Here is a 60948-nt window from a genome sequence, read left to right on the forward strand (position 1 = left end):
CTACATAAGGGAAGTTGGTAAGTGGGCTGTTGTAGCACATATTTGCGAATACATTTACCTTTATATATGTATACGTAGCCAGCTTTCGGGACCAATGCATTTTCGGCATCACTGTACATGCAGCGAATGGATTTTTCATATTCCACTGGAAGAGAATGGATGAAGACGCTTGATAGCGTGTTTAATGACTGTCAAAAAGGGATACTTTCCAGCAAATCATGGTGAACGATGTATACGCATCTATATATACATATAATAATAATCAATCATCATCATCATAATAATATCATAATAATAATCATAATGACAAACTTTATTTATACAGCCAACGCGGGGATGTGTTAATGGTGCAGAGTTACAATTCAGATCTATCTATTTATCTATCTATCCTTAATAAACAGGACTCTGGTGAATGGACTGAACTTGAACCCACGATTACTGCAGACGATGAGGTTCCAACCTATAGGTAAAATTAACATCTTTAGTAATACATCATAGCACATAATCACCGTGTGAAAAATTAAAGCAAAGGCTCTAGTTAAAATTCGCCATGTCAATACTTTTATCGGTTACGATTTACTTCTGTATGACTGTTACATGGGGAAAAACGGGGCACAGGCAATCCCAGTCAACTTATTTTCCCCTTCATAGTCTACAGTCAAAAGAAGGCCGATACCAATGCAGTGTGTCTGCCCTGCGCTGGGTTTGTCGGGAAAGTGTCCACATCCAGTACCAGTTTGGTTCCTGGCAAGAACACATGGAAAGGCTGAAGCTCAAGCAGTATTTACCTGGTGGCCCCCTGTTGGACATCACAATCATTGCTGGAAAGCTTGATGAAGCACATCTTCCACACTTTGTCTGTAAGGGTGAGTAAAAATATACTCTGAATTAGTATTCCGCTGACACAAAAGCTGTGCCAAGCAAATATGTGTGCTTGTTTCTTTTTCAGGTGACAATTCTCTGGAGTCAGACGCGTTAACAGTTGCAAAAATTGATACCAGTGGAGATTTTGTGGAACTAGCATCAAAGGTCACAAAATACCATGTTGAACTACAAAAGCCAGTCTTCTCTCCAATGGGGGTCTTGATTAGAGCTGGCCTATCAGTGAAATTGCACTGCAATGTGTTAATTTATCAGACCGACACAGTGCCCCGCACCTTACGTGTCTATCTGATTCCATGCGATCCTGCTACAGAACAGGTGATGCTTCAATTACAACCACAGTAAATACAAGCAATCACAATGAGTGTCCATATTTCACATATACTGCATATCAAATCATCATCTGAACACAATATTATTCATTTACAAATGAAAAATGTTCCTGAATGTTTTATTATGCCATCTTCAATGTTTTTAGGCGTAAAAAGTTAAAATCTGAGTACTGATTTAGTTGAACATGAGTAACAAAGGCAGCTACTTTTGCACTTGAAAAAACGTCACTATATCATTCTGAAAATGGACCATTTTTTCACAGGCAGTGGAGAAAGAGGAGTCTGGCAGATCTTGGAGAATCCAAAAGCCAAAACCAGCTACGTCTCTTCAAATGAATGATTGGTTCAGTCTCGAAGCAGATGACACGTGGGCCAACATTTCCCCCTCTGTACGGTTTTTAGCTGTCTTTATTATTCTTACAGGGATCCAGAGAAACCGAACACCCATCTTAAGCCTTCTATCATAGCAGCTATTGGTTCAATCACTCTTCGGTAATATTCTGGGTTTTTTGTATGACGTAGTGGCTTTTTTTTTCTTCTTCCTATTCCCTCTCTCCAACTATGATTGTTGATGAGTGCATCGATTATTTTGTGGCATAATCAAAGTTGTTAAAGAAAGACTTTCTTGAACTTCTGACCTGCTTCTATATTTCCTCCGCAGAAATTACAGCTGAGGCCTACATATGAAAGCAGCACAACAAATTTATTCGTTGTGTCTCAGCATGTGGACACTGATATCTTTCTAACGTTAGAATGTGAGCAAAAGAAAGGAAACTGGAGAAACATAGTATGGGCCCGCAAGATGTAACAGGTGAGAGGTTAAAGTTATTCAAGCATCCAATAAACCAGGATGCATTTTTCTGCCATCACAGTATACAGGATAGGTGGTGAACGTAGCTGTGTTTGACAGATCCATTTTAGACATGCTCTTATGTCATCACCCACCACCCCACTCACCCCTCCCAGCAAACTGATGAATAAACCTGAGTTTATTCATCAGTTAAAGTTGTATTTGTTGGGGATGTCCGGGTAGTGTAGCGGTCCATTCTATTGCCTACCAACACAGGGATCGCCAGATCGAATCCCCGTGTTACCTCCGGCTTGGTGGGGCATCCCTACAGATACAATTGGCCACGTCTGTGGGTGGGAAGCTGGATGTGGGCGTGTGTCCTGGTCGCTGCACTAGCGCCTTCTCTGGTCGATTGGGACACCTGTTCGGGGGGGACTGGGGGAAATGGCGTTATTCTCCCACACGCTACGTCCCCCTGGTGAAATTCCTCACTGTCAGGTGCAAAAAAACGGCTGGCAACTCCACATGTATTGGAGGAGGCATGTGGTAGTCCGCATCTGTTGGTAAAGGTCATTTACAAGCTCGTTCTTCCAGAACTTAATTTTTATTCTCCAAATTCTGTTGCTACCCACCTTCTTCCATCACATTAGTCTCTGACACTGAAGCTGTAGAAATGCTTTGTATGTGCCCTAACATTTTTGACGTGAAAAGTTCTTCCCGACAATCCCTACCAAAGTGGTCAACTACAATTGCATTTTAGACTTGCCTTAAATACACCGGTGATACAAAGTGTCAAAAACAACATAGATCTTTAGGATTGTACTTTAGAGAGACAGCCTGTGCACTGTGAGTGCACTTGAAATAATGCTCTGTATAAAAATGTTTACTTTTTTCTCTTGCTGTTTTACAGAGGCCCACTCTGACCAAGAAAATGGTAAGACAAGAAACTCATATTCTAGGGAATTTTTAGATGAATGATATTGCATCTTGAAATTTAGATTTGAATTTTGAAGTCATATGACGGCTTCAAATCTATAGTAGGGCAACGTTTCAGGGAGCTCCAAAAGTTAAGATCCAAGTAAGAGTGAGCCCTTACACACCTTCTGAATTCAAACTTAAGGATATCTTTTTTTTTTCTTACATTATTTTAATCTGATGTTGTCATTTTATCCTCACTGTCCTGTTGTTCCTCCTGAATGTTTGTCTATTTTTATTTTTCACAGAAGCCACTTTGTGAATCTCGATAGGACAGTGCTGATTGAAAAAGTGAGGCAGCCACAACCCATACTGGACAGACTTTTCAGCTGTGGCATCTACAGATGAGGCCTATTTGGAAGTGAGTGGAAGAAGAACTCCCCAAATCCAAATGAGGTGGTTTTTCAAGGTCCTAGGCCTGCGGACTGGAAAGGAAAAAGTGTTTTCTACAGCATCCTGAAGAAACGGCATCCATATTTAGTCAGTGAACTGAAGGACTATATTTGGATGGTGAGAAGCTTCAGCCTCCACCACCACTAGCTGACTGAATATTAGCTGCTATTGCTAATGTCGTTATAGCAGCACTCATGAGAAATGTTATGACAGGATTAACACTACCTATTTCTAACTGAAGATAGAAAGTCATTTTGATATAATCCAGATACAGTTTTATTTGATGAAGTTTTAGAATTATCTTGTACGTTTTACATTTAATCATGGTAAGAGGATAAAATACTCAGCGGGACACAAAAATCTTAAAAGAAATGACAATGACAAGTTATCCTTGTTTTCATATTTTTTCTATATTTTGATTTACTACTGTTTAACAATTTTTTCCATTTTCTTCTTGCTTATACATGTCTTTATTTTACTGACCAGTTTAACGCTGGGAAGCATGTGCCAAGCAAATACAATGCAAATGTACAGGGAGACACACCTTAGACAGAAACCAGTTTGACAGTGTCCTAATAAAATAAACCATTGAACAAGGGCATGAGGAGTTTCACTCGGAATGAATGTAGTCGACACAATACATTTTGAAATGCTTCATGGTGGGTGATTGTGAAAAAAATGTCCCCTCTTTTTCTCCCCAATTGTATTTTACTTAATAAAATGAGTTTACTTAATAAAATGAACTTTAAGTATACTTTTTTTTTTGTAAGGGGGGCCTGGAAAAGTGGAGTTATGCACTGGAGAGAAGAGGAATGAAAGTCAGTAGGAGCAAGACATAATACATATGCATGAATGAGAGGGAGGACAGTAGAATGGTGAGGATGCAAGGAGTAGAGGTGACGAAGGCATATGAGTTTAAATATTTGGGGTCAACTGTCCAAAGTAATGGGGAGTGCAGAAGAGAGGTGAAGAAGAGAGTGCAGGCAGGGTGGAGTGGGTGGAGAAGAGTGTCAGGAGTGATTTGTGACAGAAGGGTACCAGCAAGAGTTAAGGGGAGGGTTTACAAGACGGTTGTGAGACCAGCTATGTTATATGGTTTGGAGACAGTGGCACTGATGAAAAGACAGGCGGTGGAGCTGGAGGTGGCAGAGTTGAGGATGCTAAGATTTTCATTGGCAGTGATGAAGAAGGACAGGATTAGGAACGAATATATTAGAGGGACAGCTCAGGTTGGACGGTTTGGAGACAAAGCAAGAGAGGTAAGACTGAAACGGCTTGGACATGTGTGGAGGAGAGATGCTGGGTATATTGGGAGAAGGATGCTGAATATGGAGCTGCCAGGGAAGAGGAAAAGAGGAAGGCCAAAGAGGAGGTTTATGGATGTGGTGAGGGAGGACATGCAGGTGGCTGGTTCAACAGAGGAAGCTGCAGAGGACAGGAAAAGATGGAAACGGATGATCCGCTATGGCAACCCCTGGTGGGAGCAGCCGAACGCAGTAGTAGTAGTAGTAGTATTACAGAGCTGTATGTTGGTTAGCCTTACATGGTTTGTGTGATGGGTCTTATTCCTAATTGAGTAATCGGAAAATGACAATAACTACTAACTTAGCTACATATCTGACTGGGCTTGCAATATATATTACATATTGATCGTTTTACTGTAAGTCATGTAATTGTGGCATGCATGTGCGCATGCTTGTAATATTTGTTTTAGTTAATTTTGCTGGTATCACTATAACCGCACCTTCATTGCGAAAGGGTCCACACCCCCTCCTTGCGGGGGGGGGGGGGGGGGCACAGACTTTTACGGTACGCCACATGATATACAACTAATCACTACTGCCACAACTACCAAGTATTACTACTACCACTACTGTACTACTACAGCTACTAAAGTTATATCATTCAAACATTTGTTGGTCTGATATTGGTCCGCTAAATATTCTTTATTGCCACTGTGTGTGTGTGTGTGTGTGTGTTGTCATACTAGTTTCATTTGGTTATCAATCAGGCTACGGTGCCAGATTTCAGGAGATTTGACTACCTTGGCTTTATCTTTCCAGTGTAGGGGATGACATGAGTACGCCTTTGTTCGTTGATGTGAAACTGAGTACTGAACTCTGACCGTTGCTGTTGCCGTCCTGGGTGACTCACTCAAGGGGGTGGCAGTAAAGACCACCTGTCAGATGGACCAAACAGATCTGTGATATGAAGGTAAATCTCTGATCATCGGAGACGGGGAGAAGAGAAACATTTTTCCGTCGAATGCCCTTCCTGACACAACCACTAACCCTATGTACGGGGGGGGGGGGGGGGCACAGGTAAAGTGCTGGATGCCATCCCAGTATTCATGGACTTGCACACATGCCTGTTGCTGAACTTTTAAAACTGGTCTAAAGTTCGTAATTTTCCATTATACATGCCAAGAGTTCTCCATAATAATGTGCACCAAAAACATTAGACAGTCTTGCCTTGTATGTCATCTGTTATATCTTTTGCACGATATGACTCTAGCTCAATGCAAATAAGCTCAGTCGTTTGGGGATTTCAGAATATTTTGACATTTATGATTGATGTTAGAGCAAAAATTTGATCTTTTTTCTCTGTAAACTTGTGCAGATCATAGTGTGGAGTTGGAGAGGGTTGTTTTTTGGAGGCAAGTAAATAATATTTTCTCATTCCTATGTGAAAATGAAAAAATGTGCCCCCCTGAAGCTTATAATGATCAAATGTGCACCCCCCCTAAAAAAGTTAATATTTACTGAAAGAATCACCTAATGTCTTGGTTGAGCCTTTTCACACAATGGATCTGCTTTACTCTAGAGATGTTGAACCTTTAACAAATGTCAGTATATGTATGTATGTGCATATGTGCTTTACTGTGTATGCAATAATTCCTGTAGTCACTTTTCATTCACCATCACACTTATGCTGACTGTCACTCACCAGACAGGTAAGAAAAGCATTTGTATTAAATTTGCATTATTCATCTTATTTATCTATTCATTTTTTATTTAGTTCAGTATAGAGTGATTAAGTTCATTTTGCACTGGGATATGGCATTGAAAAAAACGATCCCTCTGCAGCTGTTGAAACAGTGATATAAAATGATTAAAATTACACCGCGTTGCCACACACTGTGTTGCAGGTATGACAACGTGAGAAAAAGAGAAGAAATGGGAAAACTACTGTGTATGTCAGTGCAGGTTTGACTGTTAAAAAAGGCAAAAGAGACAACTTGCGAACTGAAAATCAGAAATGCATGTGATGCAGTATAACATCCCCAGCTGAAATGGGTACCATTTGCTTTTTCTGTGTTTGCAAAAGAAAGAATGTTATATCACAGTATGATGCAGAGCTTGTGGTTTAAAGGTAGAATCGGGTGTGAAAGAGCATGATGATTGTGAAAATACCTTTTGTCATGTGAAACCACCAGGTGGCGCTCCCTCACCACAGCTACAGGATAACATTTCAGCAGGCTAGTTAGCCGATGTGCTCTGTTTGCCAAGCTTAGTAAACATAGAAAACTGTTAGCTACCGCTAATGATGGGGGGGGGGGGGGGGACCTAAGCTGTCACTTGCACAGTAAAATTGCTGCAAACGCAGAATCACTTGTGAAACACGAACATATACACGCCCAGACATGAGCCAAACAAACACATGTAAGCAAACTGGCAACGTTCGAGACCTTGTGATTTTTCTGTGAACTGACATCGTAAATGTTTAAGGAAAAGCACTGTATCTATCACCAAGTTACTGCTAAATATGCATATAAACCTTTTACAAATATGTAACTGTCAGTGCAATCCAACTACCAATATGCAGTAACTATTCACTCAGTTAAACCCCCAATGCACTCCTTTGATTATGCATTTGAACTCTCAGTTCAAAAACACCATCAGAACATGCATAACAATGCAACACTAGTAAAGCAATAACAATTAGGCTATAATGATAAAGTAAATATTTTTCTCATTAATAAACCAGATTTTAACAATTATTTTTCCTTTCAAATCTTACAGATGTCCATAGAGTTGTAAAGGTAGCACAGTCAAACCCGATACCGTCTGCAAAGCCGCACTCTTCTGCATTAAGACAGCAATGGAATGAAACAGACACTGCACGCCGAAGCCTGTAGAGGGGATATTTGCAGAGCTGTAGCTCAACGTTGCTATCTCTTGGTGAATTAGTGGTACTCTCTTCCGGGAAAATCGGCAAGCCTCTTCTCGAGCGTCTTTTCCGGCTGCACGCTGTCCAGGCAATCGTGCTTCCTCCTCGCTTCTTCCTGGACTCGCGCCGCTCCTTACTTTGAACTCTCAGCCACGCTGGCGGTTACGTTTTCACTGTAGCTACACGGTCCAATTAAATAACGGCCACGCATCATACAAAGGTCTTTTGAAGATTCAGGGGCGTCACTAGAGATTTATGGCTAGGGGGGCTACACCTTTACTAGGGGGGTCTGGGGGGATGATGTTTTTTATTATTATTATTGGCCTCAAATGTCTGTTTGTCATGAATTTTTAGAGTAGCAATAGGTGTAAAATCAATCAAAAATATGGTTATTTGGTCAAGTTGGCACACAGTAGATCTGTATCTTCATAGTTTGTATTAGGCACAGCTCTAATATGACTTAAATGCTATCCATCCATCCACTTACAACAGGTACAGATCAAACAAAGGTATTGAAGTCAAGGTATGCTACTCAGTTGCTAGGAAATGCTCCATAACTGCCCCCTCTGTAACATGCCTAACACACACAGCCAACTGCTCTGACTGTCCATCCCTGGCCTCATCTGCCATAATGGCATACATTCTGGGCTTGTCATCTCAGAGATTATGACATTAGTAATTTCGCGAGCACAACACTCAATCATCTCATTCTGAGATGTTGGAGAGAGATAAGTGGTATTCGATGGAGGATTGTACTTTTGTAGGAAAGGGTCAAATTCCTTCAAAAGTTCCATACATGCAACAAAGTTGCTTCTGTTTATGCCTTCATTAGCTTCATTACTGCCATGAAAAGGAAGTCCCTGTCTTCCTAACATGGAGGTGACCGCAACAATACGCCTGAGATAGTCCCTTCTCTCTGCTATCTCGCTTACATGTGCAAATGCTATAATCTGAGCAATGTTTCTCTGACTGCCAATTGCCTGGTAGCTTTGCCATGCTACAACACTGTCTTTATGGGTTTGTGTCATCTCATGCTTTTCAAAGATAAACAAGGCTTTCTTCCAGTTTTTACAGCCATTACTGACCAAAGCATCATGTTTCATGTTTTTTCAAAATACTCAACATGGAAAGCAGAAAGCTGCATTTTGGTTAACAGAGTATTCTAGCCATTTGTATTTATCAAACTAGCAGTACTGAAATGGCCTGTTCTGTGTACCAAAAACTGTCTTGTGGGTAGCTATTCAGCTTTACATGTCTGGCCCCAGTGTCTTTGTCACCTAAATCATCCCTGTAACTTCTGGAAGGACTTGCTGCAGCTGCTTGATCACTTTCCCTCCATATATCGGTTTGCTCTGTCTCTCTCTCTAGATCTGTTTGCTCCCTTTCTGCCTCTGGATCGGTTTGTTCCTTTTCTGTCTCTGGATCCATTGTCTCCCTTTCACTCAAACAGCTGGCTTCTTGACCCTTTTCTTTCTCAGCTTCTCCTTCTGCATGACTCTTTAAGTCAAAACATTTGATAAAATAATCACTAAATGAATTAAACCCTGAAGCCTACTCTGTTTTTGTTAAATCGCCCAGTTAGTGGATTTCCATGGTGGAAAGAAAAAATATCATGAAAGACTGATGTTTGATGTGTGAACCTCTAAAACAGCGGTCGGGAACCTATGGCTCGCGAGCCATATATGGCTCTTCCGGTGACGGCATATGGCTCCCAGACAATTTTGAGTTGAAAATTTTTTTTTTTTCAAAAAAATCAGTTTGGAACTGATTTTAAAATACTTGTGATATTTCTTAATAATACTGTGTCATTTTAAAGTAAACAGAAATTAGTTTTGAAGATAAATTTCACGGGTCACGGGTCACCCGTGGGTCGGGTCGGGAACCAATGGCTCGCGAGCATGTCCGGGTCATTGTAAAGGTGAAGAATCAATTTGATCAGATAGCCAACTAGTTTATCCGTTTCAACCCTTGTAACGGAAAAGATGGCGAAAAGAAAAAAAGACGATGATTACCGTGCATTCCAGGCTGCGTGGACAGAGGAATTTGCATTTGTGGAGAGAGCAGGATCTGCGGTATGTCTAATATGCAATGATAAAATTGCATCGATGAAACGGTCAAATATAAAGCGGCACTTCGATACGCACCATGCTTCATTTGCATCGAAATCTCCAGCGGGGGACAGCAGGAAAAGGGCATGCGAGGAGCTACAGCGGAGAGTGCAGACGAGTCAGCAGCAACTACGTGTGTGGACCAAGCAAGGTGACGGGAATTCCGCTAGCTTTGCGGGTGCTTTGGCAATAGTAAGGAATGGAAAGTCATTCACAGATGGCAAGTATGCCAAAACATTCATGCTTGATGTGGCCAATGAACTGTTTGATGACTTCCCAAATAAAGACAAGATAATCAAACGAATAAAAGACATGCCCCTGTCAGCAAGAACTGTGCACGATCGTAGCATCATGATGGCAAATCAAGTCGAGGAAACACAAATTAAGGACATAAACGCCGGGACATACTTTTCTCTCGCGTTAGATGAGTCAACAGACGTTAGCCATCTATCTCAGTGCAGTATCATTGCCAGGTATGCTGCAGGTGACACACTGCGTGAGGAAAGCTTGGCTGTTTTGCCAATGAAAGGGACAACAAGAGGAGAGGATTTATTCATGTCTTTCATGGAGTTTGCTAAAGAAAAAAAACTACCGATGGATAAACTTATTTCTGTCTGTACTGATGGTGCACCCTGTATGTTGGGGAAGAACAAAGGATTTGTAGCGCTTCTCCGTGAACATGAAAAGAGCGCCATCCTAAGTTTTCATTGCATCCTGCACCAGGAGGCGCTTTGCGCTCAGACGTGTGGCCAGGAGCTTGGCGAGGTGATGTCTCTGGTCATTCGAGTGGTCAACTTTATTGTTGCCCGAGCTTTAAATGATCGCCAGTTTAAAGCTCTGTTAGAAGAAGTTGGGAATCATTATCCCGGTCTGCTTTTACACAGCAACGTGCGTTGGTTGTCAAGGGGGAAGGTGCTCAGCCGTTTTGCAGCTTGCCTGAGTGAAATCCGGACTTTTCTTGAAATGAAAGGCGTCAAGCATCCTGAGCTAGACAACACTGACTGGCTCCTGCAGTTTAACTATCTCGTGGACATAACTGGCCATCTGAACCAGCTCAATGTGAAAATGCAAGGTATTGGAAATACAATCTCATCCCTTCAACAAGCAGTGTTTGCATTTGAAAGCAAGCTGGAAGTCTTTCTCAGGGACATTGAAACAGGTCGTCTTCTGCACTTTGAAAGACTGCAACAATTTAGAGATGCATGCTTAGCAAGTGACTCCACTCAACATCTGGATCTCCAGCAGCTAGCTGGCTTTACGTTCAATCTCCTGCAGTCATTCAAAGCACGTTTTGGAGAATTTCGTGCGCGCACTGGTCTTTTCAAGTTCATCACTCATCCACATGAGTGTGCAGTGGACAAAATCGACCTGACATGCATCCCCGGGGTCTCTATCGGAGACTTTGAGCTGGAAGTTGCTGACCTGAAGGCATCAGACATGTGGATGAGTAAGTTCAAGTCACTTAATGGAGAGTTGGAAAGTCTTGCGCGACAGCGAGCAGAGCTGGCGAGGGAACACAAGTGGACAGAAATTAAAAATCTTCAACCTGAAGACCAGCTGATTCTTAAAACTTGGAACGAGCTTCCTGTGACATACCACACAATGCAGCGTGTGAGTATTGCCGTATTGACCATGTTTGGCTCTACATATGCATGTGAACAGTCTTTCTCGCATATGAGGAACATTAAGACCAACCTACGCTCACGTTTAACTGATGGAAGCCTCAACGCCTGCATGAAGCTCAACCTCACCACGTATGAACCAGACTACAAGGCCATCAGCAAAACCATGCAGCACCAGAAGTCGCATTAAAAGTAAGACATATTTAATTTATTATACGTTAAAAATACTATATGGCTCTCAATGAAATATATTTAGAAATATTTGGCTTTTATGGCTCTCCCAGTCAAAAAGGTTCCCGACCCCTGCTCTAAAACCAAAAATGTCATGTAAAATCATTTAGGCTAGTTTATACCCAGTATGAGTAATAGGCCTACGTCATAAAATTCAGTATTAATTTTAACCGAAAGCTTTAACAACTCCCACTCACTTTCTTCTTGATCACTAACCTCCATCAGACCTGCTCCTTTAGCCCTGTTGGTCTCCTCCATCTTCCTTCTCTCCCTCTCCTTGCCTGTTATTAGTAACACATTATCTTATTAAACTCAGATTTACAAGAACTCAAGGCTTCACGAGTGATCAATCAGTTTAAATTTGCATTTGTCTGAACTGGCAAAATCTTCTCACCTGACTGGCTTTTGGGGGAGCCGCTTCCTTTTTTGAAGAAATTTCGTATATCCATCTACAGGTTGAAGAATTGAGGGATATAAAATTGTGTTATGATCAACACAATGTGACCTTTTCACTGGCATTAACTGATTATAAACAACTATCTATGTCTGCTGATATGACTGTTTCGAAATACTTAAGAGGCGTGTATAACCAAAGAATATAAAGAGCTGTCAATAACATTATCTCTTTCGCTCATTCACACTTTTGCTGGCTGGCTCGTCAGCTAGTTAGTATAACATTAGTGTTATATAGCCTATCCTCTTGTCTTTTCCTCACTTAAACCTAAAGTTAGCTAACGTTAAGCAGGTAACAAACGAGTAACAACTTGAAGGCTAGCTACATTGACCATCATTTGCCACGAATTCATATTGGAGCTAGGTATCTTCACTCTGTAACTACTTACTATTTCACTCTGTACATTATGTTTATCTTGGTAAAGTTTTAGCCAACATCTTGTCACAACTTCAGTGGTTTCCGACTACCGTTACAGTCTCTACCGAAGATGGTACAGCAATTGCAGGGTGGGCAGCACAGCCAATGGAAACATTGGATTAGAGCAGCAGCAGCAGCCTCTACCAGGTCCTAGCGCCCTCCCGCTAGGTCAATTGTGAATTTGGAGACGCACGGGAACAACTGGATCGATTTTTAATATAAAAAAATGAACGGGAAACAAACTATTGATGATTTAAACAAATAATGTACATTCATTTGGGGGGGAGTGCTAAAGAAAATTTTAGGAAATATGCTTAGCGACGCCCCTGTTAAGTTTTACTTCATATCTCGGTCTCTCTCTCTCTCTCTGTCTCTGTTTCTCTCTCTCTATCGTCAGCAGACACAGTGAAAACTACAAGAAAATAAAAGACATAAAGTTTAAAACATACGTCTCTCATTCCGTTTACATTCTCTCAAGCTAGTGCCCGTTGATTAACAGGCCCAAACGCTAGCACAACAGAAATGCCAGGAAATCGAGTAAAATTGCTGAAAACACATCCATGTAAAGCCACATCAACAAACATTACACAAATATAACACAAATGAAGGACGATTACCGTGTGCGCCTCCTAAACCACGTGTAGAATAAAGTTATTTTGGGGGTTGTATACGGAGACGTCTTCCCTTTGCATCCATGTTGGTTCTGACCCACAATGCAACGGCTGTGCCCTTAACGACACTCTGGTCATGTGACCCGTTACGCTCTAACGTCAAGTAAACCTTGCATAAAGGGCACTACATTTTTTAACTAAACATTAATTTACCGTGGTATATTTCAAATACATTTTTATCAATGTTACCCCCTTTAACCACTTGTTTATTACGTTTTTAATAATTTTTGAACGGCTGAATGAAATCAATAACCATTAATTTATTACAAAAACACAAAATAAACATTTCAATGTAACTGTCTCTGAGACAGCTACAACATCCACATGAACACCAGGACCCAAGGTTCCCCAGCAGAACATGGCCCAGAGCATCACACTGCCTCCACCGGCTTGTCTTCTTCCCATAGTGCATCCTGGTGCCATCTCTAAACGACCTACACGCACCCGGCCGTCCACATGATGTAAAAGAAAACGTGATTCATCAGACCAGGACACCAACTTCCATTGCTCCATGGTCCAGTTCTGATGCTCATATGCCCATTATTGGTGCTTTCAGTGGTAGACAGGGGTCATCGTGAGCACTCTGACTGGTCTGCAGCTATGCAGCTCCATACACAGCAAGCTGTGATGCACTGTGTGTTCTGGCACCTGTCTGTCATGGCCAGCATTCACTTTTTCAACAATTTGAGCTACAGCAGCTCTTCTGTGGGTTTGGACCGGACGGGCTAGCTTTCACTCCCCATGCAAATCAATGAGCGTTGGGCACCCATGACCTCACCGCCTGTTCACTGGTCGGCCCTCCTTGGACCGCTTTTGGTCGATACTGACCACTGCATACCTGGAACACCCCGCAACACCTGCCGTTTTGGAGATGTGCTGACCCAGTCGTCTAGCCACCACAATTTGGCCCGTGTCAAAGTTGCTAAGATCCTTATACTTTCCCATTTTTCCTGCTTCCAACACATCAACTTCAATAACTGACTGTTTACTCGCTGCCTAATATTCAGTCGACTGGTTAACGTTGTCGCTTGCGGAGCGGGAGCCACGGGTTCGAGTCCCGGCTGTGGCGACGGTCTCCCGGACTGCCCCCCCCCCCCCGAATTCACTACAATATCCCACCCCTTCACAAGTGCCATTGTAATGAGATAATGTTACTCACTTACTTCTCAGTGGTTTTAATTTTTTGGCTGAGTGGTGTATCTTCTATGTGTATGTGCATTATATAGAATATTTTCTGATTTTTTTTTGAATATACTTTAATAAAAGAAAAATCATGTGTGTATGTGCATTGTATAGATTAGTGGTAAAATACTGTGTGCTTGTTATTCTTTAGCCTGTTTTTTAATGGTACACGGACAGGGCCTCGCTGCTTATAAGAGCATAAAAAATGATTGTGACGACTCCTGTTGGAAGATATAGTGACAAACAACTTCATCCATCCATGCATTATCCAAGCCCCTTATCCTAGTTAGGGTCGTGGGATGCTGGAGCCTATCCAGCAGTCATTGGGCGGAAGGTGAGGCGACACCCTGGACTTGCCGCCAGGCCATCACAGGACCACGACATTCACACCGAGGGACAATCGGAGTGCAGACGGTAGTGGTGTTTTTGTTGTGCGTGTTGTTTTTGAAACATCCTGGTCCTCATACTCCCATTCAGTTGATGACAGTAATGCGCCACAAAGTTATGTGCAAACTCAAGAGAAGAAGAAGAGACTGCTCCCACCCCAACTGGAGGAGGGGCAGGTGGGGATTAGGAACTGTTTCTCAGGCTTGGGAGGCTCCAGCCGGAGACCTCCTATGTGGATGGACTCATCACTTGATGTTGACTAACAACTTGAGAATTAGAAACTGGATTTCACCAGTTTTTGAGCCATCTACTGGACATCTATTTGTAACACGTAGTATAGAATTGAAGCAGACAGACGGGTGCATGTATAGACTGGTACCTAATTCTTAGAAAAATCCAGTTATCACTACAGACACAGACATGCAACACAATCAAATGTAGACACCCCCAAAACGACTCACCGTTAATGAGAATAAGAGTTAATCAACAGAAATTCTATGGCCTCTCACTTATAATGTAAATAACTCTTTAACTACTACTGTCTACAACTGTTACTGACAACCACTAGAACACAGTGTATGCATATCTGCAAATCTCTATCTGTAAATCAGTGTACTCATCATGTTGACACGTCAGCTCATGTGAATATTACTTTTACGAGTTTAGTTTTGTCCTTGTGTTGGCGTCGCTGCTGCTGCAACACTTGTGATGTTCCTCTGGGATCAATAAAGTATGACCAGATCTATTCTCACCTAAACCATTCAGATACTGCCCATACACTGTACACCACCAGATTTTCAACAAAGTGGTTTGCCAAACAGAGAAATTACTATGGATAGTGACATCGTCTCAAATTGTCTAATTTGAGGTCAGATTTTGTTTCTTTTCCTTCTTCCCTTTCTTTTTTGGAGGGGGGGCGGGGGATTTCCTCCTTTTTCTCCTCGATTGTACTTGGCCAATTACCCCACTCTTCCAACACGTCCCGGTCGCTGCTCCACCCCCTCTGCCGATCTGGGGAGGGCTGCAGACTACCAGGTCTCTTCCGATACATGTGGAGTCACCAGCCGCTTCTTTTCACCTGACAGTGAGGAGTTTCGCCAGGGGGACGTAGCGCGTGGGAGGGTCACACTATTCCCCTCAGTTCCCCCGAGCAGGCGTCCCGGCCGACGAGAGGAGGCGCTAGTGCAGCGACCAGGACACATACCCACACCCGGCTTCCCACCCGCAGACACGGCCAATTGTGTCTGTAGGGACGCCCGACCAAGCCGGCGGTAACACGGGATTCGAACCGGCGATCCCCGTATTGGCAGGCAACAGAATAGACCACTACGCTACCTGGACGCCCCCATAAACTGTACTATTGTTACATAAACATCTATTTTATTTATTTATTTGTTTGTTTATTTTTTGCAAAAACTAACAGCTCTTTTGTAGATAAAAGATGAACGTGCAGTATATGTTGTTCATGTTTGAGTTAAGAATTTGTGGGCCATGAAAGTTAATTCCAATTTTTTTTAACAGCTTGGATTCTAAACACAAGATAGACAGAACTCACTCTGACACTTTAAACATCTTCTTTAGGGTGTATGCTTTTTCTTACAGTGACTGTAAGTCACAGGAAACATTTACCAACCTCTTCTGTGTGTGTGTGTGTGTGTGTGTGTGTGTGTGTGTGTGTGTGTGTGTGTGTGTGTGTGTGTGTGTGTTTGGGCAAACCCTGAATACCTGTTTGGATGATAGCTGTCTCTCTCTCTCTTCTAGTGTGGGGACTACCTTCACATTTATTTATCTTCTGTTTATTAACTCTTTTAGCTGTTAATCTTTTCTGTCACAGCCATTCAACCAACACACCCCACCCCAATGAATAACCGCCGTTAGGGAAGAGCGGCTATGTGAAACCCGAGTCTGGATGTTACGAGAGGTTTGGATGAGGGCAGGTCTGTTTTTGGGTTGTGTTGTTGGGGCACACATCATGTGTATTCCAGAAAGTGGTTTTAGTGAAATCTCTGAGTTTAAGCCTAAGACAAGGGGAAACTCTGGGTACTAAACTCTGAGTCAGTTACCATGGAAACAGACCCCCCCCTCCCTCCACCACCACCAGACTAATTTTTGTTGACCCTTGTACACAGACTGAGCGAAATTTGAGCCAGCCACATGGTGACAGACACTTTTAAGTGTCCGTGTTGAAGATTAACCACAGATATAGCTTTCAAAACGTAGCCTGAATGAGAGATGCTGGTCCACAACCTATAACCTTTGCAGCAGCTCAAAGGAGCAACCAGAGCTTTTCGGCATTTCCTTTGGATGTTGGCTTTCAAAGCTTAAACTGACAGGTGCTGGTTTTGAACCCATAATCTTGGCAACATTGTTAAGGAGTCCTAACCTTCTTTTTTTTTATATTTGCTTTCAAAAAATGTCATGAATCTACTGAGTGTTACTCATCCTTACTTTCCCAGATGATGTTTTTAGAAACGGACACTTCATTGGGAGTTGAACTCGTAACCAGTGGATCTCCAAGAAGTCACTCATCCTGTTAAAACCATTGGGTCAAGACACAGTTCAACATCATCTAGGAGAGCCGTTCCTCCGGCTGTATGCTCTTAAAATAGAAAACTACTAGAGACAAAAAGCTCTCTCAGAGTTAAGTTGTGTTTTTATCACAGTGAGCCAACGTTAAGCCCAGCTTTACGGCCTGTTCTCTGAGGGAGTTTCTCAGTTATGCTATAAAACAAGCGCGCACACAGGTTAGCTGATTGTGACCATCACCTGCTGTAACAGTTAACAACTAAAATCAGCTTTGTACAATAGCTTTGTTTGTTGTTAGCATCATACAGATCAGTATCTAAAACCTCAAACTTTAAGATCTTACTTTAGTGTGTTTGAAACCAAGTTATTGTGCTCTATTCTCTGCACTGATAACGCAGTAATGCCAGAATTCAGCTTTTATTTTTATCTCAATCGACACAATTATTCTAATGGGAACAGTCCACTGGGTTGATCACTTTCAATAAAATGCAGCTGGGGCGGGGGTGGGGGGCAGGTTGTAAAAAGATTGTGTGTCGTGCAACTGGGGAATTCAAAAGTCACAATGTTCTCAGTCTTTATGGCCCATCTGTACGAGGAGTCCCTCCAACTCTGGACGTGCCTTGAAACGTGCATGGTAATCCACCTCAGTATGCTGGGAGAGAGAGAGAAAAGTGAGAATTGGATAAACTTGATTAATAGCTAAAGTGAAAAACTACTACTACTACTTTTGGCTGCTCCCGTTAGGGCTCGCCACAGTGGATCATCCGTTTCCATCGCTTCATGTCCTCTGAAACTTCCTCTGTCACACCAGCCATTTGCATGTCCTCCCTCACTACATCCATAAACCTCTTCTTTGGCCTTCCTCTTTTCCTCTTCCCTGGCAGCTCCATAGTCAGCATCCTTCTTCCAATATACCCAGCATCTCTCCTCCACACATGTCCAAGCCATCTCAATCTTGCCTATCTTGCCATGTCTCCAAACCGTCCAACTTGAGCGGTCCCTCTCATATAATCATTCCTAATCCTGTCCTTCTTCATCACTCCCAATGAAAATCTTAGCATCTTCAACTCTGCCACCTCCAGCTCCACCTCCTGTCTTTTCATCAGTGCCACTGTCTCCAAACCATACAACATAGCTGGTCTCACTATCATCTTGTAAACCTTCCCTTTAACTCTTGCTGGTACCCTTCTGTCGCAAATCCCTCCTGACACTCCTTTTCACCCATTCCACCCTGCCTGCACTCTCTTCTCCACCTCTCCTTTGTACTCCCCATTACTTTGACAGTTGACCCCAAGTATTTGAACTCATCCACCTTCGTCACCTCTACTCCTTGCATCCTCACCATTCCACTGTCCTCCCTCTCATTCACGCATATGTATTCCGTCTTGCTCCTACTGACTTTTATTCCTCTTCTCTCCAGTGCATACCTCCACCTCTCCAGGCTCTCCTCAACCTGCACCCTACTCTCACTACAGATCACAATGTCATCCATGAATATCATAGTCCACGAAGACTCCTGTCTGATCTCGTCCGTCAACCTGTCCATCACCACTGCAAATAAGAAAGGGCTCAGAGCTGATCATTGATGTAATCCCACCTCCACCTTGAACCCATCTGTCAATCCAACCGCACACCTCACCACTGTCACACTGCCCTCATACATATCCTGCACCACTCCTACATACTTCTTTGCCACTGCCAACTTCCTCAAACAATACCACACTTCCTCTCTCGGCACCCTGTCATATGCTTTCTCTAAATCCACAAAGACACAATATAACTCCTTCTGGCCTTTTCTATACTTCTCAGTCAATATTCTCAAAGCAAACATCACATCTGTGGTGCTCTTTCGTGGCACGAAACCATACTGTTGCTCACTGATCATCACCTCTCCTCTTAACCTAGCTTCTATTACTCTTTCCCATATCTTCATGCTGTGGCTGATCAACTTTATACCTCTGTAGGTGATGCAGTTCTGTACATCACCCTTGTTCTTGAAAATCAGTACCAGTATGCTTCTTCTCCACTCCTCAGGCATCCTCTCACTTTCCAAGATTGTGTTAAACAATCTAGTTTAAAAACCCCACTGCTATCTCTCCTAAACACCCCCATGCCTCCACAGGTATGTCATCAGGACCAACTACCTTTCCACTTTTAATCCTCTTCATAGCTGCCCCCATTTCCTCCTTGCTAATCCACTGCACTTCCTGATTCACTATCCCCCCATCATCCAACCTTCTCTCTCTCTCTCATTTTCTTCATTCATCAGCCCCTCAAAGTACTCCTTCCACCTTCTCAACACACTCCCCTCACTTGTCAGCACATTTCCATCTCTATCCCTGATCGCCCTTACCTGCTGCACATCCTTCCCAGTTCGGTCCCTCTGTCTAGCCAATCGGTACAAGTCCTTTTTGCCTTCCTTAGTGTCTACCCTCTCATACAACTCACCATACTGAGTTGTATACTCATCATACCTTACCAATGGCTAAAGATAAAAAAAAAGTGTTTTTTGTCCCCCAGTCACATTCACCTGATGTACAGATTGCATGCACATTTTGCCAACCAGCAGACTTACATTTTCAAGACCTGACCACTGACTTAAGGCAAATTTACAAAGATGAACACTCCCTTTAATCAAATGTATTGAAGGGCTGATTCAAATGTACCATGTCTTGTGTTGGCTTGTTGTAGCCATGTCGGTACATGGGATTTGGATAATTTATTCATCATCGGTAAAGTGGTCAACCAGCATGGCATTAATCACTTGACCAGTTCAAACTTAACTGGTGAACAATGGAATAATTTCCCCCACATTTGGCCATGTGTATTTGACTGAATGAAAACACCCCCAAGTGTCAGAACAAATAGATAATTTGTTCGGAGAGGTACCGATTGTTTAACTCTTTTACATACTTGCCAACTAAGGTATTCTGAGGTATGTAGAGCTGGTGGATCAGTGATGGAGAAGAGGCTGGAAGGCACATTGTGAGCCCATTGAATTCGGGTGTAGACTTTGCTGGCCACTCACTGTGAAAGGTCTACACTCTACTTTGCATCACTGGGGCTGCTAAAAGGAAAGCTATCAAGTCCTCCATGGAGATTGCAGAGAGGGCCTCCAGATGGCTTTGGATCAGAAGGAGTGATCTGTGGGCCAATGCTGCTGGGACACAAGCCAGGGCCTGATCCACCCTGGCTGGGTCACCTGAGCGACAGTGTATGATGTTGGAAGACCCGAAACACCTGAGGACCTCAGGAAACATCACTGATGATGAGTCCCAGTGCATCCTAGGATATATCTTGGAGTCATCCTCTTAGGTTTTCCTACTTACAAATTCTGTGTTTATGTCTTTTGCAACCTTTATCATGAGGATATCATCAGGTCAGATTCCTTGTAAGTACAAGCTCAACTTGCCTAACCAAAATAACCCATTTTTCAACATGACATGAGGAAGTGCCAAGGGTTTCGCCCACAGAGAGAGAAACTCACCTCCTTAACAGAGAGCTGGACTCCCTCAGGTTGATTCTGCAAGAGAATATCTATGAAGATGGGGCACAATGTGGTATTCAGATTGTTTAGCTGTAAAAAGAAAAATTAGATTGAGTTCAGTGATCATACCTATAGGAGGGGACTGAGGTGAGAGCATAAAATGGAGATTTCCAACTGGGTGGATGCACAGATGTGACAACGGTGACATGATACAAATCTGAGTTTACCTGGACAACCCGTTCATGAGTCTTGAGCACGCCTTCGACGTACAGCTTGGTACCTTGCTCTTGCATCAGCATGATCTCTGTGCTCTTGGTTGGCAAGGCGTAGCTGTGTGTGTAATAAGAGGGTTAAAATGTTATTTAAAATGGTTAGAGAGGAATGGAACAGCTTTTTGTCAGTCCACGCAAAGAAACTGGAAAATGTATTCTATTCTACTGCCAAAATGAAAAAAAAATTTTTTTTTTTTAAATCAAGATCCACGAAACTGTCAACATTGACGTTTTGAGAACTAAAACGTGCAACAGTTTTAGAGCATTTTAAGTCTTATCATACAACAGAGACTTGGTGGCCTGTACATTAACACGTTCTTGAGACACGGGTGATCATCTCCAGAGATAAACATGTATTTCCACGATGGAAACTATCACCTTGCCTAAGAAACCAACTCAAGTGTCATCTGCTGGGTTGACCAAATCAATGATTTATTTTCAACAAATGACCATTAATAGTCACCAGTAAGAAGAAACTGTGAGAGGTCTGGGAGAAGGTGAGCGAGTTGTCTGTATCTGTGTATTTGCAGTGTATGTTTGTTGTGTAATGCGGTTTTTGTTTGTATGTGTTTTATAATTTTGTATTTTTCTGTAGGACCCCTTGAAAATGAGACACTACATCTCAAGGGGCTATCCTTAAATAAATTCCTAATAAACTCTTAGCCAGCAAACTCACTGGTATTCCCAGCCTCCAACTTAACCAATCGTGTCACCTCATCCCTGATCTGCAAAGCACTCACAGTCACACAAGACCCAGACCACCCGCCCTACCAGCCCTTTACCTGCCTTCCTTCTGGATGCAGGCAGACTACCCATGTGCAGAAAGGCCTGTTTCAGCAAGAGCTTTGTTCCTAAAGCCATATGCGCTTTGAATAGTAACCTTCTCTTAAGCTACAAGAAATCCAGTCTGTGCTGTGTAGCATGTCAATCCATGTCCTTGTCTCTGTTGTGTGACCCCTGTAATGAAGTGTCCCTGTAAATCCTGTATTTTTTTATAAATTCTGCATGTTTTGTTTGTGCTATGTATGCACCTACTGCAGAAAGAAATTTCCTCCTGGAGGAAACGTACACTACCTATCTAAATACAAGAGTTGAAAGCATCCACAAGTAAGCGTTTCCTTGCAGTAGCTTGATGTGTGCAACCGTCGCAACTCCCCCCCCCCCTTTTTTCTCCCCAATTATATCTGGTCAATTACCCCACTCTTCTGAGCTGTCCCGATCTCTGCTCCACCCCCTCTGCCGATCCGGGGAGGGCTGGAGCCTACCACATGCCTCCGCCGATACATGTGGAGTCACCAGCCGCTTCTTCTCACCTGACAGTGAGGAGTTTTGCCAGGGGGACGTAAAGCATGGGAGGATCATGCTACCTCCCCCCCCCCCAAACAGGCGCCCCGACCGACCAGCGAAGGCGCTAGTGCAGCGACCAAGACACATACCCACATCCGGCTTCCCACCCACAGACACGGCCAATTGTGTCTGTAGGAACACCCGACCAAGCCAAAGGTAACATGGGGATTTGAACTGGAGATCCCCGTGTTGGTAGGCAATGGAATAGACCACCACGCCACCCGGACGCTTGTCTGGTGAGTAAACTTGATGCATTAAACTTTGATTTCTCACATGGTAAATAGAACAACAACAGTTAGAAGCAACCATATCTCCACGCATGCCTTTGTAGCTCCCCCTTACCTATCTCCCACTTTAATGCCTAGCCGGTTGCTCAGGTTGTGGATATACTGGGAGTAATGCTCCACCACCACCATGTCATATCCCGACACTTGAACATTCAGAGTCGCATACTCGGTGTCCGTTGCAGGCATGATCTGCTTCATCTGATGCCTGTCTTTCTTTTTCTTCGGCTTAGAGGGAAGACAAAAAGACATAAAGGACTCATGTTTTAAGGCCACATTGCACACCAATAGTGGTAATGAGGGCAGCATTTCCATAGCACAAAGAGTTGTAAAATAAAAGAAGCACTCATAACAAAACAATTTGAACAATATTGACAATTTTCTATAACAAAAACAAGCTGTGCACTGTTGGTGTCCTTAGCCTTCAGCTCAGTTAACTACTGTATATCATATTAAAAGGTGCTGATGCGCTTAGAAGCTTTGGGGGCAGTGTAGGTGGTTGCTCAGGAGCTGGCAACAAAGACAGGGCCAAACGTCTATTCATGTCTCCTGTTAACAAAACGCGTATATGTAATACAACAACATGATGAGGAAACTCAACTAGAGTTGTTTCACACTATCCTGCGCATCACTGTCTTAATCCAGACCTGTAACGTCTCAGTGTGAAGTGAATCTGTCACCACCTGGGTTTAAAAGGGAGCATCAACTGTATTTTCTCTAAATTCCAAGACCTCCTGTCTGAAATGAATGCTTATGTCAACATGCGCTATATTTAAAAATCTCTAACAATACCTTAATTATGGAAGTCTATTATTTTTGTTAGAGTTCGGCAAAGGTTATCTTTATAAAACACAGAAAGAAATTCCCGAGAGGCAATGAGTGTTTAAGAGAGACCTCTCAGCAATGGGGTTTAAAAAAATAAAATAAACATATAGCTAATAAGCTTGCGCTTATCAGCATGCTCATTCATTGTTTTTTAGAAAGCTGACAGTGACTTAAAGAATTATACATCACTTTAGCAATATAAACATAAAGCACTGCTCACCGCTTCTTTAAGCGAAAGATGCCTCCACCTCCCAATCCCATGGGTTGGCATGGCTCTGTACTGCCTTCCGTTTACAGAACCTATGCCGCCTGATGAAGAGGAAAAACGTTTTTTTTTAATATACTGATTTGTATATGCATACATATATACATAACACACACACACACACACACACACACACACACACACACACACACACACACAAACAGAAAATCAAATAGTACAATGTGGAGTAATTTTGTTTACATACCACTGACAGGAAGCTGGATAGAAGCTGTGGTCCTTTACAAACAGTAACAAGGATTAGAAAAACACTCTGACAGGGGCAAAACTTCAACTCTATTTTACATTTTTGAGACAAGTCACATTCTAATATCTGTAGAGTCATATCATTTGGTGTGTTAATTTCAAAAATCAACTCTCTTCTGTATTTAACTATGAACACATGAATACTATAATATTTTAGGGGGGGAAATGTGAACTTCATCAAATAAATAAATCACAGTCAAGTTCTTTTCTGTCTAAAGGACTGTATTAACCACAGACTGTAATGACCATACTCTCGCTGACTGTATTTAAAAGGAGGATAAAGTTATGCATCCTGGTATTACACATTAAGCAAAAAGCTTACCGACGTAGAAACGCTGCTGCTCGATTCAATACAACTAACTGTTGTGCAAGAGAAATCTGCAACTGGAGGAAATGGAAATTACATTAACACTTGTATTTACCATTACAAACAACGTGTCCAGTTTCTGGGCTTAGTATAGGCGACTGGTATTGGTCACAGAATTGTAAAAATCTGCTCCTCGGTACAGATGGCATTATGCGTGAAACCATCTCCCCTCCACTCAAAATGGTGTTACACACCTACATTCATATTTGTTCGTGTTTTTTTTTCAGTTACCAGGAAAACAATAATACTACAAGAATGTGATGGCAGACAGGTGATATTTTAAAGACCACACGGGGCTACAGTGCACACCAGCTGTCATGTATTAGTTTACTTTAACAATTCATTCTAATTACGTATGTTTGCTAATCATTGATCAGCAATGTACTCTTAGCCCCTCTCGGTTCAGGGATGGTCGTTCCCTCTTCACACAGATGGCCTCTGACTCCCCGCTCAAACCAGCATTCCTCCCTATCAAGGATGTGCACATCCTCATCTTTGAAAGAGTGGCCACCGGCCTGTAGATGGGTGTAGACTGCGGAGTCATGGCCTGACGTGTTAGCTCTTCTGTGGCACAACACAGAAGAGCTAACACATCCGTACAGCTGTCACAATCTTATAACGCTGTGATTGCAACCATTCCCAAATCCTCTGTGAAAAGTACACACGGCCATTGAAACTCTAGTTAATGGTCACAGCAATTTGCATATGAAACATCGTTGTTTTCGGTCGTTAAGCCACTGTGTTGTTTATAAGGTTGGGGATATCTGCAGCCAGTTTAGACCGAAGAGGTCACTTACATGAGTGATTAAATGTTTCTCTCAATAAACGTTATGTCCAGATGAACTGATTCAACTTTCTGTGATTTTCTTACCCTGATTATTGAGCATGCATAAAGACAGTATATCAATAGGCGTTTAAATCCTATTTCCCTTCCTCGTTACTTTGCTTGGTTACGTTTGAACAGGGTCTGTGTCAAGATGGAGTGATCATATAGATCTTTAGTTTACTGTAGATGACCTGGCCAGTGTCAGGGACCAGTATGTAGCAGACTGAATGTATGTTCAGGTGCTTGTCCTTCAAGACTGTTGAGTCTGTGTGAATCTAGAAAATTCACTGTGCTATCCTCCCTATACTGAACAAGTCGGGCCCTCTGTTAACACTGTTGCAGCAGAGAGAGAACTCGATATGACTTGGTATTATGTGTGTTATTCTCTCTGTATACCTGTACTAATACAGTACAATTCCCTTAACCGCGACTAAAGCCTGACTGCAGACTTGAGTTTTCATCCACAGGGGTCATCAAGGTTAGCTCTTTAACGACCCGTATCAACAAATGCAAAGCTTTGCTGCTAGAAAGACATAACAAGCTTACCTTTCCGATGGCAGAATTCATAGCGTCACAGATTTTACAATTTAAGCCGACGAAAAACACCGTTAATTTTATATTATGGGACGAATACCCCTTACACGCATAGCTTGCTGGTCCGTCACTGTTTTTGTCCGCTCGCTCAAGAAGTTGGAACTATAGTTCCGCTTCCCAACCAATCCTTCCTCATTAATAACGTTTGGTGGAATTTTGGGGGGGGGGTCAACTTTATCAATTTTATGTGGCTACCTTCGTAATTTATGCAAACAAAATTCGCCAAGTTTTATGAATTGTTTGATCCCGATGCCTGTAGCTGCCGTTTAACGGTGTGAACGGCAACATCATTTAACCATCACGAAATAAGACGCTCGACTGACTTAAGTTTCAGTTACATGCGTCCTGATCTAAGCGGAAACCATTCGTCTCTCAACGAAGACAAGTGAATTATCAACCGCTTTTACACAGACGCTGTGTACTCGTTTTGTGTGGGCTTTTATCTCTATCACTGTATTTTATCGTCCCCACTTTCATTTCCTATTCCATCTAATCGTCTATTTTCTATTCATGTATTTATTAGACCAGCTTTGATGTCCTTTTCCTGCTATGTTATATCCAACTCTTGTTTATTCATTCTGTTAACTATTTAAATAGTGCTTTAAGAATAAAGGTATATTATTATATCATCGGGTTCCACAGATGTTCTGAATAAGTGCCCAATAAAAATTAAAAGGAGAAGGAATACGGTGTCTTGGTAAACTATGTCAAATTAGACCGGTTTGTTCAGGGCAAAGTGTAATCAAGGAACACGTGTGAATTTAAACAGGTTTTATTAAAGGGTTGGCCTTATTTTCAGTTTGGCTCTCTTAATCACCCATGTCAAAATACAACTGTAACATTCAAATGCTTTAAGCCAGATATATCATATTTCCGTAATAAAGTGCAACATTTCCACCACAACTGAATCTGATATTTATAGGATAATATTCTGGTAAGTGCATAGAAATACATTTAGGACATTTTAAACAATTCAGTGTACTTTAAGCACAACCATTAAAGTGAAAAGTCATATTGTAGCCTACAGTATGTAAATCATTAACATACAGAATACAGTGCAGTGTTTTTTTTTCATAAACCATTTCAAGCAAATAACATTTTACTAGTACCCATGCATGCATACAAACCCGAGTCTTTGGTTTTCAATATCAAACTTTGGTTTAAATAAAAGGAACAAAAAATAAGACCGTCCTCACTCAAGAACCCAAATCAAGCAGGCCAGTTCACATGTGCTTGTTGCAGAGTCAGACTATAGAAGATATCTACTTTACACCAATTATTTAGGCAAGGCAATGTTTTTAAGAGTACTCATAAACAGGGTTCTTTAGGTACGAAAAACTGGGGAACGCCCAGGAATTACTCAATTTTTAATTGCCAAGCCTACAATGTTTATGTCAAATAATTCCAAAAGATCAATATTTCAGCAGAGTAAACAAGGTAATGACATAATGCAGAATAGCCAACATCTCTTATGACAGAGGTGCTTGAGTTAAATTTCTTTTAGACATTACAAATTAGGTCAATGTAGCTATTGTTGGTCCTTCAAAATGCATTAGTATTAGCTTGTAGACATGGTCTCCATTTGGTACTACCAAATCAAAATCTTGCAGTGGGAGACAAAAAGCTTGTTCAAGGATTCAGGAATTAAGCATCAGGCAAATGCCACCAGTATCAACAAAGACTTCGCCACATCCATCTTGAGGTTTTCTGAGTTTCCCTGAAAAGAAATTGCCCGTTTCACACCCCCCCCCACAAATACATTCATATTCTTGAGGAATTACAGCAGATATCTTTTAATATTAAATGCATCTAAAGCAGTATGCAAAAGAGGTTCAGGAAAAATTTTACATTAGCACATGCTCTGTGCAAAACTAGTTTTGAGTACAGTGCACTTAGAGCCTTTTTTTAACATCCAGTTGGTCATCTCAGCTCGGAGGATTTCAAATTTGGATTTGGCAAATGCGGTTCTTGACTTGGAGTGGCATTTCAAGATTTTGCTAGAAAGGGCAATTCTAAGTTGAGATCATCCTAACAGATGTCAAAACACCCATGTCAAAAGTTTGCTCATAACCTGTTGCACACTGGAGGATCTCAAAACGCATGGGGGAAGATCCAAAGCTGGGTTTTAATTTCAAAATGTTCTTAAGGAAGTACAAATCAAAGCTATCCTCAACACAACTAAACGCCCTCATCTTCCTCATCCTCGCCATCATCCTCATCCTCATCATCCTCCTCCTCGCCCTCTGGGGTATAGATGTCGTCCGCTGACTCACTCTGGTCAGGTTCCCCCTCTTCTTCCTCTCCCTCACTCCTCATTTCTTCCTCCTCTTCGCTGCTGTCATCATCATCATCGTCGTCATCCTCCTCCTCCTCCTCCTCCTCCTCTTCGTTCTCCTCGTGCTCTTCCTCCTCGTAACCTAATGAGGTAGACAGGAAACACAAGCAAATTTAAGCACCGAGTCAAGAGAGCTGAACAGCCTGGACAGGGCAGGTCTTTGCCACTATGCATTTTGTAATTGAATAAAAATGCTCAAGAATGTGACACACCGTGGTAAGAAAAACTACATGATGAAATGAGACAATGAAAATGCTCATGAACTGAAAGTCTGCATGACAAAAATGCACATGACCTTAAAAGGAAAGTCAGTATTGGCCATCTCAAACATGAACAGCTGTAATATGATTCTACCTGATGCTACCACAGCTAACAGAACTAGCGTTCACTGACCACTAAGTCATAGGGTTGTTTGTTCACATTGCTAGAAACACCACTGTCAATAATTTATGTGACAGGACCATGGCCACCCAGTCCTGGCACACACATTAGAACCTGTCAGGAGGTGAGTTTTGTGAGTGTTTAGTTGTAGTAAATAGTGTTATTTTTAGCTGAAACTTTGGTTGATGCTTCTTAACCTCTTCAATAACATTTTAAAAATGCAAACCAACCTGGCAGTAGCTTTAGAAGAAAGAAAACCACTTTATTTTGTCATTGTACAGGCTACAACAAAATTAAATTACTCCTCTGCATTGTATAGGAGAAGTGGGCAGCTGCAGCGCCCGAGGACTAACTCCAGTTCTTTTCCCTATTGCCTTGGTCCCTATTGCCATGTCTATATTCTGCAATTACAATGCTGCCCTCTAGGCGAGGGCTAAATTCAAATACTATATACAGTGCATCCGTAAAGTATTCACACCCCTTCACTTTCCCCACATTTTGTTATGTTACAGCCTTATTGCAAAATGGGTTAAATTCTTTTTTTTTTCTCATCAATCTACATACAATACCCTATAATGACAAAGCGAAAAAGGTTTTGTAGAAATTTTTGCGAATTTATTAAAAATAAAAAAACTGAAATATTGCATGTACATAAGTATTCACACCCTTTACTCAGTACTTGGTTGAGGCACCCTTGGCAGCGATTACAGCCCCAAGTCTTCTTGGGTATGAAGCTACAAGCTTGGCACACCTCCATTCTTCTCTGCAGACCCTCTCAAGCTCTGTAAGGTTAGATGGAGAGTGTCGCTGCACATCTATTTTCAGGTCTTTCCAGAGATGTTCAATGGGGTTCAAGTCTGGGCTCTGGCTGGGCCACTCAAGGACATTCACAGACTTGTCCCGAAGCCACTCCTTCATTGTCTTGGCTGTGTGCTTAGGGTCGTTGTCATGTTGAAAGGTAAACCTTCGCCCCAGTCTGAGGTCCTGAGTGCTCTGGAGCAGGTTTTCATCAAGGATCTCTCTGTACTTTGCTCCATTCATCTTTCCCTCGATCCTGACTAGTCTCCCAGTTCCTGCCGCTGAAAAACATCCCCACAGCATGATGCTGCCACCACCATGCTTCACTGTAGGGATGGTATTAGCAAGGTGATGAGAGGTGCCTGGTTTCCTCCAGACGTGACGTTTGGCATTCAGGCCAAAGAGTTGAATCTTGGTTTCATCAGACCAGAGAATCTTGTTTCTCATGGTCTGAGAGTCCTTTAGGTGCTTTATGGCAAACTCCAAGCGGGCTGTCATGTGCCTTTTACTGAGCAGAGGCTTCCGTCTGGCCACTCTACCATAAAGGCCTGATTGGTGGAGTGCTGCTGAGATGGTTGTCCTTCTGGAAGGTTCGCCCATCTCCACAGAGGAACACTGGAGCTCTGTCAGAGTGACCATCGGGTTCTTGGTCACCTCCCTGACCAAGGCCCTTCTCCCCCGATTGCTCAGTTTGGCTGGGCGGCCAGCTCTAGGAAGAGTCCTGGTGGATCCAAACTTCTTCCATTTACGAATGATGGAGACCAGTGTGCTCTTCGGGACCGTAAAAGCTGTAGAAATTTTTTTGTACCCTTCCCCAGATCTGTGCCTCGATACAATCCTGTCTCGGAGGTCCACAGACAATTCCTTTGACTTCATGGCTTGGTTTCTGCTCTGACATGCACCGTCAACAGTTGGACCTTATATAGACAGGTGTGTGCCTTTCCAAATCATGTCCAATCAATTGAATTTACTACAGGAGGACTCCAATCAAGATGTAGAAACATCTCAAGGATTATCAGTGGAAACAGGATGAATCTGAGCTCAATTCTGAGTGTCATAGCAAAGGGTGTGAATACTTATGTACATGCAATATTTCAGTTTTTTATTTTTTAATAAATTTGCAAAAATTTCTACAAAACCTTTTTCACTTTGTCATTATGGGGTATTGTATGTAGATTGATGAGGAAAAAAAAGGAATTTAATCCATTTTGGAATAAGGCTGTAACATGACAAAATGTGGGGAAAGTGAAGGGGTGTGAATACTTTCCGGATGCACTGTATGTGCACGTCAGTGTCAATGCATAACACATGCTTGCAACTGCAGATGTTAGAGTATAAATTTAGTCTGAGTGACAAACAGACCAGCTGGACAAAGAAATTGCATGCAAACGAGATAAGTGTAATCCGATAAATAAAAATGTTGCTCTCCTTACACAGGGAATTGATGGTGTGGACAATAGGAGAGTGAAGTTCCACATTGAGAAATTTCATCATTTCCTCTTTCATTGTGGCTCCAAGAACATCTTTATCCATGTCAACGTATTCTGGGTAAAACATACTCTTCTTTAGCTGTCTACGGCAGCTAACACACACACACACACACACACACACACACACACACACACACACACACACCAAAAATTATAATCTTCATCATCATCCTCTTTGTGTAACACTTGCACTATCTAAGCGCAAACTTCACAAACAGCTTTACAAAAAATGACATTAAAACAAGATAAAAACAGGGAGACAAACACACAGCATACCAAATATGAGTTTTTTGTTGCCACTCATGGCACATTTAAATGGTGATAAAATAAGCTTTTCATCCACTGGCTGCAACCCCCAGTAGATTCCATAATTCAAACAAGCTTTCAAACAAAAAAGTTTTCAAACAAGCAATAACAAGTCACTTGTTTGAAAGCTTTATTAGACCAGTTAAGAGCATGGTTGATTATCTTGCAAAGCAGATAGCCAGGTAGTCCAACTTTACTGACTGCAACCACACTTTGCTGGTGTTATGATAACATCCTGCACACTTTCAAATGGGATGTTTAATTGCTGTTAAAGATATGACATAAAATCAAAATTCTCTTACTGGAATTTTACATTTGCATTAGGATTAAAAATCATGTCATTCATGCACACATATACCGTACGACAACAGGACACAAAGTATCACAGAAAATACTTACTGCTTTCCTGCTGTCTTATATGCCTAAAACAGATGGGGGGAGAAAACAATTAGCTGGACATTACATCAACATGCATTAGTTAAGACACCCCTATGGCACTGGGCCATTTCTTTCTGTTAATGTGCCTTCGAAAGTCACGTATACACAGGTTTTAAATTCAACCAAATACTGCACCAGCTGACAGTTTCACCAGGGGACCTAGCACGTGGGAGGATCACGCCATTCCCCCCAGTCCCGCCCCCCCCGAACAGGCGCCCCGACCGACAAGAGGAGGCGCTAGTGCAGCAACCAGGACACATACCCACATCTGGCTTCCCACCCACAGACACAGCCAATTGTGTTTGTAGGGACGCCCGACTAAGCCAGAGGTTAACACGGGGATTCGAACCAGTGATCCCCGTGTTGGTAGGCAACGGAATAGACCGCCACGCTACCCGGATGCCCTTGACCTTTTCTTTTATATTTAGCCTTGCTGTTTTTCCCTTTTTGCCACTGCTTTCCTCCTTTGTTATCAATATGACTTCCATTTGCTGTGGCTGATAGATTTAAGTCAATAGCCAAACCTAGTTCACCTCTGGCTGCACCAATATGACACACACATACCAAATAATATAAGCCCAAGATCGTTGTAAAAAGGCAAGGCAAATTTGGGGGTTTGCACAAAAGGTCACAGACAGACACACATTGGCAAGGAATAATAGATCCTGTCCTGTTATTTTCCAAGTCATAAATGTTGCTCAGTGCAGCTTTGATGGGGAAAAAAATTGAAGCTTGGTTAGAATATGAGTCAGGATTGTCTTTTTTAAATCAAAGCTGCACTTGGCAACTTGAAATGAACATGAAATGAGCCAAGTTTGTCCCATCTTTGTCCTCCACTTCTAGAAGACCAATTGTTTGTGGTTTAGAAGGTTAACTGGCTGATGTGAGGAAAAACCTGAATCATCCTGAAGGGAGCCATCTTACGTCTATGAAGCGGAACGGGTCGTTCTCCACCATGAGGCCCTCAATGCCAACGCGGACCTCGTGCAGACGGGCCTGGTCCAGGCAGAGCCGGGACATGTTCTTCTGGATGGCCGGCCCATTGGATGCGCAGTGGATCCGTGTCCAGTCCAGCAACGTAGAGACAAAGACATCCACTTTGACCTTCATCTCTTCTCCCAGTCTGGTTACGTACTGCTCAGAATCCTCCAGGAACTTCTGGATGAATCGATAGAAAGAGAAAAATAGTAGTGTCAAGGGCCTCATTCATCAATCATTTGTACATACAAATTTGTTCTTATACACCCATGGAATTTTTTAGCCCTGAAGTTTATCTAAGAGACCAGTGTAGAACCTGGGTAACCCCTGAATTTAGACCCAACTGACTAACACTGATGTCTTTGTGAGCCTGGATGATTGCACAATGCAAGAGGTAGACAACAGATGTTGGGGGAAAGGAAATACAAATAACCATCAGGCTTTGCCTCTGACTGTCACGACAATATTGAGAGCTAAAAAAAATTCCATGGGTGTGAATAAATTTGTATGTACGAACGATCGATAAATGAGGCCCAATGAGTTTGACTGTTTATCATTACTTTCATCAATGAGGGTTAACCAATGCATGATTATAATCTCTGACACAATAAAACACATCACTGGACCACTTATACCTCTTGCAAGCTATCCTTTAAGACAACACACTTAACAAGCATACGAAGATGCAGTGTACTGTGCATGTTTTTATGGTGGTTAACATAAGGACACACCGGGGCATCCGGGTAGCGTAGCAGTCTATTCTGTTGCCTACCAACACGGGGATCGCCAGTTCAAATCCCCATTACCTCCGACTTAGTCAGGCGTCCCTACAGACACAATTGGCCGTGTCTGCGGGTGGGAAGCCGGCTGTGGGTATGCGTCCTAGTTGCTGCACTTGCGCCTCCTCTGGTCGGTCGGGGCGCCTGTTCAGGGGAGAGGGAAAACTGCGGGGAATAGCATTATCCTCCCACGCACTACGTCCCCCTGGTGAAACTCCTCACTGTCAGATGAAAAGAAGCGGCTGGCGACTCCCCATGTATAGGAAGAGGCATGTGGTAGTCTGCAGCCCTCCCCGGATCAGCAGAGGGGGTGGAGAAATGGCTTCACCAAAAGATCGATGTTTTGGAATAGCCCAGCCAGAGCCCAGACCTGAATCCAATTGTGGGGTGACCTGAAGAAGGCTGTGCACAGGACACCCTCACAATCTGACGGCTCTAGAACATTTTTTGCAAGGAAGAGTGGGAAAATATTCCCAAGTGAAGATGTGCCAAGCTGACAGACTGTTACCTAAAACAACTGAATCCTGAATAAAATCAAAAGGTGCTTTGACATAGTATCAGTTTAGGGGTGTGCACACTAACGCAGCCAGGTTATTATGAGTTTTGTATTTTCCTTTTTTTTTTCCCCTAAAACGTTTTACCGTTTCTCACTTTATTTTTATAGGTTGCATTTTTTTTTAAAGTGAAAACTTCTGACATGATTCATTTTGGTTTCATTTTTTTACGTCACAAAAACCTGTCATTTTAACAGGGTTGTTCAGACTTTTTACATCCTCTGTAAAGATGTACAGGAGTTAAAATTAAAAAGCAATTGTGATTCTAACATTGTTACAGTGAAAAGTTGTTAATTTTAGAAAATACAGACTATTCTTCTGGTCCTGTTGGGTTTTATATATACTATATAGTTAGTTAAAATCATATGGACAGTAGTTTGTGATCCAGTGTGTGTGTGTGTGTGAGTGTGTGGGGGGGGGGCAGTACAAAATCGCAATACCAAGCTATGACAATTTTAACAACGTAGCATTTCCCTTGAACCGCAACATTGAATCACAATTAACAGATGCTCAGAAGAGTTTTGATGGGGGTGTCTGGGTAGCGTAGTGGTCTATTCCATTGCCTCCTGCTTGATTGGGCGTCCCTACGCACCTCAGGCGAAACACCTCACTGTCAGGTGAAAAGAAGCAGCTGGCGATTCCACATGTATCAGAGGAGGCATGTGGTGGTCTGCAGCCCTCCCCGGATCGGCAGAGGGGGTGGAGACCGAAAGGCTCGAAAGAGTGGAGTAATTGGCCAGACACAATTGGGGAGAAAAAAAGAGTTTGGATGAAGTGATCAGCATCTCTAGATGTTTACTCGGGGGAAGCATATTCATATTTGAAGCTTTTGTAACACATGGGGCTTAACATAAAAGCACTTGTTTTTTATTATTGCAGTTTTCCATAGAAAATGGGATGGAGCCTGAAAAAAATGGAATAATGACTCACAATATAGTATTGTGATATTTGAAAATTCGCAATTGTATCAAATCAGCACTAAAAAAATACTGTAATATCAAATCAGGAGGTACCAATTTAACAGTCCTACAATCCACTGGTGAACCTCAAATTTGATGTAGAATTTCTTTCTACTAGAGAGACATTATTTTCGTCTCCCAGTTGAGGCATATTATCAGACAGCTGGTGCAACATCTCACTCAACGATATTCACAGGTATGCTAACATTTGGGGAAACGTGCTGTTCCGCCACCGAGCTGCAGAGTGGCCTTGGATATCACCGTCTTACCCTGTTCTGTCTCTCCTTCTCTTTCTGTTCATGGAGCTTTTTCTCTGCTGTGCTGTACATCCTCTCCAGCCGGTAGAGCTGCTTATCCAGCACACCCTGGTGGACACACACACACATACATCAAACAGCCAGAGGGACAATGTTATAAAAAAAACAAAAACAAAAAAAACTTTAGGCTACTTTAGGCTAAAAAAGGTTTTTAAAGACCATCAGAGAAAGGAATAAAACTTTTCTTTTGGTCGTAAAAATGAACACTTTTCTGGCTTGAACTATTAAGCCTTTCATGGCTAAGGCACGCTTGATTTTACAATCAACCAAATGCTGGTAGCATCTTGCTGTGCCTGGTTAAGTCAAGTTACAATCAACTTTCAACAAAAAGCACTTTAATGGACATAACCCCCCCACCACCACCACATTTTAGAGGGTCTTAATTAAATGAGCACACATAGGAAGAGCCCAAATTAAAGTACTATGAAGGACATGGCAGGCACAGTGAAAGTTTGTCTTCTCCACCAGCCTTCTGGTTAAGGGACAACCCACTATGAATAATTTGAAAACCCATTTGGCAGGTAACACAAATTGACGGGGGGGGGGGGTCAAGTTTTCTTCCTCAGCATTAAGGGGAAAATGCACAAGATGAGCTGAATAAGAGGACATGAAATGACAGCTGTTAGACGTGTTAATCTGCTTTTCTTTGCACCGTTTATGAAACTGTCATATTCACAAGGTTGTCCATTGACTTTCCACTGCAATAAACTGGAAGCCTCTCCATTTCGTGTACCAGTCAGAGGAATGGAACACAGGCAACGTGTCTCGCTCGCCCTGACAAAAAGAGCAACACGATCACATGACTAACACACAGAGCTGTACCAAGGGACAATGGTCATTCATTAGGATTCCAGACTCATCACAGGACATTGTTTAATCAAAACAATGAAGAGGACGGTAAACCAACAGAATAGGGTAGGCACCAAAACACAGTTCCTACAGGTTATCCTCTTCAAAATTCCTGTTACTAGAAATTCCACATTGATTTCTTGACTCACATTTTTGATATGACAGCGACAGGGCAATATGACTTTCAGCTATGCCGCAATCACACTAAGGTTGCAGAATATCCTTAAGAACAAAATAATCTTTAAGTGAAAGAATGCTACAACATAATAATCCCTGCATTCGTAAGTATTACAAATGAAAAAATAAAATTTTCCCCCCCAAAATTTCTATTCCATCAACTCATTTTTCAAGGTCTGTTTATCAGTTTCACTCTCCATAGCTCTCCAGAATTTCTAAATTATCATAAAATCTGTGTATGGCAAGCGAGTGTGTGTAGATACCTTAAAATCTTTCATAGTGTTTTTCAGGGTCTTGATTGTGTGTCCTGAGTGACCTCCCTCAATTGTGCAGGCATTGCATACGCATACCTTTTCATCCATACAGTAGTATCTGGAGTTTGATGCACATCACAATAGGATCAGATTTCCAACTTTAAGATGCAGAATATACATCAGAAATTTACAAACATATGGAAAATATGATTGATGGTATTGAAAGATTATTGATAGTCATGATAATCATATGGAAGGTTACACACTAGATATACAAAAATATCTGCTTACCTATGCAAAAATAACATACCTTGGAACCCAACTGAAGTTAAACACATTTAAACTGTTTGACAATGTAAAGTATATCAAACCAAAACCAGTTTTCAAATAATACTCCCTCAAATATCTAACATTAATTGAGAAATTTCAATTAATAGAATGTCATTATCATTAATCTTATCACAATATGATAACATCCAAATTTTATCTTGACACAGTACCACTGCGAGACGATAAATGATAATATTTAACTATTGCCCAACCCAAGATATTAGCTACAAAATATGTTCTTTGTTTGAAATATGTTTAGTACATTGTTCTTTGGGTTGCAACTTGTAACAGGAATAAACAGATGCGGACACCAAATTGATACTGACAAGCACCCTTTCTGAATTAAATCAAAGCGGAAACACTAATGGTCTGATACTGAAGTGAGCTGTGGTCTATCCACATTTTGATGCACATGTGACCAGCTTACAAGGACAGATTTTAAACACTTTCAACAAATCCTTTCTGAGGACTTACAAACTGATTCAAAATGGATAATCAAGACTTACTTTTTCCACAGCAGTTGAGGTAGTGTTCTTGTACAAGTGACCAATTTCAAAGGGATCCATTAATGTAGTAATTCTATATATAACATCTGAGTGCATGCTTATAATGACCAACCTTTAATATTTTCCTCACAAAATCTACTACTTCTACTTTCAGCTGCTTATTATTTTATTATTTTTGTTAATCCATTGGGATTTAAATGGTTGTTTCAATAGACTTAAAGTCCCAAAGATGGAATAAAAAAAAAAAGAGAGCCAAGACTCAAAGATCTTCAACATGGCATTAAGATACAAATAAAGAGCATCATCCAAAATGACAAATAGCATTAAAAGCAAAAATGGTTATCAAACTGATTAATTTTTCTGGTTCTGCCCATCAGCAGTGCACCCAATGACGCCTAAGTACAGCTAATTTAATTGTAAAATCCACAATTGTAATCCTCTCTGATTCGCCACCTGATTCCATACAAAATATTGCCAGTTTTTATCATTATTCTTTCAACGTGTGTAACTTGTTTGTCAAAATACGCTCAGTTTCATCACGACCAGAGATGGACAGACTGACTGACAGAGTGCATGCCTGAGTGGGTCAGTGCTGACGCAAGGTACCTGTACATCTCATCATGATCTGGGCACTTCCTCTTCCTCAAGTCGTTCAGCGGTTCTGTCAGCGGGTGCTCGCGGAATGCCGGGAGCTCCAGGTGCGGCCTCACATGATCCTGGCACATCGAAACCTCGCATTTCAGACAGGTCTTGATAGCCAGCGTGGACACTGTCGTGCCCTGTTCCCCTGAGGCACCGGGGGCCTCTTCCCCATCGGGCCTGTTGCCCGTTGCCTCAGCCCCTGCCGGAGGGCAGTAGTCACACGGGACAGACAACAGGGTCTTGTGTGGCTGTGCCACCAAAGGGAGTAAGTGCGGCTCTGTTGATGCCGAAGCAGTGGCGGTGAAGGCCCTGCCCCGGCGCCGGAAGTCCTCGGCGATATTGGCAAGCTTAAAGTTCTTCTGGAAACTGGTGCTGATACGATGGCTGTCGCGGCACTCAGGGCACCGGAAGCGGCCCCGCTCTGCCTGCCGCTTGAGGCGACGGAGGCAGGTCAAGCAAAAATTGTGGCCACAGGGGAGCAGGTGGGGGTCACGGTACACATCCAAGCACACTGGGCAAGTGAGCTCCTCCTGCAAAACGCTCAACTCCTCTTCCTGCGCCGATGCCATTTTTGGGCTGGGGTGGTGGTTGTGGCGTGGCAAGATGTGGAAGGATGGAGGAGTAGTAAAGACAAAAGCGGGGGTGAGGGTGGAGAGAGTGATTAAAGGAGAGAGACGGGGTGGGTGAAACAGGTGGAGAGGGGGAGGAGGAGGAGGAGAAGGAGAGGCGGGCTGCTCTCCCGTCTTGAACTTTGTGGCAGCTGATGTGGCTCCAGTTCAAATCCCTGATTCTTGCAGAAATAAATGACAAAAGAGGTAGAGTAGGTGTTAGAGGTTAAAAAAAAACAAAAAAACGACGTTTTGTTCCAAATTAACAACGATAAGCTTTGTTCCAAATTGCATTAAAATGACTTGGGAATTGCAATATAATGACTTGCCCCCCCCCCTACCTCACCCCACAAGTCATTATATTGCAATTTGGAACAACCCTCCCCAAGTCATTATATTGCAATTTGGAACAAAACTTCTCAGGGGGCATAACCTGAAATGTGATTCCAATACCTCTGCAGTACAACCGATCCAGTCTGTGAAAGTAGCGTGAATCTATGTCAACATAGGGGTTACAGTTTAACTGCCCAAATGCACCATATTGTGCTTAAATTCTCGACTATCAATCATTCTGGACGAGTACTGGGAAACACTTTTTCGGATCAAGCTCTTCCATGTCTTGCTTTCACAATTAAACAAGTTGCCAACTCCCCTTTACTGAAAAACAAGTGCCGCGGGGAAAATGAAACCTATCAAAGGCTCCACACACACACACACACACACACACACAAACACACACACACACAAACACACACACACACACACACACACACACACACACACACACACACACACACACACACACGACAGCCTCGTGTCTGACTTAGTAGTTAACCTAACTGGGAACCTTTACCAAATATCTCGCCTGCGTTGTTCACAAAGGCAAAGTGCTGCGAGTCGTTAACAGGGAGCTATTTTGGATTTAGATTATCCATCGCAGTTGGTCGGTTTCAGTCTCGATCTAAACCGATTCGCTACAAAACCCAAACTGGTGTTCCTACCTAACGACAGTACGCTCCCCCTCATATTTGCCTCTGCGTTGTTGTTAGCTGGGGTACTTGGGGGTTATAGTGTACGATTGCATTTCACCGTGTTAGTCGTCCACCCCCCCCCCCATGGTCGGTATTTACATGTATCAGTTTGCTCCCTACATCACATCCTTCACCGACACGTAACCCAGCATACGAACTGTTAATATCCAACGGAGGAAACGTTGCCATGCATTACCACCGCCCGCTAATTGCTCTCACAGACACGGCCGGTAACTCTGCTTTGGCTAACACTGTGTTGTTTGTAAAATAATAATAATAATAATAATAATAATAATAAGTGACCACGGTGTAAAAATCGTAAACAATCAAAAAATAAAACGAATAAACTCACTCGGTGTCGGGTTGACAACGAATCCCAATTAACGCTGTACGTCATTCGACGCGGTGCACCTGTGCCGTGTCCGTGTCGGGGCTAAAAGACGTTAACGTTCACCTTTACCAGTCCGGTCAAAAATGGCGGCACCGCCGTATCTGTCCGTCGACAGCTCGTCCCTCGCCCGTCTGTCTCAGAGTTCTTGTTTCTGAAGTCGGTTTTTAGTCTTAAACCGCTCGCTGGATGAGTCAACGCGGGGGGGGATGTGACGTCATTTCTTCGGCTTCTTCGATTTGGCGTTTATTCACAGTTGGCAAACAACGAATTGGCGCATTACCGCCACCAGCTGGTATGGAGTGTGGATCAGAACGTCTATTATTTACACCCCCCCCCCTCCCAAAAAAAAAAACTCAAATCTTTTTTCATTCATTCATCTTCAGCCGCTTCTCCGGGGTCGGTTCACGGTGGCAGTAAGCTAAGTAGGGCACACCACACGTCCCTCCCCCCAGCGACGCCCTCCAGCTCCTCCTGGGGGATCCCAAGGCGTTCCCAGGCTAGATTGGCCGTGCCCGGTAAACCTCCAAGGGAAGGCGACCAGGAGGCATCCTACTCAGATGCCCGAGCCACCTCAACTGGCTCCTTTCGATGCGAAGGAATAGCGGCTCTACTCCGAGCTCCTTGCCCTATCGCTAAGGCTGAGCCCAGACACCCTACGGAAGAAACTCATTTCAGCCGCTTGTATCCGCGATCTCACCCTTTCGGTCACCACCCAAAGCTCATGACCATAGGTGAGGGCTGGAACGAAGATTGACTGGTAAATTGAGAGCTTTGTCTTCCGGCTCAGCTCCCTCTTCACCACAACGGTCCGTTAACACGTCCGCATTACCACCAATCCGCCTGTCAATCTCCCGCTCCATCCTACCCTCATTCGTGAGCAAGACCCCGAGATACTTGAACTCCTTCACTTGAGGCAACAACTCATCGCAACCCGGAGGGAGCAATCCACCGTTTCCGGTAGAGAACCATGGCCTCAGACATGGAGGTGCTGACTCTCACCCCGGCCATTTCACACTCAGCTACAAACCGCCCCAGTGCGCGCTGGAGGTCGCGTGGTGATGAAGCCAACAAAACCACATTATCTGCGAAGAGCAGAGATGCAATTCTGAGGTTCCCAAAACGGACACACTCCTCACCTTGGCTGCGCCTTGAGATCCGGTCCATGAATATCACAAACAGAATCGGAGACAAGGGACAACCTTGGCGGAGTCCGACACCCACCGAAAATATGTTTGACTTTGTGCCGAGAATGCGGACACAGCTCTCACTTTGGTTACACAAGGACCGGATGGCTTGTAACAACTGCCCCGGTATCCCATACTCCCCAGTCCACAAAACACATGTAGGCTGGCTGGTCAAACTCCCATGCCCCCCCCCCCCCAGCACTTCCGTAAGGGTAACGAGTTGATTCATTGTTCCACGGCCAGGACGGAATCCACATTGTTCCTCCTGTATCCGAGGTTCGACAATCGTTCAGAGCCTCCTTTCCAGCACCCTAGAGTAGACTTTCCCAGGGAGGCTGAGCAATGTGATGCCCCGATAACTCATTCACTTGCTCACTCAAGTTGTATTTTCTTAATTAAATTAGTTACTCTAAGAAACTGAAACAATATTTTATAACACTTAGTTGAATTCTCAAATTGTACTTTTATTTTCCTGAGATTTTGAGTCAGACGCCTTCTTTCTGCCTCCTATTTCTGACAATATATCAAAACATGCCCTATTGTTTCTTCTTGCCTACAGTAGTCACATCTGCCTGTATTGTGTTTGCCTATTTTGAAAAGTGTACTGTTTAGTCCAGTATGTCCAAATCTGTGTCTTGAAATTATTGTCTCATCTCTCCTGTTCCTTCCTGCACACCTCATTTCTCCCACTTTCCTTTGAACTCTGTAAAACCATCGTCCCTCTCTGCCTCCCTTCCTTTTGCCACCTTTCCTTCATCCATCCATCCATCCATTATCTGAACCGCCTATCCTTTCTCAGGGTGGCGGGGATGCTGGAGCTTATCCCAGCAGTCATTGGGCGGCAGGCGGGGAGACACCCTGGACAGACCGCCAGGCCATCACAGAGCCATACACACACACACATTCATACCTAGGGACAATTTAGTACGGCCGATTCACCTGACCTACATGTCGTTGGACTGTGGGAGGAAACCGGAGTCCCCGGAAGAAACCCACACAGACACGGGGAGAACATGCAAACTCCACACAGAGGACGACCTGGGACGACCCACCTGGGCTCGAACCCAGGACCGTCTTGTTGTGAGGCGACTGCGCTAACCACTGTGCCACCATGCTGCCCCACCTTTCCTTCAATCTGTGCCTAATAACGCTCTTTATTTCTGTATTGCTTAAAGTAACTACCAAGTCAATGCGATTATGTTTTGTAGCTTTCTTTGCAATCTTATCTGCCATTTCATTTCCCTCAATGCCAGTGTGTGCCGGTACCCATAAAAATGATACTGTAAGACCCATCATTTGAATTCCATATAATGTTTGTTAAACCTCTATTAAAATGTCTGGTCTGCTGTCTGAATGATTGTATTTAGCTCCCTGTCTGTCTAAAACAGGTTCTACTGATTTGAATAACCACAAACAAGCTGTGAGTCAAAAAATAACATTCATTAAATGTATACTCCTTTTATAAATCTTTATTTTCAAACTGTTATCTGACAATAATGAAAACACCTTCCTGGGTACAAAATGTGGTACACGATGAAGAAGTTACAATATTGATCATCAGTAGTTTGATTTCCTTCACCTTGCTCTCCATAACAACAAACATCTTTTACTAAGACTAAAAAAGGTCTTTAAAACTGGCTTTATTTATCAATCTGTGTATAAGGGTGCTGAATGAACCTCCCTTCACTCTCAATTTGATCAAACTACATCCATCAGTTGCTGCTTTTTAGCACCCACGTTGTACCCCTGGATAAGAACTGACATTCTTTTGAAAGAGACAAAGAAATGAAACTGGTGAAAGAAACCCGTCCACCAAACACGTCTTCCTCTGAGGACAGCTCTGCCCTTTCAACTCCTGAACTTTTTCCAATCATATATTTCAAACGCAGAACAAATCATGACACATAATCAAGATCTTCCCTACCATAACTTCATCACCTCTGCAACGTCTCTTGTATTATACCACAGCCGAAGTCCAGGATAGAGAGGCTGAGTGAAAGAGGTGTTGACTTTGTGGAGGAGGGTTGTTGTGTCCGAGATGCTGTAGAAAGACAAAACACCTGCCTTGTGATCCAGGAACACTCCTACTCTGGAGGTGGAAGGACCTGACACCTCTGTTTCTACACCATTGTGTATGAGCCTGTAACGACACTCAGAGCACCTTAAACTCCAGGACTTGTCATTAAAACCAAACATTGAGACATGTGATGATCTCTTGATGTCTTTGTATGACACTGCTATATCAACCCCACCACTTAATGTCACCTCCCAATAACAACGTCCAGATAAGCCCTCCTGGCACAGCACTTGGCAATAGTCAGTAAACCTGTCTGTATGAAGAGGATAATTCGAGTCTTCCCATGTCAACGTCACCTTCCTGTTCTCCTCTGACAGGGAGAGATTTTGATGGGCAGAGTTCACATCCAGCGTGAGAGGACGACAATCTGATAGAAACGAAGTATTAATGTCAACCTAGTGTCATTTACTTTATAATTGTTGTATTCAGGGGTGCAACGAGGGGGGGGGGTGCAGAGGGTGCAATGCACACAGGCGCCGCATCAGCGGGGACGCCAAAAGTACAGTGTACAGTAAACAATTTCTGGTTCTAGGCCTATTTGTTTTTTAAAAGTTTAATATTTATAAATATTATTACTTAGATGAGAATTTTGGATTAGAATATATACTTACATGCTATATTTTTAATTATTTTATATATATATATATATATATATATATATATATAGTTGCATGTGGTCTTTTGGCGCCCCCGCTGACACAGCGCCTGTGTGCACTGCACCCTCTGCACCCCCCCCCCCCTCGTTGCGCCCCTGGTTGTATTTGTATGTTCCAGTATTTTGCTTACACGGTAAACAGTCTTCTCTGGTCTTTGGTTCTGGTGACAGTAAGACATCTACAGCAGACACTGCAATGAAAAGTACAACAAATACAACACGTTTATAAACTAAATGGGACTGCAAGTGTATAGGGAGGATTTTCTGTGTGTTTCTGTGTGTTTTTCTCGACACTGGATATTCCTTTCAGCTACCTGTAGATGAAATCCTAGGCCATGTGTCCTTCATGATATCATCTAGTTTGTCTCTGAGGTCAGACACAGCATCAGTCACATCTCTGAAGAAACGCGGAGGATGGACAACAATGCTCTGTGATTCCAGAGAACCAGCCGGGAGGGAGAGAGACTTGAATTTCTGGGGTGAGAGAAAGAGAGACGGAGAAAGAGAAAGAAAGATGGAGAAAGTCAGAGAGGGACAAAAAAGAACAAATCCCAAAGCATTGATAAAACGATCAAAACCAATTTAATTGAAGCCAGTTCCTCTGAGTGACAATCTTTTCTGTCTGGAGAACTGCCCTGTTTCATGTTTTCCTGTAAAATAAGGTTTAAGTTAAAATTCTGTGTCTGCAACACACAACGCCTCATCTAACAGGCTGTGATGTCTTGAGTTGATGCAGTTGGAGGACAGTAGGGGGAGATAGAGGACAAGATAGGATGTAAGCGACTGTAAGAGGGGAGAACGAGTGTGACGTGGGTTGTTCAAGGAAAGAAGCGCATGCTAACAGACGCGTGTCTTCGAGCGGTCCCTTAGCAACACAACACAGGTCTTTCACAAAACCCGCTCCATCTGGCTGTGTGGGTCAGTGAGCTGACTGGGCCACCAAGTACAGATTGAGGCTCATCACCTTTACTACAAATCCTTTCCCATCTTTCCTGACACTCTCCACAGACCAACAAGAAACAAAAGAAGAGGTACATTTACACCAAGAATCACTATTATTTCATGAAAGAAAAATGTCCCAGACAAACATCGGCCTCGCCAGGTCATTTTGCCGGGGCTTAAGCCCCGAACGTTTTGAGTGTAGCCCCGAATATAATTTCAAATGTAATTCTGTATGAAGCCCGACAAAAAAAAACTAACGTGTGGATGTCCGACAGTCTTCGTAACTGTAAAATCATTCAATCTAATGCCAAGTCAGCAATGTAATGTTTAAATTCCTTTATGAACTTGTTCAGCTTCCATGCTTGGCAATCATAACTATCTAAGGCAATACTACACTTCTCCGGGGGTTTTTTCTCCCTTTCTTTCAACCCACAACCACTTAAAACAAAATGCACCAACAGCGCCCCTCAATGAATAAAACAAAACAACAACAAATTACAACACAAGAAGCACCACATGCATTATAAACCATAACATTACAGTAACATAACAGCCTGTTAAAAAAAAGCAGGTCTCTATACTAACTCCCTCTGTGTGTGTGTGTGTGTGTGTGTGTGTGCGCGCGCGCGCGCGCGTGTGTGATAGCGCTGAGTGACGTGACCCAAGTTAAAGCAGGAAGAGACGAGTGGAGGAGAAATGGCAGAGCATGCAGGAACAAAACAACTCAACCTTTTTGGATTTTTCCAAAAGAGAAGGAAGGGTAAGAATTTAGCCTATGTAGTACCTTTTTTAATAATGGTTGAAATTGCCTGTTGATTTATGATATGACGCAACAGGCATAGAGAGGACAGAGAGGCAGCAGCAGATGATGGAGACAGGAGAGCAGCAGATGGTGATGAGAAGAGAGGGATCAGCAGATGATGGCGAGAGAGAAGAGAGGGAGCAGCAGATGTGAGCAGAAGAGAGGGAGCAGCAGATGATGGAGAGAAGAGAGGGAGCAGCAGATGTGAGCAGAAGAGAGGGAGCAGCAGATGATGGAGAGAAGAGAGGGAGCAGCAGATGATGGCGAGAGAGAAGAGAGGGAGCAGCAGATGTGAGCAGAAGAGAGGGAGCAGCAGATGTGAGCAGAAGAGAGGGAGCAGCAGATGATGGAGAGAGAGAAGAGAGGGAGCAGCAGGTGATGGCGAGAGAGAAGAGGGAGCAGCAGATGATTGAGAGTTAAAAAGTGCAGCACTACACTGCATGAACTGTATCTGAAAATTGTGTGTGTGTGCGGGAAGGGGTGGGGAAGACATTTTAATATCCCAATAAACTAATGTTAAAATAAATACATTTAACTTTTTTCTCTAGTCTGGTAGCATGACAACAAATGTTTAATGATAGCAGTTGTGAAGTATTCTACTTCTACTCAAAACTAATACTAATTACTGACAACTACTAATATCTTTAACATCTTTTATTTCTGATTTTTCCTTTTCTCCAATTTAGTGGCCAGTCGATCCCTATTTTAGTTCGAACCCCCACCCTCGTACTGCGTGCGTTCGCCAACTGCATCTCTCCGGCCGGCAGTCTCAAAGGAGACGCCTCGCCACTTTCATGATGAGGCGAATCCAGGCCGAACCACTGCTTTCTCCGACACACACACAGACGCATTCATATGACGAACACAAGCTGACTTCGCCCCCCCTCCTGAAGACAGTGTTGCCAATTATTGCTGCTTCATCGAGTCCGGCCATAGTCGGATCTGACAAGACCGGGGCGTGACCCCCGGTCCCCAGTGGGCAACTGCATCGACACAGTTGATGCTTAGACCGCTACACCACCGGGGACTTCTGTCTTTAACATCTTAATTCATAATTAATCTGGGGAGTAAACAACAGTTTTTGAGGTACACATTTCAATTTTTCACTGATTAAAACATGTACTTTGAATGTAAATAAGGTGCCAGAGTGCATAAAAAAGCATCAAAACAAAGCTTGTTTATCAAAACATTTTTACGGGGGAGGATCCCCCCGGAACCCCCTACAGAAGTCCGGGATGAGCCCCGAATGTCCTCAAATCCTGGAAATGCCTCTGCATACATTTTAAGATTGGCTTGTTCGAGTGGCGCTCGGTTTCCACCACCCTGAAAAGGAGAATCTGTGGCACCTGAATGAAATAGATGTGGTCGTCAGTGTGTGACAGCTGCTCCAGCTCAGAATCGCTCCTCCTCCACTTTTCTATCTCCTCCTCCAGTTGCAGAAGAAGCTCTTCAGCCTGACTGACTGCAGTCTTCTCCTGGGCTCTGATGAGCTCCTTCACCTCACTGCGCCTCCTCTCAATAGAGGCCATCAGCTCAGTGAAGATCCTCTCACTGTCCTCCAATGCGGTCTGTGCAGAGCTCTGTCAGTAGAAAGATACAAACACCTGCCTGGTAAAGAACCTGCATTTCATTTAAGAAGAAGGGCCAGATGGATCTTAAATGTGCACGTGACTAATATGAACTTCTATTCCAGTCCTTTCTTCTGCCTCTGATACATTTTAAACTGTATTTGTATCACACCTCATTTAAATTGATCGTTGCCAATCTCTTACCAAATAAACTCAATCACAATAAGACAATAAAACAAAAAGGGTGATATGGGGTGAAAACGTGGCAAAACACCTTGTGTAAACATTTTGTTCAAATAGGGACTCTCTTCATACAACAGAATATACAGGTGCATCTCAAAAAATTAGAATATTGTGGAAAAACTCATTATTTTCTGTAATTTTAACTCAACAAGTTAAACTTTAATATCTTCTAGATTCATTACACATAAAGTGAAATATGTCAAGCCTTTTTGTTTTAATCTTGATGATTACGGCTTATAGCTCAGGAAAATAAAAAATCCAGTATCTCACAATATTAGAATATTACATAAGACCAATCAAAAAAAGGATTTATAATACAGAAATGTCGACCTTCTGAAAAGTATGTTCATTCATGCACTCAATACTTGGTCGGCTCTCTTTTTGCATGAATTACTGCATCAGTGCGGGATGGCATGGAGGCAGTCAGCCTGTGGCACTGCTGAGGTGTTATGGAAGCCCAGGTTGCTTTGATAGCAGCCTACAGCTCGTCTGCATTGTTGGGTCTGGTGTCTCTCATCTTCCTCTTGACAATAGGTTCAGGTCAGGTGAGTTGGCCGGCCAATCAAGCACAGTAATACCATGGTAGTTTTGGCACTGTAGGCAGGTGCTAAGTCCTGCTGGAAAATGAAATCAGCATCTCCATAAAGCTTGTCAGCAGACAGAAGCATGAAGTACTCTAAAATCTCCTGGTAGACCGCTGCATTGACTCTGAGCTTGATGAAACACAGTGGACTAACACCAGCAGACAACATCGCACCCCAAATCATCACCAACTGTGGAAACTTCACACTGGACTTCAAGCAACTTGGATTCTGTGCCTCTCCACTCTTCCTCCAGACCCTGGGACTTTGGTTTCCAAATGAAATGCAACATTTACTTTCATCTGAAAAGAGGACTTTAGACCACTGACCAATGGTCCAGTTCTTTTTCTCCTTAGCCCAGGTAAGACACTTCTGACATTGTCTCTGGTTCAGGAGTGGCTTGACACAACTAGGAATGTGATACTTGTAGCCCAGTTCCTGGGCACGTCTGTGCGTGGTGGCTCTTGATGTACTGACTCCAGCGTCAGTCCACTCCTTGTGAAGCTCCCCCAAGTTCTTGAATCGGCCTTGCTTTACAATCCTCTCAAGGCTGCGGTCATCCCTGTGGCTTGTGCACCTTTTCCTAACACACTTTTCCCTTCCAGTCAACTTTCCATGGATATGCTTTGATACAGAACTCTGCGAACAGCCAGTCCTTTCAGCAATGACCCTCTGTGGCTTATGGGGTATTGTCAAGAGGAAGATGAGAGACACCAGACCCAACAATGCAGACGAGCTGAAGGCCGCTATCAAAGCAACCTGGGCTTCCATAACACCTCAGCAGTGCCACAGGCTGATTGCCTCCACGCCACGCCGCATTGATGCAGTAATTGCAGTAATGCAGCAAAAGGAGGCGCAATTAAGTATTGAGTGCATGAATGAACATACTTTTCAGAAGGTCGACATTTCTGTATTATAAATCCTTTTTTGATTGGTCTTATGTAATGTTCTACTATTTTGAGATACTGGATTTTTGATTTTCATGAGCTGTAAGCCGTAATCATCAAGATTAAAACAAAAAAGGCCTGACATATTTCACTTTATGTGTAATGAATCTAGAATATATGAAATTTTCACTTTTTGAATTAAATTACGGAAAAAATTTAACTTTTCCACAATATTCTAATTTTTTGAGATGCACCTGTATTTGTTCCATCATCTCTGCCAACCGTTGTTAGGAGAGAGGCCAACATGGTCATTCGTCAGTTTACCAGACAAACAATATTCCATTTTCTTCACCTTCAGATCCTCCACAGCCTGTCTCAGCTTCTCAATCTCCTTCTCTCTCTCCTGGATTCTCTGCTGGGCTTTCTGACGACTAACATCCAGCTGTTTCTGGAAGAAAATGTACCAAAATATTGCAGCTGTGCAAAGGGGGGAAGGAAGAGGTAAGCATTTCGGTGTCAATCAGTAGTTTTTAAGACAACACAGGCAGCCTCGGCTTTTAGATGTGCTGAATATTCTGTGTTAAGAAACTGAAGGTTTCACATATACAAACCAAGCCTATTCTTCATGTAACCTCACAGGACTGCCTCTTGTTTGCTGGTGATCAACAAGTTGTGGGGGTCCTACCTGTTTCTCAGCCCTTTCTGCTGCAGCCGACACTGTATCGTGGCCTTTATGTTCATCCATGGTGCACAGATAGCAGATACACTGCTGGTCTGTACGACAGCACACCTCCATCAGCTTGTCATGACTGGAGCACATCTTCTCCTGCAGTTGGGCCGTGGCAGAGACCAGCTTGTGCTTCTTCAGCACAGGAACAGTGTAGTGAGGCTGGAGGTGAGTGGAGCAGAGGGAGGCCAAGCACGTTGAACAGGTCTTAAGTGCTTTGCGGAGTCGAGTCCCTGTGCAGAAATCACAGGCCACATCTGTGGGGCCAGCGTAGGACACATCTGCAGAGGGAGAGGCCTGCTGGTTCCCTGTTGTCTTCAGATTCTCCACAATCTGAAATATTAATATCCTGTTTTAAAGGAATTATCTGCTGTGGTCATGATAAAATGTACTACTACTATGATCACTACTTATAATTATAATAATGATAACAAAGAAAATGTCATGATCAACATCACTACAATGATAATGTTGTTAAGTTAGAATCAAGTGAGGAACAAAACAAAGAAACATTTCGGTAATAAATAAGGCATGGGAAAACAGTAATATAAGGAGTAAAATAGCATAGAGAACAAATACAAAAATGAAAAACGAAAGCCACTTTATTTCACATTATGAGTTTGTTCTCTGTATTTAAACCATCCTATTGTATAGGAGCAGTGGGCAGCTGCAGCACCGAGGACCAACTCCAGTTCTTTTTTCCATCACCTTGGTCAGGGGCACAGACAGGAGTATTAACCCTAACAGGCATGTCTTTTTGATGGTGGGAGAAAACTGGCGCACCCAGAGGAAACCCACACAGACACTGAGAAAACATGCAAACTCCACACAGACCGGACCTGGGACAGCCTGGGGTTTGAACCCAGGACCTTCTTGCCGTGAGGCAACAGTGCTAACCACTGGGCCCCCATATATTCAAAATATAAGTAAAAATGAGTTGAAAGAGGAATGAAATCAACAGAATAGCCCAAGGATCTAAAGCGTCATTTGGGTACTCCTGGGATAACAAAACCAAAAGCTAGTCCAACACCTCTGTAATAATATTACATTTCAATGAATTGAAGATATAAATTACTAAAATATCCATCCATCCATTATCTTAACCGCTTATCGTATGGCTACAAGTATTTCTTTTGCCAGCAGCACAATAACTGCCATGTCTGCCTCTTATAAATGACTTTTCTCTTCCTATCGGTCTCACCTGAGCCAGCACGTTGTTCTTCACAAGGGCAGGCCTCGGGCTGAAGATCTGTCTGCACTGAGGACAGCTGCACACTCCCTTCTCCTCATCCGTGTCCCAGTGGCTCTCTATACAGTCTTTACAGTAACTGTGTCCACAGAGAAGAGTGACTGGCTGGTTGAAGAGGTCCAGACACACTGAACAACACAACTGATCTCTGTCCAGCAACAATCCCTGCTCCTGCTGCTCAGCCATTTTACTGACAGCCTCTCTCACACTGACAGAAAAGAGCAGACAACAGTTTCGTTTTCTCTGAAAAGACGTTGGCAGCTGAATGGGAGGGACTTCCTTGTTCTGTCCAGAGGGAGGAGCTTTACAGGGAGAACAGAGGCAAGCAGGGGACAGAGTTAAAAAGTCCATCACCAAACAAAATGTTTATATACACATTCTTGACACAAAAAATTTTTTTTCTTTGAACACAACTTTTCTAATTCAACGTGTATACTGGTGTAAGCATATAAAATTAAAGTACATTTAATAAGGAAGTACAGTCCACAGTACTGGAAACATGACAGACATGTTGCTGTTACTGGGACATATTAACACATCAGTGAAGCCACTAATACAAACTTAAACACATGTTCACCTGCAAAACATGTACAGGGATGCACAAAGTTGAGCCACAGCCACTTCTGTCTGTCTCTCTCTTTCTCTCTGTCACATAGACACACACACACTGCATAAAACATAGGTTTTATTTAAAGATTATCAGGAACAAAACATCAGTTTATTTAACATTACAGAGAAATCATCAATAAGCAGGAGTCTGACTTGTATAGTGTTGAAGTCATACATCATAAACATTTCTCTAAAACACACAATCATCACTTGAATCCAGTAAATTCTACATCTGAACCTAAAAGGGATTTCAGAGAGAAGGAGAGAGAAGGGGGTAACTAATAGCAGGGTGAAGTCTTTTAAAACCTCATCTGATCCATCGAGGTTTGTCCTGTTCTGATGTGGATGTTATTGTTCAGCGTCTAGCTATTAAATATGAATCACACACAATCTTCCATTTGGATGTCTACACACCCCTTTTTTAAGCTTCCCGTCTGTCTAAAACAGATTCTACTGATTTGAATAACAACAAAAAAGCTGTGAGTCGATAAATAACATCCATTTAATGTAATGCTTGGACTTGTCTCCACTGTTTCGTGTACAGATCCTTCTCCGAGAAGTCACCAGGGGGTGGTGGGACTCCAGTCTATTGCGTGAGGAGCATTGATGGAGAGAGTATCAGGGGGTTGTCCGTGTTGTTGGATACTGGTACAAGTGGTCAAGCATTCATAATGACAGTGACTTCCGCCATTAATGTAGAGAGCACTCCAAGGGTGAGGGGAGTGTTTGGTTGGAGTAACATATAATCTAAGATTATTCTCGCAGTGCCTATCATTCTCTCCCAAGAGCCCCCCCCCCCCCCCCCATGGGAAGTGTGTGGGGAGTTGAACTCCCAGACACATCCCTGCTCACAAAGATAGCCTTGAATAATTGGGTCCAGCAAGCTTCTGCCCATCCCGAGTTCCTTGCTTGCGCGGGTGAAGTTAGTTCCACAGTCGGACCTCAAATGCTTAACCGGTCCTCTAATGACGAAGAAACGCCTCAGTGCATTTATGCAGCTCGATGGGTCCATGGACTCTTATCAGCTCAACATGAACTGCTCTTGAACTCTTACAAATGAACATGATGGCCCATCTCTTGCCTCCTGCCTGTCCTCCTCGGGTCCGTTTAGCTGCAACTGACCAAGGACCAAAGACATCTAGTCCCACATATGTAAATGGAGGACACACCTGAAGGCGTTCGGAAGGTTAAGTCCGCCATGTTTTGTTCGTGGACCTTCCCTCTGAGCTTCCTGCATGTCACACAGATGTGGAGCACTAAGTTTATGAGTCTTTTGCCACCCAAGACCCATAGTCCTGCTGCCCTTACTGCTCCCTCTGTAATGTGACGACCTTGGTGCTTCACTTGTTCGTGATGGTGGCGTGTCAGCAATAGGGATACATGGCTGTCTTTACGCAAAATTATAGAATGCCTTTCACCAGTCTCCATGTTGGAGTGTTGTAGCCGGCCTCCGACACAGATCAAGTTTTCCTCGATGACCGGGCTGAGCTTTTTTTGGGAATCGGTTTTTGCGCTTGGAGAGCTACAAGTTCCTTTGTGAAGGCTGACCTTGGTGATGCTTGAAGGACAACATGCATTGCTTGGTCCAGTTCCTCTAGGGTGCAAGGACATTTACACCTGTGCCACCCTTTGCACTTACTGTCTTTGTTCGTCTGTTTGTTGGATCTGGTGATGTGGATGAGGAAGGCAATGCCTCTGAGGAGAGAGGGAGACTGGGAAAGTGTTGGAAGTGGTCTGGGGTGAGTATCTCCTCACTCAGTTAAGTATTGTAAGTCTTTACCTCTGGTCTGATTTCCATGTTGTTTTCCGGGTCTATTAGGTTGAATTTTTCACTTATTTGTGCTTTTTCAGTGGGTGGTGATATCAGGAAAGATGGTCCAGAGAACCAGCTGGTCTGCGCCAGGCAAGATGCAGGTAGGGACCTTGATGCATGGTCAGCAGAATTTTCCTCGGAGTGAACATAATGCCATTGCTCTGGTTTTGATGACTGGCATATACATTGGACCCTGTTGTGGACAAAGATGTAGAATCTCTTGGTCGCATGATGGACGTAACCAAGGATTACCTTACTGTCGCTATAGAAGTTTATAGCATCGAGCTTGACATCTAGTTCATCTCAGATGAGATCCACCATCTCGATGGCTAAGACAGCCACGCACAATTCCAATCATGGGATGGTAGGTTCAGATTGGGTGTTAGCCTCGCGTTACCCATGACAAATCCAACTTCAGTTTTCCATCTTTTTGGACTGTCTTCAGGTATGCAACAGCTCCAATTGCTTTCTTCAAGGTGTGTCTCTCCAGTTTGGTAGAGGTTGCAGTGCTCCCTTGGTGCATGAAGCAGGGATTATTCCATTTTTTGGCTTCATAAAACACGAATCTGCAGAAGTACCGACTATTTTTCTCTTCTTTGTATCTCAAGCCAGTGGACAACCATTTCCCCTGAAGTCCAAAAAGTCATTTTTCTGAGATTGGCGAGATGCCTCGTGAGATGTCCAAATACGACAGACACACGAGATAGCCATCTTCCTTGGCACCAAGGATTTCAGTCAGCAAGTCACCGAGCTCGCGAAGCTTGACATGGTCTCTGGTGGTGAGCTTTGGGAAACTCTCCAACCGCTGAAAAAGTGACTTCTCCATAATCTCTGGGGCGGCGTAACACTCGTGGAGACATTCCCAAGCTTTGTGTGGCTCCTCAGTGGGATTGCCAACATACACTGAGCATATGCATTTTACGTATTCACATGACTCCTTGCCAAGCCACTTTATCATGAGGTCGAGCTGCTGGGCTGCACTCAAATGAATGCCACTGACTGTATTGGTGAATGAGGCATACCATGCGGAGTAGTTTTCAGGCTTGTCATCAAATTGGTACAGGCCTGAGGTTGCGAGATCTCGTCTGGCTAAGTACTGTGCCAAGGGTTCCGCTACAGGTGTTGGGGTGGCTAGAGAAGCTTGTTTGGGGATATTGGGCTGAGCGTGAACCTTCATTCGTTCAGGAGTGTATGGTGGAAAGTTTTTGTTCATGTGTTGAGGTAAGTATGGTTGACTGTTCTTGTTGGAATTGGATTCTGGCCATTGGATTTCTGTCTTGACTTGGTTTTTTTTTGCTGGTGAAGGCAAGTATACATCATCGGCTGGTTTAAATTCAGTTTTAATGTTACCTAATGATGGTTGCATGATGTCTTCTGCATGTGACTGCTTTGTTATGAAGCTCTTGTCCATTTCCATACTGGATGGGCCCGCAACAGGTGAGTGTGGAGTGAGCACATTGTTTCAGGGCATTTTGTGAACGGACATATTCACTTGTACGTTCAACTTTATTTTCAGACTCAGTTGCTGCAGCTTCATCTATAACTTGCGAACCTTCTGCCATTTCCAAAACTTGTGCTTCCACTGCTGTTGCTTCTGCCTCACATTGTAGCTGTAGCACTTCTAGCTCTGCGTTTATTTGTTTTTTCGAACTGTGCTTCAGCATATATTCTTTTTTTCAGCGTCACTAGCACTTGCCTCCAAATCCTTATTAGCCGACTCTAGCTTCAGCTGCTGTGATGCATATGCTGCTCTTATCCCACTACCTCGGCCTTAGCCCGGGCACGTCCTACTGTACTGGATGAAGAGGCTGATGATCTTACACTTGCGGTTGATGATTTTACACTTTTGGAAGCCATTTTGATACTTTGCAAATACTGATCTCTTCTTTCTTTTCACTTCAGTGTTCTCAAAAGGTCGTTAAAACCACAGACTAAACACGACGCTAAACTCCATTCAAAATGAAGAAAGAGTCGTCGTCATAGGTGCAGAAACATTTACTAGTTACTCCTTCACAATGACATGGAGTGAAAACTGCAGGATGATAAAAATACAGAAAAGGAAAACACACTAAGTCTTGTGTTGTTTCTTACAAACTTAGAATTGTACTGGAATTAGTATTATGAAGGCATGAATTACCTTGTATATACTTACAAATGCAAAGTTTTAAAAAAAAAATGTTTAACAGTTTATTTTTATTGGTTTTCTCATATACAGAGTAGTTTACAGTAGAAAACATAAAGTTGAATTATCAAGGATACGAGAAAAAAAGATTCAACATGATAAGGTAATAATATCCCAAGACCAGCCCCCCCCCACCCCCACCCCTTCCACCAGACAAGGGCCATAATAGAGGTAATGGAGTCAAAAAGAAAAGAAATTTTAAAAAAAACAATAATAATAATAAACATACATACATTCACACATACATACATACATACATACACACACACACACACACACACACACACATAGGTAAATGAATTAAATAATAATAGTAAAGTAAGAAAAAAGCAATTAATAGTTACAATAATAATTGTAAAAATGAATAAGAAGAGTAGGGGGGAGAGGGGGCAACCCTGTCTGGTGTCGCGTGATAGGGAAAAAGGTGGCGATATAACAGCATTGTTCTGTATTCTGGCAGAAGGGTTAAGATACAGCATGTGTATCAACCTTAGTATATATGGGCCGAAATTCATTCTGCGAAGGACCGCGAAGAGAAAGCGCCACTCTACACGATCAAAAGCCTCCTCTGCATCTAGTGAGACAGCTATGATCGGTTTTTCCATGGATTTGGCGCAGTGCAGTATGTTAAGGAATCTCCTTACATTGTCTGTTAAGGAACGATTCTGTATGAATCCAGTCTGGTCTGTACTGATGAGTGCAGGAATTACTCTCACAAACCGAGTGGTTATAATTTTGGTTAATATTTTATATTCAGATGAAAAAAGTGAGATTGGCCTACATGATTTGCACAGATTAGGGTCCTTCCCTGGTTTTGGTAAAACTATAAGAAGGGCCTGCTCCAGGGATTCAGGTAACCAGTTATTTACTACGGAATGACTTAGCGTGTCTAGAAGAGGGTCTATTCATTTATTGGCAAATGTTGGGAAGAAATATATTGAGAATCCATCAAGCCCTGGAGCTTTACCCGAGGGCAATTGTGCCATAGCGTCTAATACCTCTTGTTTGGTTATCTCACGATCGAGATCTCCTTTCACTGTTTCTAATAGCTTAGGGATATCGAGATTGTCTAGAAATTCAGACATGTCCTGTGTCTTCTCACCCTGCAAGGAGTAAAGAGATTTGTAGAAGTCTAAAAAATTTTGATTTATGAGCGTTGGGTTGCAGACCAACTCCCCGCCATCATGCCGCTTAATGGCAGGAATACATCTAGTCACTTCCTCCCTTCTTATCTGCCATGCTAACAATTTCCCTGCTTTATCACCTTGTTCATAATAGTGTTGTTTCAACCGAGCCATCACTTTCTCCGCCTCCCATGTAGTAATAGTGTTGTATTCCACCTTTTTGATAATCAACTGATCTAAAATTGCCTGTGATTGTGACCAAAAGTGTTGCTTTCAAGTTCATTGATGTCCCTCTCTAACGAGTTTAGATTGAATTGATACTGAGGGGTTTTCCAGGAACAGTAACTAATTATGGTACCTCTTATAAAAGCTTTGAGGGCCTCCGAAACGATAGATGGAGAAGCAGAACTTTTTTTTGACATTAAGTACCAGTCCAGGAGTTCATTAATTATTTTGATAAAGGCCCTCTGATTGATGAGGTGGTTGGGGAATCTCCAGCGTTTGGAGTTTGTATGGGGGCCCTTAATAGCCATTTGAAGCAAAAGGGGTGCATGGTCTGAGTGTGTCTTGGCTAAATATTCACAGGATGAGACAAGGTGGATTTCTGCTGTGTGAATACAGAAGGTATCAATCCTAGATTAGTTGTTGTGCATATGCAAGGACAAGCTATATTCACATTGAAATGTATGTCCTTTCCACCAAATATCGAGTAAAGATAGGTCTAAAAGTTATTTTTAAGGGCTTTAGCTGCTGAAGTTAAAGGTCTAGGAGTGGAGGAGGACCTGTCCATAATGGGGTCTATTACCAGATTGAGATCGCCACTAATTATAAACTCCGAGGGGGTGCATGATAATTTAAGGAAGAGATTCACATAGAACTTAGGGTCATCTTGGTTTGGGCCATAGATGTTAAGCATACTGATCAACTGATCTCCAATATACCCCCTGACTAAAATATATCTGCCCTCCCTATCTTTCTCTACCTGTTCTGCTTGGACGGGAACCCCTTTCCTTATCAGAATAGCCACCCCCTTGCAAGAGAAGTAAAAGAGGAATAAAATATTTGGCCTTGCCACTGTTTCCCCCATTTGCAATGCTCTATGACATTTAGGTGAGACTCTTGTAGATAAACCCCATCAATTTTATGCCTTCTGAGGAAACAGAGGATTTTACGTCACTTGGTCGGTTGGTTAAGTCCGTTACTGTCCCAGCTTAAAAACGTAAATGTTATGGCTGCGCACATGTGGTTGTTATGGATACAGTTGGTAGATCACAGCAGCTAGAATTATAGCATGATAACCGAAAACATGGTTTGGCTGTAGACTGAATAAAAAAAGCAGAAATGAAAAAAAAACAAAAACAATAAGTACAAGAATTTTGGTGGGTCAAGTTCAAATAAAAGAACTGCCCTGTCTGCTACCCACCCTCTCCCCCTCAAAACCCACCCACCCCGTAAGAACAGAAACAGGCCTATATTTCTTCCCAATGTCATGTGTATGCAATGTCAACATACAGTACCCTAGCAAGTGAAACCAAGCTGCCTAAAATAAATCAGAGTATTTATTAACCAAGTAGGGATAACTCAACAACCAACAACAACAAACAGGGTTCATGCAATCTTTCACCAATGATTTTCAATGACTTTTCCATGACTTCTCCACAACCTTTAACTGAGTTTCCATGACCAAAAAGAAAAAAAAAGACTTAATTGTTCACTGATAATTATTTATTGTAGCACCAAGTAAATTTAGGTTTGCGTTTCAAACGTGTGGTGTCTCTCTAAAACAAATCTTTGCAGAGTATTTCCTTGTATTCACTTTTAACAAAATAAATACATAATACTTATATCTAAAATGAAATAAAACAATTCTCCCAAAAACTCAATAGTGTGAAATAAATTGCAAACAGTTTCACAGCAAATATAAACACAAGTAATAAAACTCACACTAAATAAATAACAAAATAACTGGGATCAAGACTACTAACTTAAAATACGTTTCACTCTGACATATGTGACGTCTGGAACTCAATGTGGAACAAGTCTTTGTAGTTTGTGTCCTTGTATTAAAATTTACGGCAACAGTCGCATGGCACGTTAATACTTCATCTCAGCAAGCTTCTCATCAATTTGCTTTTCAAGGTCTTAAAGAGATGGCTTCTTTTCTTTGACAGTGCGGCGAAAATTGTCAGATTTTGTGATAAATCAGATTACCAGTGGATTCAGCTTTGTTGGTATACTCATCAGCCGACTTCTGCAGTGCACCGATGTCGTTCTGTACTCTGGACCTCTTCTTTTTAAGTTCATCCAGCTCATCTGCAAGAGCCTTTCAAGAGCCTTTATTTTTTGCACATTCTTATCCTTGTCATTGGCCCTCTTCTGGTCATCCAAGTAGCTGTGGCACCTTTGTCTAGCTACTCTCTCAAAGAAGATGTTTTCATTTATATCTTTCGGGTCCATACATAGTCTGAGGTCACCATTCTTTTTTTTTTGCGCACACCATGGAGTTGACCCAATCTATTGGTTCCTCAGCCTTCTTTATCACACCAAGCACTGTCATCCTGTCCAACTCTTTTTTTTAGGCAGTCTCTTAGTGGTGTTGGAACTCTTCAAGCAGCATACACGACTGGCTGTGCATTTTCTTTCAGCTGGATTTTGTATGTGAATGGCAATACACCAAAACCTTTGAAAACATCTGCAAAGTTCTGTATATTGGAGTCAACAGAGTCACTTGGTGTGCTCAAGGCTGTGTTGATGCAGTACACTCTTCTCACCAGCCCCAAATCTTCACAGGCTTTATCGCCCAATAGTAACTCAAGTCCTTCAGAAACAACAGAGAAGAGTAGGTGGCGTTTTATTTTTCACCATTACTTTCAGCTTGCATGTGCCTAAACACTCGATTCTCTGTCCATTGTAGTCTTTCATTGTAGGTGCTTTTCTCTGTATTTTGGGCCTATCTTTCATTTCTTTTATGTCAGACTTGCTGATCAGGTTTGCTTTTGCACCAGTGTCCAGTTTCATTGTGACTAAAGTCCCGTTGATTTACAGACGTGCTATCCATTTGTCTTCTCTCACAGCATTAATTTCTTTCTCTGGCTAATTTTCACAGTTCACTATGCCAACAAAAAATGTCTCACTTAGATCAGTGTCATCCACAATGTTTACAGAGTTTCCTTTATTCCCCTCTTTTCTTTTTGAGAAGCACTGCCAAGCAAAATTATGCTTTCCCTGGCAGTTAAGAGCATTGCTTAGCAAAGGCTGGCCACTGTCTTGGCTTGTGCTGTGAACCGCAGCGTTTGCAGCTGAACACCCCGTCGTCTGTCCGCTGTGCAGGCCGGGTCAGTGGGCGTCTTCTTCCTTGGCTTGAGACCGCACCAACAGCCACGCAGTCACTCACGGTCACCGTGCCCGCCGCCATCTCGCTGAACTTCCTCACATGCACATGGGACAGCGCATTCGCCTGGCATATCTTAATAGCTCCCTCTAGCGTTAGCTCCGTTCCCCTCAGTAGCCTTTCTCTGACCTTTTTACCCTCCACTCCAAAAACTAGCTGGTCCCGGATCGTGGAGTCTTTCAGTGTAGCAACGTTGCATGACGGTGCTTTTAGCTTCAGGTCAGTCAGAAAGCTACCAAAAGGCTCATGTTGTTGCTGCAGACGTTAACGAAATACATACCTCTCGCATGTTTCATTTTTCTTAGGACAGCAGTGAGCCTCAAATTTATCGAACACTTTATCGTGTTTCTCTTTGTCATCTTCATTTTCATACACGAAAGTATTGTACACTTCAGTGCCTTGTGGGCCTGCTATTGTTAGCAGTAACGCTACTTGAGCCCCCCCCCCCCCCAAGCGCAACGGACACTGCCGCGGTCTGCCCACATTCAGGTCATTGGTCGGGACTAACCTCTTCAGACTTCATCTGTGATTTATGATGTTTGTTTTTCTTTCCCTTTTATATCTGTCCAAGTGGGAGAGTACTGCTGGCGTCTTGTGTGGCTGCCGCTTCTCCCTCTCGTAGCCCCCCTTCCCATCCACCCCTGCATGTCTGCGTTAGGTTTATCTGTCGTCTTGTTTATTGTAAAGTGGCTGTGAGTATTAGAAAAGCGCTGTACAAGTTTAATTTATTATTATTATTATTACCTTCCTAGTATCCGGCTTTGTTTCCAGTCCCATGGCCACAAGGTACAGTTGAAACTGTTGCTTGAAGGTCCGCCATTTGCTGTCGACATTCCCGGTCAGTTTCAAATACTGCTGTGGTTTTAAGGAATCCATGTCGCTCGTCACAATTTACACCTCACTGTAGTTTCCCTCCTGGTACCATGTTTTGTTTGTTGTTTTAAATGAATGGACCGAGACCTTTTCCAAATTCACGACGAAGCTTTTATTTATCCCATAAACCAGACTCCCTGTCGTACGTCCCGACCTCTGACCTCAGCACGTCACTAGCCTGCAACATAACATCTAGGATCCTGGGTAACGCAGTTCCTAACAAAGGCATATATAACAACACAGATTG

The 60948-nt window shown here is 42.8% G+C and overlaps 4 protein-coding genes across 6 annotated transcripts in view; 1 reads left to right on the forward strand and 3 right to left on the reverse strand.

The window, feature by feature from the left end:
• Positions 1–4111, forward strand: part of sb:cb1081 (sterile alpha motif domain-containing protein 9) — a 7599-nt gene extending 3488 nt beyond the window's left edge. The window contains exons 3-9 of the mRNA XM_056300868.1: positions 402–466; positions 652–866; positions 950–1200; positions 1478–1603; positions 1876–2025; positions 2915–2938; positions 3228–4111. Coding sequence (XP_056156843.1) covers positions 402–466; positions 652–866; positions 950–1200; positions 1478–1603; positions 1876–2022 — 804 coding nt within the window. The 3' untranslated portion in view covers positions 2023–2025; positions 2915–2938; positions 3228–4111. The remainder of the gene's footprint in view (positions 1–401; positions 467–651; positions 867–949; positions 1201–1477; positions 1604–1875; positions 2026–2914; positions 2939–3227) is intronic.
• A 13225-nt stretch (positions 4112–17336) lies between these two features.
• mrpl48 (mitochondrial ribosomal protein L48) lies at positions 17337–25776 on the reverse strand. The gene is made up of 8 exons (XM_056300877.1): positions 25624–25776; positions 24207–24268; positions 23826–23857; positions 23576–23664; positions 22589–22758; positions 20855–20957; positions 20628–20717; positions 17337–17792 (listed from the first exon to the last, which is right to left on the reverse strand). Exons 1-8 carry the CDS (start codon positions 25642–25644, stop codon positions 17709–17711), a joined length of 651 nt encoding a protein of 216 aa, XP_056156852.1. The 5' UTR covers positions 25645–25776; the 3' UTR covers positions 17337–17708.
• Positions 25777–26446: 670 nt separating this feature from the next.
• On the reverse strand, positions 26447–40007 carry zgc:92594 (uncharacterized protein LOC436996 homolog). 2 transcript variants are annotated; one of them, XM_056300875.1, is made up of 8 exons: positions 39756–40007; positions 37729–38548; positions 36296–36404; positions 34959–35054; positions 32344–32577; positions 31381–31403; positions 30619–30767; positions 26447–28088 (listed from the first exon to the last, which is right to left on the reverse strand). In XM_056300875.1, exons 2-8 carry the CDS (start codon positions 38331–38333, stop codon positions 27850–27852), a joined length of 1455 nt encoding a protein of 484 aa, XP_056156850.1. In that variant the 5' UTR covers positions 38334–38548; positions 39756–40007; the 3' UTR covers positions 26447–27849. The 2 variants fall into 2 exon arrangements, with proteins under 2 accessions (XP_056156850.1, XP_056156848.1); XM_056300873.1 differs by having other exon boundaries at positions 37729–38554.
• A 2430-nt stretch (positions 40008–42437) lies between these two features.
• LOC130131014 (E3 ubiquitin/ISG15 ligase TRIM25-like) lies at positions 42438–60586 on the reverse strand. 2 transcript variants are annotated; one of them, XM_056300871.1, is made up of 8 exons: positions 60573–60586; positions 50662–51011; positions 49419–49793; positions 49086–49181; positions 46801–47034; positions 44025–44184; positions 43842–43901; positions 42438–43422 (listed from the first exon to the last, which is right to left on the reverse strand). In XM_056300871.1, exons 2-8 carry the CDS (start codon positions 50893–50895, stop codon positions 42899–42901), a joined length of 1683 nt encoding a protein of 560 aa, XP_056156846.1. In that variant the 5' UTR covers positions 50896–51011; positions 60573–60586; the 3' UTR covers positions 42438–42898. The 2 variants fall into 2 exon arrangements, with proteins under 2 accessions (XP_056156846.1, XP_056156847.1); XM_056300872.1 differs by having other exon boundaries at positions 43174–43365; positions 43844–43901.
• Between the last annotated feature and the right edge of the window lie 362 nt (positions 60587–60948).

The sequence above is a fragment of the Lampris incognitus genome, chromosome 20 (genome assembly GCF_029633865.1).
Source record: "Lampris incognitus isolate fLamInc1 chromosome 20, fLamInc1.hap2, whole genome shotgun sequence".
Lineage (NCBI taxonomy): Eukaryota > Metazoa > Chordata > Actinopteri > Lampriformes > Lampridae > Lampris > Lampris incognitus.

What these genes read in the sequence shown, in the direction of transcription:
- LOC130131014 (XM_056300871.1), bottom strand. Translation starts at nt 50,895, where the DNA reads ATGGCTGAGCAGCAGGAGCAGGGATTGTTGCTGGACAGAGATCAGTTG. An exon ending in AGGCTGTGGAGGATCTGAAG is followed by an intron (nt 47,035 to 49,085) that starts GTGAAGAAAATG and finishes TTCTACTGACAG; the next exon opens with AGCTCTGCACAGACCGCATT. An exon ending in ACCACATCTATTTCATTCAG is followed by an intron (nt 44,185 to 46,800) that starts GTGCCACAGATT and finishes CTCTCACCCCAG; the next exon opens with AAATTCAAGTCTCTCTCCCT.
- zgc:92594 (XM_056300875.1), bottom strand. Translation starts at nt 38,333, where the DNA reads ATGGCATCGGCGCAGGAAGAGGAGTTGAGCGTTTTGCAGGAGGAGCTC. An exon ending in AGAAGGAGAGACAGAACAGG is followed by an intron (nt 32,578 to 34,958) that starts GTAAGACGGTGA and finishes CGATTCATCCAG; the next exon opens with AAGTTCCTGGAGGATTCTGA. An exon ending in ACCCGTTCCGCTTCATAGAC is followed by an intron (nt 31,404 to 32,343) that starts GTAAGATGGCTC and finishes CATCTGTTTTAG; the next exon opens with GCATATAAGACAGCAGGAAA.
- mrpl48 (XM_056300877.1), bottom strand. Translation starts at nt 25,644, where the DNA reads ATGAATTCTGCCATCGGAAAG. An exon ending in ATCTTTCGCTTAAAGAAGCG is followed by an intron (nt 22,759 to 23,575) that starts GTGAGCAGTGCT and finishes CTTCCCTCTAAG; the next exon opens with CCGAAGAAAAAGAAAGACAG. An exon ending in TCCAGCTCTCTGTTAAGGAG is followed by an intron (nt 17,793 to 20,627) that starts GTGAGTTTCTCT and finishes TCTCTCTCCCAG; the next exon opens with CATACTGAGGTGGATTACCA.